General features: G+C 39.7%; 1 protein-coding gene across 1 annotated transcript; it reads right to left on the bottom strand.

The window, feature by feature from the left end:
- Positions 1–15,372: 15,372 nt before the first annotated feature.
- LRIG3 (leucine rich repeats and immunoglobulin like domains 3) lies at positions 15,373–61,981 on the bottom strand. Its single transcript, XM_021687215.2, has 19 exons — positions 61,456–61,981; positions 55,732–55,803; positions 55,446–55,520; positions 33,795–33,926; positions 33,104–33,247; positions 31,733–31,876; positions 31,302–31,445; positions 30,748–30,891; positions 29,770–29,850; positions 28,790–28,861; positions 26,547–26,618; positions 25,897–26,060; positions 23,395–23,715; positions 21,996–22,277; positions 20,617–21,069; positions 19,666–19,824; positions 17,908–18,051; positions 17,535–17,810; positions 15,373–16,229 (listed from the first exon to the last, which is right to left on the bottom strand). The coding sequence occupies exons 1-19, from the start codon at positions 61,698–61,700 to the stop codon at positions 15,985–15,987; spliced, it is 3,369 nt and encodes a 1,122-aa protein (XP_021542890.1). The 5' UTR covers positions 61,701–61,981; the 3' UTR covers positions 15,373–15,984.
- Between the last annotated feature and the right edge of the window lie 10,108 nt (positions 61,982–72,089).

Raw genomic sequence — 72,089 nt, 5'->3', positions numbered from 1 at the left:
GAGAAGGCAAGGGAAGATCGAGTGTCTTAGTGCTATTCTCTAGAAAAACAAAGCTTCAGATGTTCACATTTTACTGGGAGGGTAAAATCACAAGGAAGCAGAAATGAAGATAAAGGGCATGTGGTAGGGAAGGAAAGAAAACAAATATGAGAGAATATTACCGATCTGACCACAGCTTTGTGACAAACTGATTGCTCAGTCTTGCAGGACATCTTCAGAGATGCCATATCAGAGAAGTTAGGAAGTCCCCACACAGTGCAGAATTTGTTCAATGGCTCACACCTCCCCTCTGAAAACTCAGGCTAGGAAGAAAGACATGTGCATGCATCGAAAAAAAGTAAGGAAGTTGCCAGTGGGTGGAGCCCACCATGACTCTGGAAGCTGGGAGCCTGCCCCCCAGTGGGCCTCTGGTCTGGGACAGTAGTGGTCATGGCAGCAGGAACCTAGTTCTTTGGTTGTGTAAACCGTGCTTACATTGCTCCTGCCAGAGGAGCACTGGTCGGTGCCTTGATCTGAGGTGATGCATAAACTGGAAATAGGGCAGAAGGTTCCGGCTTTTGACTGGAGAACTGATAGGTCCTCCAAAATAACAAGAATGACAGGAAGTTGTTTGGGCATAGATGCATATAGGTGGGTAGTGGTGGAGTTTGTGAAAATTCTCTTCTGTTTCCTTCTGTTTTCTCAACAAAATCAGCTGGGTGAGAACAGGGGATTGATGAAGTTGGGAGGCTCATGGAGAGAGGAGGTTAAAATGATCATCTAGGAGAGTGGGAGGCATAAAAAGACCAGGGAGCCTGAGAGCGCTCATCTTTTCTAGGGGGTCTGCAAAAGCTTCCTGGAGAAAGGGATCTGGAAATTAAGATGTTAAGAATGAGCTGGAGTTAATCAAATGGGCAGGGGACCTATCTTCTGGAAAAGGGAATAGAGTATGTGATAAGACCTAGGGAGTAGAAAAAGCATAACACATATAAATATTACTGACCATAGTGTACAATGAGCAAAGCATAGGAATTGAGTTTGTAGAAGTAGATGGGTAGAAGATTCGCTTTTCAGGTCTTATATTTTGTAGGGGTTTTGGTCTTGTCAACATTGATAATAAAAATACTTGGTGAATTAGGATGATTGAAGTGCAAGTCAAGGGCTAAGAAATTTATACCTACTTGTGCAATCAGATACACTGGGAATTCCTGATGTTCCCAGGGAAAGTCACAATTACTCCCATGAACAAAAAAGTAAGCATAACTGCAATTCACAATTATGAAAAGTGTTAATCATTTTGCAAATAATAGACTACATTATCTTCAGCTCCTCTGTAATATCTCTATGGCTATTACATCAGAGAGGAATTTGATAATATACTTATGATACTTAGTATCTTCAATAGAAGTATCCTAAGAGCACACTCAGAATTACACAAACACAGATCTGTGCACATACATAGATATTCATATATTTGGCAGGGAAGCTAGATAAAATGTGAAATGGAAGAATATAAAAATAAAACCAATTACTATCTTGGCAATACGAGTTCTTTCACTCTGCTTAGCATCTCTCTGAAAATAAGAGTATGCATTAGCATCAATTCAGATAGTAGTATGTTCCGATACTTCTATCTCTAGGAGGCTTTTATCCTTCCCACAAATAATCGAAAGATACGTGGACATAATGACATCTTAAACATTAGAGAATTAAGAGCAAATATAACAAAGTGAAAGACTCCATTTTTTAAAGAGTCGCACTTGGGGCATATTCAGATTTTAGGTCTTCAACTAAACTTGCTAACACTTGCTAAGTGTCCTACTTATCTAGTATGTCCTGAAATAGTGCATCATTGAGGACACCCCTTTGATTTTATTCATTCCTCACTGTCGCGTTGACGTGTCTACAATGTTCTCAGAGTTATGTTAAAAGCTATGGAGAATACTAAAAGAAGTACCTATCCTTGGGAAGATTCCTAGAGAAAACTCATGAGAACTACAGTTCTGCTTTCATCCCACTCAAATAAGGTAATTGGCTTAAGTCCAGAGGCTTCTCAAAGTGAAAGAAGAGTCTGGTAGAACCACATGAATCATGAGTGCTTCCATCATTAGCCATTAAAATACAGTGGAAAATTTAAGTCACCACATGCATGACATGCTGTGGTCCACAGAGGGGGAGAAGTGGTGTGCCTCCTTTAATTACTCCCACGGAACTGAGCACATGTCTAGCCATGGTCTTTTCTTTTACTATTTTCCAAATAACGAGTACTCTAATTGCTTCAGTTGGAGCGGCCCTTGCTCATTTTAATGTTTGGCTGCCAGTGTTCTTTCTCTTTCTTCCTTCCCTCTATTCTCTACACACACAGTCTCCCCTCCCTCCCCCGTTCTTGGTCTGAATTTGATGAAAGTCTGGTTTTTACTCCCTGAAAGTTTAAGTGGTTAAATTAAATCACAACTTGCTTTGGTCAATCATCTAGGGAGCTCTTTAGGAATTGGGGAAACATTTTATTTACGACTCAGCTTTCCACCTGTGCTGACATGGCATGGAATTTACAGCTATATTGAAAGCGTTATAGCCAGCACCTCAGAAATTCCACATTCTCCTGAGCTGCATTATTATGGAACATTTGTCAGGCAGCCAATTGCTGTGTCAGCCCCTAATTGATTTATATTAGCGTCTGTAGGAACGAGGTGGAGGGTGGGGGTGACCTGGGCCCACTTCAGACTCCCCAATTGCTGAGTCTCCTATGGACATGAGAGATTTGCAAACAGAATTGAATGTAGATACTGTGTTTTCCTTTTGTTTTATTTTTAGGCAACATGTTTAAAATTGCAGATGTTAACAAGGCCAGTATAAACTTTTACTACTTTGTGAAAAGTTTGGGGAGCTTAACTCCCTATCACTCAACTGTAAAGAACACCTGGCCCCCCGAGGAATGGGGTGGGAGGGGGGTGGATAAAGAAAGCTAGAAACACCTTCAAAATGTTTTTCTCTGTCAGCCTTCATTTACAAATAAAGTAGTTAGGTCTAATGGCTCTTTTTTACACTTAGATTCCCCTCCTCCTGGATTAGAAACAAATCTGTATTACTCATTTAGAAACACCTGGACTGAGGTTAGGTCCAAGTTGAGGGAACCTGGAGAAATCAGCAAAAGGGATCATAGAGGGAACGCCCAAGACACTCATTCACCACAACATTGGTTCTCGGGTACAAATCCTTTATACAAGAGCTCCCAAACAGTGGTGCTCCCAAAGCGTCTTGGACAATATGATTTTAGATGTTAACATCCTTGATGGGCACCACACTCCCTGCCACTTCCTAATGCATCATATGTGGTTCACTGCACACATTTAGATTATGTGCCTGGCCCTTGTTGGTATATGAATTTGCAATGATTCACACTCTGCCATTGTGAAACTTCCACAAGAGGTATAGGGCAGGGATTGAGGATGATAGGAAATGGCCGTGATGTGAGTGTGGAGACCACAAAACCGTATCATGAAAGGGAGGAGTTCCTTAGATTCATCTAGGCTTTTGGTTACAGGGCAACCACAGCTGAGAGTGACTTTAGGAAAGGCCTGCCTCTTTCTACTGGCCACAGAGAATGTGACTGGCTGGTCAGCAGAAGTCCTGACGGCAGGGCCGGGCTCCGCGTGCCTGGCTCGCAGAGCTCGCGGAGCTCACAGTGTTCCTGATCTCCATGTGTCTGGGTTATAGAATACTTTGCTCGTAGCATGCCTGTGTCACAATGTGCCACATGCCTTGATTACAACCTGCTCCAGTTACACTCCCTAGACTTGACACACCTTGGTCAGAAGGCACCTTGGTCACACCAAGTGCTCCTTGATCCCCGCATGTCTCAGTCCCTGCATATTGGTCACAGAACCCCTCTCAACATGGTACATCTTTGTTGCGGCACAATATGCTTTGGCCATAGTATATCTTGGCCACGGTATGCTTGTTTTCTTGTGCCTGTGTCTATGCGGATGGGTCACAGCAGCCCTTGGTCATGGTGGGCCTCTGTCTCTATGGTCTTGGGTCACAGAGTGCCTAGCATGCCTTAGCCATGGCATAATCATGGTCACTCACAGCTGGGTCACTGGGTGCCTGAATCATGCCTCATCTGGGTCATGGCATTATTGTGGTTACAATGTGCCTTCTGTTTACAAAGTAATGGTAATTAGAAATCATCTCTTAGCATGTATATGTTCTCATGGGAGGTGGAGAGATGGGCGGGATTCCAGAAAGACAAGGAAGAGAGGCATCATAGAGCCAGTAAGGTAGGTACTCAAAATCAGGTTGATCTACATAGCAACAGAATCTGTGTCCCAGAATGTTGAAGTGGGCACTTTAAAAACTATCTCTGTGCTAATGACTCCTGAATTCATGAATTCTCCCAGACTCATATATCCATCTGCTAACTTGACATTACCACTTTTATGTCACTCAGAATTGATGCAGCTCCAAAACTGAGCTGACATGCTCTTCTAACCTGATCTTCCCGCAGTCTTCCCCATCTGAGATCAGACACCTCCCTTCCTCAGGTTGCTCAGACCAAAACTATGATCATTCTTGACTTTACTTTTTCTTGTGCCCCACATCCAACACATCAGCAAATCCTGTTGACTCTAAATTCAAAATACGTACACAATATAATCCTCCCTACCTTCATTCATAGCTGTAACTCTAGTCCAAAGGCCATCTTGCCTGGATTATTAAAATAGTCACGTAATTAATCTCTTGCCCTCTTTATTATCAACACAGATACTAGATGAACCTGTTAACATAGAAGTCTTTCCTCTGGTGAAAACCCTTCAAAGTCTATGCCTGCTGCACTGGGAAAAGGCCAAAGTCTTTGCAATGACTTCGAAGGGCCCACAGTCTGACCTGTGTGACCTCTCTGGTGTTCTCTCCCGCTCTTTTCGCCCTTGGCCACCCCCTTCCGGCTACGTGCTCCTGCTTGGACACCTTTGCACTTGTACCTTGTCTGTTCCATGTGGAGCCCTCTGCCCCCAGATATCAACAGCGCTGAATCCCTCACTTGTTTTCAGCACTTAGCCCAAATGATCCTGAATATTGTCTTCCTGCTAAGCACATTTCCTTCCTTTATTTTTCTTTTTAGCATTTGTCACTATGTAACATAACACGTATTGTACTCATTTTGCTTATTGCCCGTCCTCCACAGTCGATTCAGGGAGGGCAGCAACTTTTTTTAGTGTGTCCTGGTATTCCCTGCTAGTGGAACAATGCTTGACATATAAAAAAGTGCTCAATGCATGTTTGCTGAATGAATGAATATTAGGCAATTACTGCAGCTTAAATTTCATTTCTGCTCTTTGTTGTTTTTTTTTTTTTTTAAAAACTTCTGAAAACTCTTTTGAGGCTTCAGTGTTAATCCCACGTTACCTATTTGTCCCCTACACTTTTGGCTCTTTTATTTACTCCAGCTACAAACTCTTCATCTCATACCTCTCAGGACTTAGACTAATGTACATGCTAATCATTCACATCTCTTCATCAGGAACAATTTTCACTCTCCTGGCCTTTCTACTCTCTTTCTAACAGCCCGTTGCAATTTCCATGTGGTTTTCTAATAAGGTCCTTAAATTGTATAAAATAAAATTCATTGCATTCTACCAAACTTGTCATGTTCTATAGCTCAGTTAATGGTGCTGCAATCTATCTAATCACAAAAGCTAGAACTTTGGTGTCTTCTGCAGTTTCTCCATGATAGTTACTTCTAACTTCAGTTAGAAGACCTCTTTTTGGTCAGGATGACATTTTGATTTCTTGTTTCAATCTTCACCTAGCAAATATAAACATCTATGTATGCATCTATGGGCATATGTGTATAAGATACATACACACACACAGCACACAACAATAACAGAGGCTAAAGTCACAGTTCTTTTTCTTTTTTTTTAAGTTAAATTCAATTAGCCAATATATAGTACGTCATTAGTTTTTGTTCTATTAAGCTCTAAGTCAGAAAACTGGCAGATAGAACCAGAAGTTTGACCAAGAGCCAAAAGTTCCTCGGGCGTCAAAGGGAATGAAGCCAGGCTCACTGCATGAAATTGGACACTGCGGCAGGGCTCTCTACCTGTAAATACAATGGAAAAAGCAGTGACTACTGACCAGGGTGAAGGTGTTTTCAACCTATACACTTGCAGCACTTGAAGGAGATAGACTGGGCTTGAACCAAGCTGCCAGCCAGCTCCTATGACTGAATTTGCTAAGTGCCGCATATCACCCATAGCTTCTACTGTAAGAACTGCTTCTGGACTAGGGGTCCAGCAGTGTCCCCAAGGCAACCATAAAAAAACACTGTAGAGAAAAAAATGGTCCTGAAGGGAGCAAAGAAAAATTATCTGTAAACGAAAATTCCAAAGCACATAGCTAAAACTAACACTAAAAGAGACAGTCAATAATATTGACAAGTGGGAGACTGTGTAAGTCTTAAAAAAATAAAAATAATGGAACAATCTATATGTGATTTTGAAATCCTTTTGTTTAAGATTCTCAGAGCCACAAAAAAGTAAGACCCAGGGAAGAAAAACTGTGAAATGTCAACTAGCAGATATAACTCAAGAAGAAGTGGTTAAAAACAGACACAACTAGCAATCATGTATATATAGAGAGAGTCTTGACTTTAAAAGAAGAGGATCTTTTAGAATGTAGTCAAAGAATTAGAGAATTCAGACACTACTGAGCATCTGCCTAGAAAGAACACAGGAGAGTAAATGAAAAATGTAAAAGATAATTTGAGGTTCCCAATTACATCTTAAAGAATTTGAGAATTCAAAAACAAACGGAAAGGCATATAAACAGTTTTCTAGAAAATAATTTTCCAGAATTGAGGATGAGTTTTCATACAAAAGTGCATCCTTAGTTTCAGGTATGGTAAATAAAAACAAACCCAAATCTACACCCATTACCGTGAAATTGAGAAGCATAGAAGATAAAATAGAAAGTCTTGAAAGTTACGGGAGAAAAGATGGATTAGCGGCAAAAGAATGACAATTATACTTAGAACTGATTTCAACAGATGATTCTGGAAGACAGTGGAGTACTATCTCTGAAATGCCAAGAGAAAACTACCATCAATTTAACAACTTTATACCAAGCTGAACCCCAGTTCAAGAGTGAGGACAAGATGAAGATATTTCTAGACTCATAAAGGCCATGAAAATATACCTTTCAACAAGTTAAAAGAACTCTTAAGGGATAGAGTTCATTGATAAGAAAAATGAATCAAAATTAATGAAATCAAATATTAAAGCAAAAATGATTGAAGGAATGGTACAATTATGTTGGGCAATCTATAAGCCATGTGAAAGAAAATTCTAGAAACATGATTGAAGATAGTGGGGGTGGTAGGAAGTGGTAGGAACTCAGTGTGTAGGAAAAATGTATTAAAGTCATTAAGAGAAGGACAAAGAAGCATCACCTCTTGTTAGAAAAAATCAAGAGAGAGAGAAATGCATGTTAAAATTTTAGTAGTAAATTCCCAAAGAATGAAAGTACAAACAATATGTTGAAGTTAGCAAGGGAAAAGAAAAGTGAACAAGAAAAATTTCAGCAAGGGGAAAAATGAAGAAAGCATAGGAAACAGAAACAAAATAAAATGGTAAAAATAATTCCAAATATATTAGCCACCTCAAATGGTAACAGTTGAACTTCTTTATTAAAAACTAAAAACCATGTTGGGGGAAAATTTCAAGTATGTTCCGATTATAGAAGATACACTTTTTTATTGTGGCAAAAAAGACAACAAAATTTAGCTTCTTAACCATTTTTAAGTGTACAGCTCAACAGTGCTAAGTGTATTCACATTGTTATGGAACAGATTTCCAGAACTTTTTCATCATGTCAGTCTGAAACTCTACTTATTAGAGTAGAGCTCCCCTTCCCCCAACCCTGGTAACCATCATTCTGCTTTCTGTTTCTATGAATTTGATTACTTAGGATGCCTCAGATAAGTGAAATTATACTTTGAAGATCACACAGAAAATTGGAAAATGACGTTGGAAAAGACACACAAAGCAAATAGAAAATTAATTGGTGTAGAATAGATTAATATTGGACACTCCAATCAGCTTAAGCCCTGAGCAACACTGCTTTTTAAGGAGTGGGGCATGGAAGAAGTGTCCATGGAGGAGACCAAGAAAAAAATGATTGGCAGAAAATGAGCAGAATAAGAAGAATGTAGAGATTCAGAAAGTAAGAGTTATACAAGAATATATTAGGTCAGTCCAGTGAGGACCTAAACACATGAGGAAATTTAGAAGTTTGGAGTACTGCTGATATCTATTGGTGATCTTGGCAAGAGCAATTTCAATTGAATTTGAGCAAATTCCTCTCTCTTAGATTGAAAAGGAATTATGCTTTTGAGAAGTTGGAGAAAAATAGGAGATGATAATCTAGAGGTGAGGCTGAGGGAAGATGAATATTGCTTTATAGGACTCATATAACTATATTGATAGATTGAGGGCAAAGGGATTAAGATGGAGGGGTGGCAACTTGTCTCTCCAGCTGCATTTCGTTAGCCCCCACATAAATTACATTTTCTTTAACAGGGGGCCCTTCACTGGTCCCTGAACAGTCCCATACCTTCACCTTTCTTTGATAACAATTTCTGAGTCCAGGACCTAAAATTTCCTTTCCCTCTTTTGCCACTTCTTACTCATCTCCTTAGACTTAGCTCAAATATTCCCTCCTTTGTTAAATCTTCTCTGACTCTTCTACGGGAACCAAACCCTCATTCCATTGTATTCATTGATAATATGATAATAAGATAAATATGTTATTTATATATGGAATATGGTTATAATAAGTTTTTAAACACCCTGTTTATAAGTTCTATTATCTATGTCATTTTTAGGTATGATTTTAACCATGGAATTTCCCCCCCCTTATTACAAGTCATATTTTTTTCTGCTTCTTTACACACTTGGTAATTTTTTATTCTATATCAAATATTATGAATTTGAAATTGTTGAGTGCTGGATAGTTTGGTATTTCTGTAAATATTCTTGAATTTTGTTTTCAAAGACAGATAAGTTACTTGGAAGTAGCTTGATCCTTTTGAGCCTTGATCCTTTTAGGTGGGACCAGAGCAGTCTTTAGGGCTAATTTTGTCCCATTACTGAGGCAATGTCCTGAGTACTCTACCTGATGCCCAGTGAATTATGAGGTTTTCCACTCTGGTTAGTAGGACCAACTACTGGCCCTGTGGGAACCTCAGGAACTGTTCCTTCTAATCCTTTTGGATGGTTCTTTTCCTGGCCTTGGGTAGTTGCCTCACATGCATGTGCTAATGGGTGTTCAACTAAAGACTCAAGGGGGACGCTCTGCAGATCTCTGGAATTCTCTGTGTAGTCCTCGCTTGTGTAATACCCTAGACTCCCAGCTATGTCTCCTTGACTCAGATAGATGGCTGGGCTCCATTTGACCCTCTCTTCCTGAGCCATAGCCTGGTATTATAGGGTTCACCTCATTAATTTTTATTTTCTTAGGGTCCATTTCCTTTGTGATTCTCAATGTCTAACGTCTGAAAATGATTGTTTCAATAATCAGTATGTTTCAATGAGAAAAAAATAGGAAAGCTAGGAGCATAGTTTTCAGATTAAAAAAAATGTCAATAGTAAAGTTTTTATAATTATAAATGCATAGCTATAAATTTAAACATTACTGATTAAATTCTAACTTTTAATCACAATGAGATTTTGCATAGATTTAATGGCTTCTCTTTTCCTATACAGCTATTATTATTATTAGCATAGAGCTTTTTGGATATTAGCATCCATGTAATATGAAATGTAAACTATAAGGCCACTCAAAGGAGCTATGCGGTGTGGGCAACAGTCCTTTATTTTTCTGGTAGTGATCAGATTATAACCAGTTGTGTCCTGAGAAAGGCAAATCACATCCACTAATTTATTATATTAATATCTACTTTCATTGTGAATTTTACCATAAGAAAATCATTTTATCAGGGTATGACTTCCTCAAGAGAAGAATTCTTCAGTGATCCAGGCCATGTCTCATTCATTTTTGATATCCCAAGAGCCTATCACATTGCTGGTACTCATGTATTGTTAGGAGCTAAGAGACCTTGAAACACAGTTGCGAAAATCTGGATAACCAAGTATACTCAGTAAGCCTCTTTTAAAACTGTATCCACAGTTGGGATGGAAACAGGACATTGTAACAGCTGCAGGATGTACTACTGCAAGAGGATATTCAGTAAATGCTAGTGGGGTCAAAGGCTTAGTGAACTACTGCAACAGTGGAACCCAGGTCCTGGCATCTGTGTTGGGGCTGCTCATTGAGGCCAAACTGTACATTTTTAAAAGGGAGCTTTATAAATTAATGAAGAACGAAGTCAATAAGAATCTTGGGCAGTTCTTCACAATAAAATTACTATTTCAAGTTGGCGCAGGACAAGCTGTTGTAAGTGCACTCAAAATACAATGTTCAAGTGCAATAAACACTTTTTCCTCACATTAAGTTAGGCTTCGAAGCAAATACTCTGGGTTTAGGGGGGAGACCATATTCCATATAGGTGTTCAAAGACCCAGTCTCTTCAAGTGAGGTCAAGAAAGAGTATCTCTGGGCTATGGCTTTCCAATCAGATAGCTGCAGGAAAAGGACATGGAAGGGTGTGTGTAAAGGTTTTGTGGACCAGGCTTGAACTCGGCACTTTATACCTCTGTTCACATTCCACTGGGGCAAGAAGTCACATGGCTACAGATGCACCTAAATGCAAGGTGACTGAGAAATATCTAGTAGCTGGGCAGCCATACGTGCAGTTCCAACCAACCAACCAACCAACACACACACACACACACACAAATCTGTTGACACACCTGGCCCTCTGTTTACTTTTAGTAAACTGAACAGGAATGGATATTCCTACTGACTGTTAGACCACATCATCTGGTGATCGTTTAAAAAAAAAATACAGATCTTTTGACTTCCTTTATTTCTTCCTAGATGTCCTATTGACATACAGGTTAACCGTTCTTAGTATTTCTCATACAGTGACATCTCAGCTGGCTTTGTACCTAACAGCTTCCCTCTGATTTTCTCCTGACAGTTCATATAAAGTTCTATGGGAAATCATTGCTATGCACGGGGCAAAAAGGAAAGGTTTGCTTTTCAAAGTTTCTGGATTCTAACAAAGGAAAAAAAAACACTTCAGGGCAATAATTTGTCATGTGTCTAGGGGTTTCTTTGGGGAAGAATATTTAAGAATATTTTAATATTTGTTTGTTAATAGCCCAAACATCTAAGATAGGACCTAGCACAGTACTCAAAAAAGTGTTTGCTAAAACAAAAATGAGAAAATATGCACAAGGACAAGTGGGCTTTTGCCAAATTTCAATTTTGAGCTGCACATAGGTCAGCATAAAGTCACAGAGGTGCATAGGGGCTGGTCAGGGGTACTGTTCTGTACTGTGAAAAGTTGGGGGGTTGGGGGTCACATACAGGGTATGGCTTGAAGGGTGGGCTGGATCAATGAGTGAAAGGTCCTATACACCATAACTGGGATTTAAAGCGTAGCCATCAATGGTTTTTAAACAGGAAAGTGACCAATTCAGATCTATTTTAGAAAAATAATTCTGTGAAATAATGAATTGGGTAAGAGAGAGACAAAGGACAAGACATTGATGCAAGAGACAGATAAGGGTCTGAACTTATCTGTGGCAATGGGCTAAGAAGGGAGGCATAAACAATCTTGAGGACATTCAGGTGCCAAATCCATAGGAGTGGTGGTTACTGATAATTAAACATGGAAGGGAGTACCAGAACTGCAATTGTTCTGGGATGGAGATGGAAAAATCCAGATAATCGACTTGTTCTAGGACATGCGGAGTGAAGTTCATGTAACACTTCTAGGTAGTTCAATTAGAATTAGAGACAAAGTTGGTTTCAGTTTCAGGGGCCCTACTAAGCTATAGCACTTAACACAGTGTACTATAAATATTTATGAGCCTGCTTCCTGTCCCACTGATAATTAGGACAAGGATCATTTTGCTCGTTTCTATATCACCTATTCAAAATATACAACTAAGTATATATGAAATGTTTGACAACTGATAGTGTGCTATCATACGTCAATTCCGAGCAGTAGATAGATCTAAACAAATCATATGTAGAAGCATCAAAGTGACTACCGAAACTATGGCAATAATCTCATGAAGGCATTAGGTGTTATGTTCAAACAGGATTTAAAAAAAGTTAAACTTGTTAAAAGCCAAAATCAACCATGAAACCCAATAAAGATATGAGAAAATTATAGCAATCCAAGAGTGAAATTGTAAGTTGTGAATTGCTTTGCCTTATTCCGTAAAAGGCATTCTCAAAAATTCTTTAAAAAATCTAATTCTAATAAAAAGCTACATGTGAATACTGGTTATAATTTCTGTGTTCATGGATATCAATCATCATATGGGAGGATACAGAATTCAGACCCTTGACAATAAATGAATAAGAAATTAACTTGCAATTTTTATAGCAGTGAGAATTTGAGAAATTGTACACATTTCAATCTATAATATAGACTTTCATGTTTTTTATCTTGGTAATATATTTCAAGTAAAATCAAACATCTTTATTAAAAGACACCGATCACTATCAGAGTTCTAAAAAACAACAGCAACAACAAATTACCCCAAATATTGGGATAACTCTGTAAATATATGTTGGCAAACCCTCTTTTCTCTTAAAAGAAAATCTCAACTGAAGTACCTTTGTGCCATTTTTGGACAAATCTAAAACCTCTTGAGATTCTTTCAGAACTTTCTTTTTATACATTAGTTTAAGAAATGCCTCATGGAAAAGATAAGTTCTGGTAACTGGATATTTCTAGAATATTGAAATTATTCAATTCATGAAGAAACTGTACCCCTCTTTGAAGACTCTAATAGTTTTTTTGGCAGGACACTGAATTATTCAATGTGTTAATAGAATGCTGTCTTAAAAAATAGTGAGTTCTTGGGGCGCCTGGGTGGCTCAGTCGTTAAGTGTCTGCCTTCGGCTCAGGTCATGATCCCAGGGTCCTGGGATCGAGCCCCACATCGGGCTCCCTGCTCAGCGGGAAGCCTGCTTCTCCCTCTCCCACTCCCCCTGCTTGTGTTCCCTCTCTCGGTATGTCTCTGTCAAATAAATAAAATCTTAAAAAAAAAAAAAAAAGTAAGTTCTAAATTATCCTATTACACAAGTCCGACCACTGCAGATTCCAAGAGTGGGAGGCACAGAAAGGGTGCTCTGTGGTAACATTTGGTTCTCATTCTCTTTGAAAAATACCACCGTAGCACATCTATTGTAATATTGGTTATGAATTACTTCCTATCACATTAAATCAAAAAGACCAAAACCCCTCAGGTGTGTACAAACACCAAAGCACTTTCCTTTTTTTGTATCAAGTTTTTAAAAATAGTACCATTGGCTTTATTCTGAGAAATAACTTGGTTTTTTTCTGTAAGAAGACTGTGAAAATAGGTTTGTTAATGTTCCAGAGATTATATTTAATAAAATTCTGCCTGCCACAATTAAGGAATATTCATCTCCCAATATCTTAAAAAACAGACAAGATTATACATAGTAACGATGTTATCATTAGCGTTAGTAATGAAGGAAAGACAGTGCCAAAGTTGGGCGAATATCTATTAAGATACATTGTACATGAATTGGTTTTTATCAGAAAGCATAGAAAGATTAAACTGAAAATTTTAAGCATTTCTTCTCATAAATTAGCCAAATGATTTGATATTTATTTTTTTCTGAAGTCCATATTATTTTAAAACCTACTAGATAAAATAGACTCCATTTTAATATGAAGTCTCAATATTATATATATTATTTTCCTGCAAACGTCAGTGAAAAATTGAGCTCCTCCTGTTTCTCCATACAGCTGAAATTTATGTAATCCATAGGTTTCAGCACACAGAGTGAAGGGGAAATGTCGTTTTAATGTAGAGTGAATCTAATTTTTGAATTTCAAGTGTTAATGATTTAAACCTTTGTGGTTAGGTCCGGAAAAATTAAATTCTTTAAAAGAGGTTCAAAATCATTGAATAGAACCCTATCAATGCTTGTATCACATCTGGCAATAATGAAGACAAATTAACAGTAAGTTTTTGAAAATCTGGCAAGATGATAAAGCCAAAGCATACAAAATCATTTCTTTATACTTAGTCACTTGTGGTCCAGGGAAGGATCAACTTCCTGGACTCTCGTGTCCATATCAAAGGAGGAAAATCTTACTGTAATCTGGGTTCCAGGTTTCTGGCTCACAAACAACAAGGCCGTACACTCACAAAGCAGGAAAACATCACCCCCAACACATCCTCTGAGAGGAACCTGCTTTTCTTTTTTTTTTTTTTTTTAAAGATTTTATTTATTTATTTGACACAGAGAGAGAGAGAGAGAGCACGAGCAGGGGGAGCAGCAGGCAGAGGGAGAAGCAGGCCTCCCGAGGAGCTGGGAGCCCGATGCGGGGCTCGATCCCAGGACCCCGGGATCATGACCTGAGCCGAAGGCAGATGCTTAACGACTGAGCCACCCAGGCGCCACCGAGGAACCTGCTTTTCTAATATCTGCTTTCACTTTAGTTCAAAGAACTGACAATGGCATAAATTCACACCTTCATCAGGTTAGATTTTAAAGCTTAATGTGCGATGTTAACTCTTCCCACTCATACTTAATTTCTCTTGGCCAAGAAGATTTGTCTTTAAACTACAGATGTAGTCAAGAATTTGCTTTAAAAAAAAAGTTTAATTATTAAACTTAAGTTTATGTCAATTACTTGAAACAATATCACTTAATTTTAAAAATGACTGTATTCATTTTCTGTGTGTATATATGCCAGTCATGTAATGCCACTTTCATCTAAATACTGTTTAAAACAAATATTTTAAATAGCTTAAGTAACAGATTTGGTACTTAGTTTTTAACAAGTAGAGCAGGATGACCAAATTCGAAAAATATTTTGATTCTTAAAGAATGTTGCAGAATAGTTTAAAAGTACCTTTTCTATTAGAACTGCTCATCTAGCAGAAAATCAAGAATTCCATCAACATCCCATTATCACCTGGAACAGTGGATGAAAATCCACCTTTGTTATAGCCATTTTAACTATAGAAATGTGCAATAAACCACGCTCTTGTTATAATTAAAGGGATGGTGAATGTGAAACTATTTGGAAAAGCACAAGGCATTAGACCACATAGGCATTATTATAATTAAAGAAAGATGGCTTGAACAGTGATTTAAGCAATGGTGGCTGTGCTGCATTATACCAGATTATACTAAGAAATCTTTTTTTATTTGTAAAGTTAGGGATAAATTAATGCACCTCTAACCTTTGTAGCTCTTCTTCATTTACAATGTGCTTTCACATACACTAATCTGATTTGAGTCCTGTATTAACTCAACACTGTGTGTTAGGCAGAATGGTCATTTTTTTTGCTCATATTTTAATGTGCTGAGTATAATTTCCATCAATTTGAGACACGATAATATGAAATTCTTAAGCCTAAAATGTGTTGAAAACAATAAAAACTGTAATTGTATAGATGGGGCTTGGGATCAAAATGACACATTTTATTAAATGCAATGTGCAAAATAAAATTAAGTGAACTCTAGTCAAAAAGGGTACAAGATGGGTATTATTTAAAATGCTTTAGTACTCGTTTTCAATAAAAAGAAATCTGGCATTATAAAAATACATAAAATAGTCATGGATTCATACCATTAATTTACATAAGATTTTTTTTGCGTAAAACAAAGTTAAAATAGTTTAAAAAGGTATTCTTATATGAAAGTTACTCCCAGTATAAAATTTTTATAACTTTTTGTAATTTTGGTCCATCTGTATAAATAAGACATTTTATCCTTTTAAAATTCATAACTCCATTTAAAAACATAGGATTCTCTCTTTTAAATAAAAGTCCACTTGAGGTAGTATGTTTGAGCTCTTCTTTGCTCCCATTCAGTCTATGTGTCCAAGTCATAAGACTGAAAATGTGGAGTCCTGTGGTTTTCTAAAGTCTGTTTATAGGTACACGTGTGATTTTCTTGCTGAAAATCTGTCCTTTCTTTCCCATATTCCTCTGACTCAGAGTCCAAGTCTGGGGAAGAACGAGCTTTCAGGTGAAAGGCTCTTGGCTGACAATCCACTGGCTGTCCAAAGCTTGAAAAGGCATCCAGATGAGCTCTCTTCAGCGGCTTTCCAAATGTTCCTGAAAGAAAGAAACCCCTTGAGCATATGGGTCCTTTGGCTAGCATGTAAATCAAAACACATTTCAAATGAATGAGCACCTTAGCCCGTAAGCACGAGTAAGTGTTCTCTACAAGTCACTTATGTATTGGGTGTATGTGCATCTGTGTTACGGAGAGAGAACTTACAGAATGGAGCTGGGGAATGAATACATATGTCCATTCTTTATCACATTTCATCACCTAGAGTAATATTAATCATTGAGCAATGAAGTTCCCCAATATTATTTCTTCCAAATCCTGGCTTTAGTTCTTGACAGTCCACAATTCTCTACGAAGGAGATCTGGATTGTTGGTTCCAAGTAAATTGTGCCTGGATATGGAAAGTTTCTTTCAAAATAATCCTTATGTCTTGCCCTGTCTTCTTTACTGGCAAAATATTTCCACAATTCTCTACAAAGGAGATCTGGATTGTTGGTTCCAAGTAAATTGTGCCTGGATATGGAAAGTTTCTTTCAAAATAATCCTTATGTCTTGCCCTTTCTTCTTTACTGGCAAAATATTATTTAACTGACTCAAATTCTTGTCAGTCATATAAAAGATATTTTCATTTTTTAAAAAAGAATATAAATATACTGTGACAAAATCTCTTAAAAGCTGCATAAAATATTTTAAAATTCTTTTTTTTTTTAAACAATTTGTGGTTCATTTTCCCATATCTCCATTCAGTGAAAAGATGATCTCAGTTCTTCCATCCGTTATCCCCATGCACTAGACAAAAAAATTCACAAACGAGTCTTGGCGCTAGCCAGCGTCTACCACCACCAACTTGGGCTTTAAGGCTCTGGTGGTCTCCTCCGCCAAAGCCGTCCAGCTTGGCTGACAAGCAGTTGTTGCCAGGTGGGACACTGTCCACCCTTGGACTATGGTCGAAGGGTGACCCACCAGACATCCCAAACCACAATCATGCAGCGCATACAACTCCACCCCAAAAGCTGCTGTAGCCCAAAACCACTTTTTCCACATGGCTGACAAATGGAGCTCCTAAGTCACTCCCAAAACTTGTCTTCTAGATGATGCCACACACAGAGCTAACCAGAAGGCTCCTAAGGCTTAGTTATGGATTAAACACATAATCAAGTAAAATCCCCCATGTCTGACTTTGCCTTTAGGAATACGTATGCTAACTCATAGGATATCCGGACAACACGATTAAAAAAAAAAAAAAACATTTTTCACAAGTTCGGCATTTGATACTCATTGCTCTCCCACATGCAACTTGGAATAGGAATCCTGAGTCAAGGTGTCTAATAATTTAATAAACTTACCCAGGGAAGAATTACTTAAAGTAACCGATGCTGGCTCTGGACTTGGACTAAAACCTAAAGAGGACTTGTTTAGACACAAACTTCTCATTCCAGGTCCTTCATTTTGAGAGTAAGTAGAGCTGATTAACTTCCTCACGTGTGAAGGCCATCCTATGTCACTGACACTCTGTTCACAGGATTCTTCTGAAGGATAAGGACATGGGTAGCACTCCTTTTTCTTTATGTAACTGGGCTCACAGTGGTCCATTAAGGCTGTTCTCAGGTCAGGGCCACAACCTTTAAATTTGGGGACAATATCAGAAAGAGACAGAGTTAGTGCTTCTGGAAGTCCCTCCAGGGAACAGAACAGAACTCGGGTAAGAAAACCACATACCTGTATGATAGGCTTCAAACGGATCCGAGCCGTACACATTCCCCTTCAAATACACCGGGCCTGAGGACCCCAAAAAGGGACAAAGGAATGGATCTGTGGCAACTTCCACGTCGGCTTCACTACTATTGTCAACATGGCATGTCCCTGTAAAACAGATAACTCAGTCACTGAATGAATTTGATTCAAGTACCCTTCAACATTCTCTCCACTTGGGGGATTTTCCATATTTATAGATAAAAATTTTGGATAAAATAGCATGTAAAAGAAAAAACTGGAGAAATTTATTGTAGGGTTTTTAAACATTTACTGAGGCCTACGGATTAGTAACTGACTAAATCTGTGCCATCTTACAAAGAGGGGACTCAATGAACCATTGTACTGGATGCGTTCACCTGGGCGCCAGCCCGCAGTGGCTTCCAAGAGAAACCAGTCTGTATATGCACACTGCAGCCAAGGCGGCCACAGTCCGAAACACACAATGCCATCAGCACTGCCCCCTTCAGATGAGCACGACCAGCAAGTGGCATTCAACAAGTCATCTCTGAATGCCCAGCTCAAAGATGAGCTTGGCCAAAAAAACCAAAAAACCCCCCCAAAACAAAAAACCGCTATTGTGAGTATCTAAGCCAAACAACCCAGAAATGATGTGCCAGTTAGTTAGGAGTGGCCACAGCAGTTGAAGGACAAGAGATGCAGTGCAGGTGAGAGATGCCGCGATGGGCCATGTGCCTGGGAAGCAGGAACTGGGCAGTCCCAGAGAGACTGTGCAAGACGTGATCACTAGTGCTGGTGGCCCCTAGAGCTGCTCACAGCTGACAGATCCCCAGCCCCAGTGTCCAAGCAACACAGCATTATTATGTTCCAGTTCTGTCACTTTAAACTTTCCTAAATGTCTTTTCAGTAAACCCTGCTACATTTGAACAAGCTTGCAACCAAATGAGTCTAACCAGAACACCCACCCGTATGTGCAAATCTTCTATCTCTACACCCTCTGTCACTGCCTTGCCAAACACTTTGTGACTATTTGTTGCAATTTTCATCTCACTACTGCCTACACTATGAGACTGAAAACAAATATTCTTCCCTCTCAACTACAGGGTCCACCGTGGAGCAGATATTCAATAAATGCTTGTGGGAAAAGATGGTAAAATGCTTGAAGAGAATGTCAACAGTTTCCTCTTTTGGAGCCCTTAATATGTGCCAAGCACCATGCAGTTTTCCAATATCATTTTATTTAATTTCACAACAACCTAATAAGGAAGTACTATGTAATTGCCCAAGGATACACAGTTAAGCGTCAGAAGCGGGTCTTGAACCAAGCTTGTGTGCGTGTATTATGGTGCCTCCATGATTATTCTTAAACCATGCAGTTCTTAAAGCAAGAGTCAGAATTTGATTTCTCTAATACAATTTTAAATCATTTGACTTTTAAGACCATACATGAAACCAGTTAATGTCATTTAAGAAAGGGGAACACTCAGGGCCAAAGAACATTTATAGTGTAAAGAAATTATCACGTTGTATGCAGAAATTAAACCTTAATTCTCCTACTTGTCTTCTCTTAATATCAGAAACAAAGACTTTTCTGGTATTTAAGAAAAAGGCACAATAGTATTTAATTTCAGCTTTGCCAATGGTCTTAGGCCAGTTCCTTAATATACGAGTGTACTGACTGCTTGTGAAAATTAATACTGTATTTGAGCCTTCCATCAGATTATTTCGAGACAACTACAGCCAGTGTTCATTTTAAACACTTACCACTGCTGTCATGTTGCGGTAAGAAAAACCCGCCTCCTGAAGACGTGACAAACTGGTGGTGGCTTCCACTTTCTGAGGAGATGTACCCATCCTGTCTGTCGGCTAAGGTTCCCTGAGATGACAAGTAACTAGGGATATCTGCCGGCAAGTTGGTCTCATCTATAATCCAACAACAGCATTCTGTTAACCACGAACGACCATACATACCCCACAGCCTTCCCTGATGAACAGTATGTACTCTTTTGGCTTCTGTACAAATCAATAAATCTACTCCTGAAAACCCACCTTGACTGTCTCGTCTTCAGGTAAGGAAGATGAGGGCTCTGCCGCTCTGGGAAGCACAAGCCAGTTCTCTATTTTATCTTCTATTGGATGCCCCTCCCAAATGTCAAAAACAGATGCTTCAAAAGATAAAGCCTTAGGAATTTTCATGGGGTAGTATCTAAGCTCTTGAATTAAGCTTGATTTCTGCCATATTTCCGACTTAATATCTACCGATATAGGAGTTTGCACATATTAGTCAATTCACAGCCCCCTCCCACTAGTAACAGAATCCTCCCTAGACGCCTGCACACACATATGCACACGGGTACACACGTGACAAGAGAGCGCTACGTCAGAGCGTAAACCTCATAAATGAAGGGCTGCTCCTATTCTCCATCACCTCTGTGTGAAGGAGTGAGGCTGTTTTACTCCATGCTTTGGACTATATCTCACAGCCAATAGGATCTCCTGATAAGGTTTTAACAAAAAAGGATTAATCTTTAAACATCAGCTTTATTTTGGTCTGGGGTGTTATTTTTAGCTAACCATATTCCTGCAGCTTGAAGCAAATGAGTCACCCTTCTCACAGGGCCTTGGGCTGTGGGACACACATTCTGCAAGGAAATTACCACAGGACCACAAACACACATGACTATGGCACCCCGTGCCAAGCTTCTGTTTACACACCTGTGTTGGTGATGCTGCAATCCTCGTTCCTCCGCCTTGTGTGGTATATGATGACCACCCACACGAGCGACGTGCCCACCACACAGCAAACCACTGCTATGATCACGACACCCACGGTGGCCCATCCGTCATCGTCTAAGGACGAGACAGTCATCTGAGGGGAGTCACAGGTGGGAGTGGGCATTACGCTGAGGCGCACGTTGCCTCTCTCAGTGCCGAGGGTGTTAGACATTTCACACGTGTATTTCCCGGCATCACTGACATCAGAGTCCACAATGATCAGCAGCTGATTGCCTGCTGCAAAAAAGTGCCTTTCGGTGACCACCAAGGGGCTGTCATCCTTGGTCCAGTTCAATCTGGGAGGAGGGCTGCCTCCAGCGATGCACTGCAGGACAGCCGTTTCTCCCTTGGTTACCGTTCGGTCCAACAGGGGCCGCAAAAATGATGGTGTTTCTGAAATGACAAGTTATGTCTTGAATCTCCTGAATGAAATTAGGTTTTGCATATGGTGAGACCTACCATTTGAATTTACTAATATTAGAACCCAACATCGTATTCTTCCACGGCTTCATGTGTATGCTTCGATAAGCCCAAATATGTATACAACATTCAGAATTTCATTTCATTATTTGCCTGTCATTTGTTGTAACACATGTTAGGGATAATGTTTACTATTTTTTGAATCTCAATCTCTCTCACTCTTGACAAGATTGGGAATGGTGGAAGAGGGGCAATGCAAAAATTCTAGACGTTTCTTAGAGATAGAAAATGTATAAAAGTAATTTCAAGCATGGGGGTATGTTGACGGATAAAAAAAGTCAGAATGTTTAAATTTTTAAAGGGAAACTTTCTAGTACTAGATGACCAAACCTATACATAAATTCTGAAAGCACTTTTAATAATTTGGTGTTCATAGGTTACTTTGCTCAACTCTTCCAAAGATACACATGTGATGAACATGTTCACATTTTTTAAAAAGCTCCCGTTCAGGCAAAAGTTAAAAGACAAACTCTGATTTCCAGAATGGAAGGGTAGGCCAAGAAAAGAGTCGATCTTTCCCAATCTGCTCACAAGTTTTAGATTCTTGTATGTTTTATAGTGTGAAGACTACTGGTAGCAGAGTAGAGGAAGGGGGAGGCAACAAAGCATTTACTTTTCCCTGCCCCTTGGAACAGAGAAAGTGGATTCATCTCACCGGCCACAGACTTAAAGATGTAATGCACTCCCGACCTCAAAGCTCCTGAGAAGCCCTCTGTTCTCTCTAGGGAAGGGCAGTGTCCTATGGATTACCTCTCACCCTTACAACTCCTGACACTTAGGGCCTTTGGGTGAGCTAGTATCTTTAATTTCTATCACAGAATCAGACAGCAGCCACTTACCTAGGACAGTCAGAGTTGCATTTGCAGAAATGCTTCCTGCACTGTTCTGAGCTGTGCAGCTATAAACCCCGATGTCCTCGATCTTCACATCCACGATAAAGAACACATCATCCTCAGGCATAACATGCATGCGTCTCTCCCTCGCGGCGGGGAAGTCTGTGCCCCCATCCTTTTGCCAGGCTATCTGCGGGGCTGGATGTCCCAGGGCAGCGCACTCCAAGCGTGCCATGGCCCCAGCACGGATGGTAAGGTCCATGGGGGTCTTGGTGAAGGAAGGGAGCACTGAAATCAGAGAAAGAATGTGGGCATTAGCACTATAGAGTTTTAGAGGTTCATTTTCATTTTTTTTTTTTAATATATACTTACAAATGCCCCTGCCATAGGTCAGGCTGGGGTTATTTCTGATTGCAAGACAAGGAATCTGAAGTTGAGATGAAGAGATCCCCTCAAGGTTACACACAGGTACAGAAATGATGAAGTCAGGCCGAGACACAGGTCACCTCCTATACGGACTGAAGGTCTTTCTCCTATTTTCCAGTTACTTTTTAGTTTCCTTAGTAATTATCTGTGAGATCTTGGGCAAATCAATTAATCTCTCTGTACCCTGACCACTCACTTCATCATCTTCTTTTTTTTTAAGTCCCTCCTGGCTCTAACATTCTATGACTTTAGATCTGTGTTTTGTCCTACAATTTTAAACTCAAAATTGTTCTATGCATCAGGCCTCAGCAATCATTTATAGAATGAATGCATTAATGAATCATATACAAAAATCTTCTACCATGGAAGGTACAAATGATTAGATAATAGAGTGGTGAGGTTCCTGTCATAAAAAAATGTATTCGGGTCACACAGAGCAAACAATTACATATTTAATGTATTAACAGCAGCTAATACTTAATGCATTTGGTGAGCGTTCACTGTATTCCAGGCTAAGTCCTTTACACCAATTATTTTATCTAATTATCATATCTCTGTAAGGTAGGTACTCTTGTTCCTAAAAGAAAGATGTGGAAATGGAGGCACATGAAGGTTAAGTAACTTGGTAAGAGTCACACAGCTATAAGCCGGAGTGGCAGGAATCAAACCCAGATCTCTGAATTAAAGGTGGTGTGCTGGAACGCCTCACGGCCTCCCACATCCGACTCATATATTGTGAACTCCCAAAGAGCACAACCCACGGGTGGCTCATCTCTGTGCTACCCTCCATGATGGGGTCCTAAACGCAATAACTGCTCACACAGATACCAAGAATCTTAGTTTTGTGGAGTGAGAGGTAGAGAAAGGAAGGGTGAGGTGGGGAGCTGTGAACAGAAAATAGGGTTAGGAATAAGAGAAAGAGAGAAAACCAAATCTAAAAGGTGTCTTTAAATGCAAATGGAAAAGTTAGATCACATACTGTTTACTGTGAGCTTGGCTTTGACAGAGTAGGATGAACCGAAGTGATTGGAGATGACACACTGGTATTTCCCTTCACTGGTAAATTCCACGTTGCGGAGCCGGAGAATGGTGGTGTACTCCATCACCTCGCCCCCTTGGGCCCGCAGGTGTGCATAGTTTTCCATTTCGGCATCATGCAGTAGTTCATTGTCTTTTTTCCAAGCAAAAGTCATTGGGGAGTCACTGCTGCTGGCGGCTGAGCAGATAAAACTCAAATTGGAACCTTTTATTGCCGACTGTGTTTCTGGCTGGACAGTGATCTGGGGCTTAGGAAAATCATCTGTTCAAGATGGAGAGGAGGAAACAGGACAATTTTAAGGCCTAGGAGTCCAAACGTTACTCAGTCTTTAATACCAAGAAACTCAAAACAAGTGAGGGCTTAGGTTTTACCCTTTGTGTATGTTTCATAGATGGACTAACAGTCCTCATGTTGAAATGATGGCCTGGGAGAGTGTTTATATTCCAAAATAATAGTCTCATCTCAGTTAATGATTGATAAATAGGTGTCAGTCTCTATTTGAAGTGAACAAATTAGTTTATAGTTTATCCTAGGCCCCTTATGCTTTTTTTTAGATTTTATTTATTTATTTGACAGAGAGAGAGATAGCGAGAGCAGGAACACAAGCAGGGGGAGTGGGAGAGGGAGAAGCAGGCTTCCTGCCAAGCAGGGAGCCTGATGTGGGACTCGATCCCAGGACCCTGGGATCATGACCTGAGCCGAAGGCAGACGCTTAACGACTGAGCCACCCCGGCGCACCCCCTTATGCTTTTTTAAATATAAATACAAGAAGAAATCAGCTAAGAAACTTTTAGGCTCATGGATCATCCTTAAATGTTACTGGTAGGAACTGCAATTTTTCCCATGTTATCCACAAATAAGCAGCAGCAAAACTGAGAAATCAGTATCACTAAAGATAGCAATTAACACCCCATTTACCAAAAACAGAACCCATATTAAAGAGCAGTAATTTTTAGATAGAGTTGAAACAAATAATCCTCAGCAAAAGAAAAACCATCTCTCAAACTCCCTGTTGAGACCCTGGCTTCAGCATGGGGTTGAGGGTGGACCATCAATCAGGCCGCTGTACTCCACTGTCAGAGCCACATGACAATTAGAGCTGGGCAACTCTTTCATTCCTAACGGTTATTTTTAGTTCTCTGTGACTTTTTGGAGAAGTTACCTTTTTTGAACTGCACTTTCTTGGAGATGGTCTAAACCCAGAAGGAAACAGCTTAGATCTACCAAAATGTATTATCTGAGTGCTCTGGAAGAAGGACACGTGTGTGTGTGTGTGTGTGTGTGTGTGTGCGCGCGTGTGCACGTGGACGGGCTTTGGGAATGCTCTGGGAACTCCAATGCTGCTCATTTCCAATACCATGTTGTCATCAAGATGGTTTCTTCTTCTGTATGATTATTCTAGAATTCTCATCTGATAAATCAATGTTTAGATTCACAATGGAGGGACTGAAAGAAAAATCTAAAGACACCATATACACGTCCCCAAATAATAGAGCGTTCTTATCTTGGGACTAGAGAACTGCGAAATAAGCACCATGGGAAAGGCATGGCTCAGGCCCTTCTAGACGAATGCCAAAAGCTTATTTAGATCCAAAAGCTACATCAGACATTTTATTTCCAGAAACTGCTGGCACTGTTTAATGCTGCAACCTAAAAAAAACGTATTTTTCTTGTACTTGACTAAACAATCATAGGCAAAGAAGTTTCAAATAAATTTTTAAAGGCCAATGTAAAATTAGGTTCTGTAGTATCTTAACACACATGCTAAAATTTAAGCTAACTTTGATTTTGTGTTCTATGTGCACATTTATTTTTACAAAGGTCTCCATGGCAGTGAATAGTAAACAGCAGTGTAGTGTAGTCCACAGAAGTCTGCAGCAGGAAGAGGAGAACCTGGGGTTTTGATCCGGATCTGCTGACTAGCTACGTGAGGTTTGAGATTTCTAGCGCTGAGATTCTTAGACGCTAAAACAATGGACCTTACGCTGACTGATAATAAATTCAAACTTTCTATTACATGTAATATTTTAACCACTAGGAGCAAAATTTTTAGCAGCCTGTAAATCACGAGCTGATAATTCCCCCCCTGTACCCCAACACGCAGCATTGACGTGGGTTAGGTTCAGCGTCTCCACAAGCCAGTCACTTCCCACTTCACAGATGCAGATGCTGAGATTTAGGGAGGAGGGGGGGTTCTGACTGCCCATCAGTTCTCCCAAGATCTAAGGCCCTCGTTCCACCCAACCCCCCTGATGTCCAAACAAAGACATTTAAGGAAACTCTTTCTCATCTGTAACATTAAAATCATCAGCACACTATAGATCCATTTCCATCTACCTCAGCAGATATAAAAGCTTCATTAAGAGAACATAAGCTTATTCAAGACCATTTGTTGGAGGGGAAAAAAGAAGAATGAAGGCAGAGGCAACAGTTACAACTCACCACACACAAAGCCATCTGGGCTAACAGCAAAAATACTTCTTCCTTTTAGCAGCTGAGGATGGGCGCAACTGGCATTTACAAAGCTCTGAAAGTTGTTTTCCGCCACCCACTGTGGGAGCCATTTTAGTTGGCAATCGCACAAAAGGCTTGATGTATTTAAATGCCTGAGGAGAGTAATTACGTTCAATTTGTTTTATATGAAATGCAGATTCTACAAGTAAACTAACTCAAGTAAATATTAACAAAGCAATGAATGTGGAAACCAAATACACACACCCCATGCAATAAATATTCTCTAGTCCATCTTAAAATGTATGAAATATTAGCACCATGTTGTTGTTCTTACTGACCTACTGAGGGAGAAGTGCTGATATATTGAAAACACCTCATTCCTGAAGGCTTGCTATCATGATCAGGTCCCACAAATTTAAATTGCAAATTCGTAACAGAAACAAAAAAACTTCTCAACAAAAGAAACAAATCGCCAACTCCCTTTGCTTTCTGGTATAAAAATTAAGTAACGCTAAGAACGCGCTAGATACATTTTATAGACATGTGATCTAGGCTGACATGCCCCCCCCCCCCGCCACCGACAGCTTCCCTGACACCATGTTTCATTTGAAACTCTTGGAAAGAAAGGGAAAACTTACAATTGCTGAAGTTTCTTCATTTGTGAAAATGCATTGCCTTGTAATGACATGATTGCGTTGTCACTCAGATCTCTGAAAACAACCAAATTGAATACATTAGAGGGAATCACTGCCTGCCTCAGGCAAAAGCTGGGCCCACACTGCCCACCCCATTCACCAAACTACTCCATGTGCTGAAATGTACCAACTGGGCAACTCCAGAAGAACCCATTAGGAAGCTTGGATCAAAGAACACGAATATTTGTACCAGAGGCAGGTTCTGTTATAGTAAAAAAGATTTGCTTTATATCATCATGTCCAGGTGATTTGACTCATGAGGGCCTACTAAGCTGTTCTGCTGTATTTTTTTTTTATAGTTTTATGGTTTGTTCTGCTGTATTATTTTATTGTTTCTCAATATTCAAATTAGTAACCAATAGTAACTTTTAAATACACAAGTAAAATTTCTCATAGTTATGCTTTTTAAAAAACCCATCATGTATAAAATACTTTCTATGACATGCACTGCGTTAAATGATTTACATTTACGTAGTATTACATTTATTCCTCATAGCAACCCAAAAGAATATGGTTTTACTACCTTGTTCACCATGAAAGGGGAAGATGTGAACTCAATTATTTTCCATTTCAAAACCTATGCTCTTGGTCAGTAACCCATTCTGCCACACACAACTCACTAGTAGAGACAGTAAGGCATTCAGACAAGATGTACTTGCTTTTAAAACACACTTTGGGCAGGACATTTATAAAACCAGAGAATATTCTAGGCTGAATTTATTTTTAACTAGTGCTTACAAGCAGTTTAAATTAAAGCACTCTCCACAATGATTACTACTCTGTTTTTCTTTATGGGGTCAGAGTATACATAAAGGATTCTGAATGAGATGAGGGTCAACAGAGGACAAAGGTACCAAACATGGGCAGAGAAAGAGGCTGGGAGAGTCAAGAAGGTTTAAAAAACTGCAGCAGAGGTTAATACTCCACTGATCCACTAATTCCACTTTCCCAGAAATGAAATGGGTCAGATGACAAACCCTCTGGCTAGTTTCCCTTTGAAAATAATTTGTTCCAAGAAGTCCAGCAACACTGGTCCGCCCTTCCAAATTCTGCTTTGCAGAACCATCGGACTCCAGCCTGAATTGCTTCTGTCAGCGTGGCTAGCAAGCCAAACCTCCCTCAAACTAATAAATGAGTCAGAAGACAACAAGGTGGTCACAGACAATGGCGAAATCATCTCTCTCAAACACAGTGCAAATGTGGGTTTGCCCAAATGTGTTCCAAACTTCTTTTGTCCAAGTTGATATCAAAACTTTTGGCTATAAACATTCCCTACTAGAGTGGAGGTCTTTTACATCATTTTTTACTCTTTCTGTACAAGTGGAAATATTCCCATGGTTGTAAGAAGCTGGTTGGTTCAGCGCTCATGCAGGTTTGACTCCTATCAAGGCTGGCTAGCCTGCCCTCCTAGTGGCTGGAAATACCTGCGTTCCCCAAATGTCATTTCGAAAACATGTGAGGGAGTGGCGCAGAGACTGTGAAGACAAGAACTAGTGTGGCACAGGGACACGGACGGCAGAGGCAGCCCTGCTGTGAGTCCTGCCTCGGGCAACTGCGAGCCCAGGCGCTGGTAGCAAAACCGAACAAGAGAAAGAACAAAGGTGGGAAAACAGGTTTTATGTTTTGTAATTGAACAACAGCAATGACAAACTAAGAAAAGCCTCAAAGTAGTGTCACTACCCTCCTAATGTCACTCCTAAGGACCATGGGCAATTGCTTTTTTAATCTTTAAAATGAAAGTCACCATCCTAACTGTTCAACAGAATCAATGGATACTCAAAACCTCCACTTCTTAAAAATAAAGGTAACAGGAGCTCCTGGACAATTTTCTCGTGAGGATTAAATGAGACTCTATATAAATACCTGGCATAACGCCTGATGTATAGTAAGTGCACAATAAATGGTAGGTTTTTGAAAATTACATATATCACTACTTGAGAAAAATAACTGAAAAAAAACCCAATAATGTATAGTGATGTCCTCAAGTGCAAAGGAAAATGTATACCTATATACTTTCATATAGATATAGGTACGTAGATAAACTGGTAGAGGATAAGCAGATGTGTAAATATACTTTATGGTACAGAGAGAATGCCAACAAAATTAGATTCTAGTTTATGTTTCATGACACATAAATAGGTAACCATCTTAGACTCCTTTAGGGTAACTAAATTCCAGTCACTCACAGATGTTCTAATGCGTCCAAACCGGTAAAGGCTTTTTTGGTAATAGATCGAATCCGGTTTCCCTGGAGTATTCTGAGGGGGGAAAAAAAAAGTTACAATGGAATAGTTAAAGCCCCATTTGGGGGTGGAATTCTCATGAAAAGAATCTCTTTTGAAATCAATGTGGGGGAAAAAAAATCATTGTGAACAATTCTATTTTCTTCAATTAAATGATATACCCTGTACAAACGTATTCATGCTATCTATTTCAGTAACATAGTTCAGCATGGTCTCAAAGCATTCAAGAGAGAACCGGCAAATATAGGTATTCAATAAGTTACTCCGGCAGTTAAATTAAAGATGTGATTTTCAAAGTCTTCTTAGGAAGAGGTAGAAACTTCCTTCCAGGTAAATGGTCTCAGAACTATAATTAGTAAAACAGACAATAGTGGAGGTCTTCTTACACTCCCTGCCCATGGATAGTTTCATCATCCACGGAAGTTTAGGGCTATATGGAACTCGACTTGAAAACTTAGGACACAGGGTCCGGCCACCGACAGGGCCACTGTAAGGCGAACAGAAGCAGGTTTCTGCCTGTACTGCCTGGAGCCTATGGCAGTGTTACCAGTGGGCACTGGGGCTCGCCACTTACAGATTCTGTGAGCAGAACGCAACACTGAAAGTTCCAAAATGCTGAGATCAGGAGTGTCCTTCCACACAACGATAATCCCAAGATTCTAAGCACTTGAAACAATTTAAAATTCTGGGCTGGATATTAAAATAAGTCACAGCTCACCAAAGTGTTGGAGAAAACCGCCATACCAAGGAAGAAAAGCTAATTAATACCCATCCTGTATAACAACACTCATCTGGGGAGATGACCAAGGGAAGCGACCAGATTCAGCCTCTAGTTCTAAACTCTCTCAAATCTCATCCTGCAGAATGGACTTCAATAGGTGTAGGTCAGACAGGGAGGCAACCATGAAGCAAATCCTACTCACAGCCGCCTCAGTTTGTCAAGCCCAGAGAAAGCACCGTTCATGTCTTCAATAGTCCAGGAAATTTCATTGTTCTTCAGATCCCTAATTATAAGAAGAAATGTTACCGAAACTGGTACCAGGCACTTAACAAAAGATATAAGCACTCTCCTTAGAGAGATGCTCAGAAAGCTAATATTGCCACCCAGGAGGCATGTAATTTGTAATAAATTCCTCATAATCCCCCACGTCATCTCCACCCCTTTCAAAACAATAGAAAACACTTTCCCTCTCCCAACACTAAGTTTTTGTCCAAAATCAGGACAGTTGATTCGGTCCTATTAATTCCTCTATCAAGATGACTAAATTCTGAAAGACCTGAACAATCTGAAAAATACATTAAACTTTAAAACCACCGCTCCAACCACACAAGTAGGAGCTGGCCAAAGCACACAGCATGCCTTTCAATTATGTAATGCTTCAAATAGTGAACAGAGCAAAAGTTTCTGACAGTGCAAAAACAAAAAAGCCCATTGCACAACATTAAAATGAACATTTCAGAGATTCTTCAAAGGTCAATTAATCCAACTCTGCCTTCTTCCTCTTAGGACAGAGATCAAGTCTGGATATGATAGGCATCTTCCTTTGCTGCCCTTTGTATATCTTTTATGTTCTGGGTACTTTTCTAATCTGCATTTTTATAAAGAAAAATCAGTGGATTTAAAATCGTTTCCCTTTTGAGCAGTTACCAACTTCCTGGAGATCCTGAGAAGGCTAAGTGTAATCACCAAACCAATCTGATCATTGTCCTTTTTAATCCCTCTAAGAAACACATATGGATGAAATGGGCTGATTTTAATCAAACTGATCTGGGAAAGATTAAGACACTACTTTCTGAGTCTATACATATTTCCTTCACAACAAAGGAAATCTGCTTGGAGAAAAGTGGGCACATTTAGGAACCAATTAGGTTCATGTATGGAGAACAAAATGTGTACTTACAAAGTCTTTAAACTGGAAAGCCCCCGGAAGGCACAATCAGCAATGTGGCTGACTTTGTTATTCCCAATGTGCAGTGTATTTAGTAAGCTTAGGCCCAGGAAGCTTGAATCATCCAACCTCGATAAGTGATTGAAAGTTAGGTCCCTGTAAAAAAAAAAAAAAACAAAAACCAAAAACAAATAATAGCCTTTATTTTCCAATTCAACACAATGATTTGTTTTCAAACAACAGGTAATATATGTAACCACAATAATCCTTATTTTAACACTCTGCCTTCTTAATAATACTCAGGTAAACATTATTTCTAATCCTAGTAATTAAAAAAAATTCTCTTTATTTGAAAATAGCCCATCACTGATTTAGCCCATGTGCCCTAGAACTCAAACAGCACAGCTGGCTTCAACTTATCACAACAAAAATATGACTAGGTTGCATGTGAAAAAAGCTGTCACCTTGGAAACTTTGTTATGAAAATTTCACAGATCAGTGGTAAGAAGCTCATGCTCTGGCATGATCCCTGCTCTCGAACCTGAGGAGAATAAAAGGCAACTCACAGCTCACTGAGTTTCTGGCAGAACTCCCAGGCATCAGGGCTGATCCTGTTGATGGCATTTTGGCTGAGATGAAGTTCCTGCAGCATCAGCAAGCCGTAAAGCCAGCCTTTGGTAATCTCTGTTAGGTTGTTATGGTCCAGCTGCCTACATTTACAATAAGAGTCAAAAGCAGGATCAAAAGTTCATTATCTAGTCTCTTCAAAGGAGACATATGATTACAACCTATTACATATTCCTATTGTTACAAGATGTTTAGCTTTTGTTGTATAAAGACATCAGCAAAAAATACAACGGGCTTATAAATTCTCAGTCATGTTACCTGAAACAAAACTGAGTATTATAAGATTGTAAATTATGAGATTTTAACATAGGATTTCATAGCACTCCACAATCATACTACCGAAGCAGGAACTGTGATAAGCCACACTTACAAGATCTCCATGCTGCTCAGCCCCCAAAAAGCTCCATCCATAAGTTTTGTTACTCCATTTCTTTGCATTTTCAGAGACTTCAGAGCACCGAGCCCTTGGAATGTGAGCCCATCTACGTTTTTAATCTTGTTCCGGTTCAGTTCACTGCATTGGATAGAATAGTTAAACAGCTTATACGACAAAATTCTGGAGGTGGTAATAAAATGTGACATTACTACAATATAGTTAAACTAGCCTGTATTAAATTACATAGAAGGTTTTAAATTTCTAAACATTTTTATTGAGAAGAATTCGGACTTATTAGCAGGGAGTGAATTTCCTCCTGAAATGTGTGATATATTTTTGGAATAGTGAAATATTGAAACTAGACTACGCTTTAATTTCTAAAATGCTTATCAACTCAGTGTATTTGTTTTTAGATTATCCAGAGTGAGTATACTGAATATTATGTTAAAACATGAAGTCTATTCAGGGGCAGGGCTTATTCTGCTTACAAAAGTTGGTTACTCTCTTTCACGGTTCTTTTTCTGTTTAATGCTTTCTCTTCAAGGCAGTCATTTTCAACCTTGGTTGCACACTGAAATCACCTGGAGAGTTTTAAAAATTACCGAAGCCTGGATCTTACCCCCAGAGATTCTAATATAATTGGTCTAGGGTGTGGCCTGGACATTGGGATTTTTTTATATTTTTATTTTTTAATTTTTTTTAAAGAAAGATTTTATTTATTTATTTGACAGAGAGATAGCGAGAGCAGGAACACAAGCAGGGGGAGTGGGAGAGGGAGAAGCAGGCTCCCTGCTGAGCCAGGAGCCCGATGCGGGGCTCGATCCCAGGACCCTGGGATCATGACCTGAGCCGAAGGCAGACGCTTAACCGACTGAGCCACCCAGGCGCCCACACTGGGATTTTAAAAGCTCCCCAGTGCCTATAATGTGAAGCCAAGTTTGAAAACCACTATATTGTAGGAGCCTGTTCACAGATCGTTCCACCACTATTAACGAGACAGCTCTTTGCAGCCACTTAAGCTATAGAGCCTCCTGGAGTTGTCGGTATTATTTTCATAAACCACAGCTGTTGGGCGTCACCATGATTTCGCCAGTGCCACAATGATGCCTTTGTATGGAGATCGTTCAGTGACGACACTGTTCCTTCCTTCAGTAACAATCGAACCTGCCCCGTCAGGCAGGAGTTTGCACTAGGTGACTGTGAAGGCTCTTTCCGATTCAGAAATTCGGCCACTCTAGTTCTCGAAGGGAAGAGAGCCACAGCCTTGCTTCTAAACTCCTTCGGTCACGTTGTGGATTTTAGGCAACAGACACCAAGGGTTCAGAGGAGATGAAGAAACACTGTCTAAGAGGATATCTTACTTACAGGTGTTGCAGCTGGGGCAGTTTAAACATCTTGGGTGGGATAGCTGAGATTCGGTTCCTGTTCAGTTTCAACATCAGAAGTGTGTTGGCCAGATTGTCAAAATACCCAGGTTCCATTAAAGTGACTCGGTTGCTGTTGAGATACCTGTTAAAAGTTTGAAGATGAGCTTCTCCTTCTGGCTCTTTGGAAAGTTAAAACACATATACTCTCTGTATTATAATCTCCAGAGAACCTAACCATCATTTGTATGAACGGACACTTAAAAATTAAGTCTTTGGGTCCTTTTGGACCAACGTTGACTACGATTCACACATACTGCTAAGGAAAGAGTGACTGGAATATTTGAAAGGTATAAAAATTTGTTACAGATGCTTATCCCAATTTTTATAAAATTCACTTATTAATGAAACAAAGAGTGGTTTAATTTTTTAAAGAAGCACTTTTAATTCCAAATAGTTTTTCTAATAAAGGATGCCTAATTTTTTGTAATCTGAAAGTGCAACAACAGAATAAAGACTGTGGTTATTTGGGTTTATAGCAAATTACATGTCAATAAGAAAGTTACGATGCTGATACACCAGCAGTTAAAAAAAAAGGCAGATTTTATTACATCTTAAAGTTGATTTTTTATTATTATGACACGGTATTTTCATCATAGGTGAGTATTTTTGTTAAAGAAGACTTGACTTACAGATATTTGAGTTGTAGAGGCGGAAGGGGAGTTTTAAGCTCTGTAATGTTATTGCTGCTCAGGTCCAAAGTTTCGAGGGATTGAAATTGTTTCAGATGTTCAGGTAATATTTCAACAATTCTGTTTCCAGCTCTGGAATTTAAGGATAGCACAGGTGACAGGGTTAATAATAATACAACAATCTGAAAGGTGAGAAATATTTTCTATTCCTAATCTGTTCTTCAGAAATATGGAAAACTACAGTTCTAAAACTGTACTTTTAAAAGTTAAACAGCAATTCTTATGTCACTTTAATTTCACCTTAAATAGTAAATCATCATATTAGAATGTATGAAAGCACTCCTATATAAATCTGGGTGTGTTTAACAGCTGTGGCTATCCAAACGCTAAGCACCTAAAAACTGTCTGATTTTTATCTTTTTTTTTGGTTACCAGTCCTTCTTCCTTATTATTTTATTAAATGGTATATAAATTGACTAACACTGAGTTGGCATTCCAGGCACTGATGTGTTAGTTCCCTATTCTTTTTCTTGATTCCTAAGCTATTTCTAATTCTTCTCCTGAACAGTACCCATACGACAGGTACCAATGAACTTAAAATACTCATCAGATTGGTTTTTTCTTTTTTTAAGCCATGCTAGAGAGCTCTCTTTTTCTTCAAGAAATAGCAAGTTTCAAGGTATTGCCATAGTCTTCGAAACCAGTGGATATGCTCCAGGGCTTTGAATATTATAAAGGTTATTATGTATAAGCACACCAGTCTAAATAATCTCTATTTAATTAGATTAATAGTTTGACATTAACAGTCTTAAACACCAGACCATGATGACCAATATGGTAGCCACATGTAGCACTTTAAATTAAAATTAAAGGTTAAAATTCAGTTCCTTAATCACAGTAGCCAAATTTCAGGTTCTCAACACCCACATGTGCTTGGTGGCTGTCAAATGGGTCAGTGCACATACAGAACATTTCATCACTGAAAGTTCCATTGGTGAGCCCTATCCTACACCACAGATGAAAAACAAAACAAAACAAAACAAAAGAGGCCAAGTCAAATCTCTTAAAAGGTCAACAGTACAACAGCTTTCAAGGGGAAATTCAACACTAAATGACAATCTTGCTAGAAAACAGGAATCAAACTGATGTGCAAGCCATCTTATTTGTCATATTAGATCAGGGAGCCTGGACTTTTTTTTTTTTTTTTAAAGATTTTATTTATTTTTGACAGAGAGAGAGAGCACAAGCAGGGGGAACAGCAGAGAGAGCGGGAGAAGCAGACTCCCTGCTGGAACAGGGAACCCGATGCAGGGCTCGATCCCAGGACCCTGAGATCATGACCTGAGCCGAAGGCAGACGCTTAACCGTCTGAGCCACCCAGGCGCCCCAGGGAGCCTGGACTTTTTAGACCATCATTTGGCAGGGGAAAACAACATGTCAACGTAGGAAGGCCAGGATGAAAACAAACTCCACTTACAAAGAAGGTCTCTTTACAACCCACGGAACAACGAAAGAATCTGAAGGCTCTAGGCAGAACTCTATACATGATATGTCACACACTGCTATTTTTATACATAGTCTATGGGTAAGCCTCATTTAATGGGAAAACTTAGGAAATACATCTCATGTGTGTATCTTTCTACCAATACCGTATTTCTATAGTGCTTTGAGAGTTTCATTATAACACATAGGCCTCTCACCATCTCAGAAGGTCCTTGAGTTCAGAGTACCTTCTCTGCCGTACTCTGAGCTCCTCTGAAGTAGGGGGATAGGTCTCTACCCCTCTGTCCTGGACTGCGCATGAAACCTAAGAACGTTGAGAACATCTCAAATGTCAAGCTGAGGCTAAGCATTGTTCATACAGTATGCCATGTAATCACAGAAATGTTTCTCTAGTAGAGATATTATAGATAATTGTAAAATTAGGAAACCAGAGCTTTTAACCTATGAGGCCATACTGGTCCCAAAGCAATCGCTGAAGGCTGGTTTCATAGAATACACTGTCAAACATATTTTGGCAATTAAGTTCTTATGTGGAGATGCACCCCCAGAAAGGGCCACAACTTCTCACCCTTGCAGAAATGCTGAACTTCTGGTTTCAAACTAATGTGGGAATCAACACTGGCTCATGGAGCCATCACCATGCCAACACTAAGGATGCCCTGGAAACAGGGTCTCCCCAGTCTTGCTTGCACCCCAGGAAGACAACCCAGGGGTGTGCATATGTTTGCCATCCACCAGAGAAGAAGACCAACTTCCTGAATACGTGCCAATGTCAGGTGCTGATTTCCCCACAGGAAAGGACAATAAGGGGAGAAAACAAGTTGGACCTTTTCTATTTAAACAACAACAAACAAAACTTCTCAAAACATTGTTAAAATCCTCCATATGTTACTTTTAAGGACTGCAGGGAATCATGTGTTTTGATCCAGGTCATCAGGGAATCTAACTCTTCACTCTGAAGTTATCCTATACAAGGTAACAGGCATAGGTGATAGATCTTAAAAGCTGAATTTGTCTGTGATTACAGTAAGGTTAAAAAAAAAGGGGGGTAACAGTCCTATTTACAAGTAACAAGTATCAAGCCCCTTAGTCTCCCATAAAGTCTTACAGACTTTGTTTAGAGTCAAGTCAGCCATGACCTCTGATTTTGACCATTTCCCACATCTGGATTTGCCAGTGTATAAACTCCTTGATCTAGTTGTGAGGTACAGGGGAATGCAAGCGAGACAATTAGTCAATTTCTAGATCCCGGAGATGGATTTAGTCCAAGAGACAAGCCACAGGGCCTTAGGGTCAGGGTGTGTGGGTTAAACAAAACCACACTTTAGGGGACAAAAATGTTCTCTTAAACACATAACCCAAATGTTTGCATTACCAGGATGTCCTCCCACAAACAGCAGAGTAACCCTGAAATGCTCCCCTCTCTCCAACGCTGCCCACCCCGCCCCCGTCCCTAGTCACTGCCTCCCATCAAACTCTGCATCTGGTTTTGGCCCCCCGGGCTGTCTGAGGCTAGGACAGCCACACTTAACATTTAACAACACAAAGAAAGGGCTCAGCTATAGATTTTTGCAATAAATGGAACAAACTGGTTTTTTGTGGGAGGGAGAGGGAGACCCACAGGTGTCTATCACGTTGGTCAAATAAGGCTACGAGTTAGATAACAGGCCATACAATCTTTGGTTTATGTGTTCATTTGTTTATTAAGTAATTATGAACAAGGTATTAAAACTGCCAATTACTTGAGTGACGAATAAAATTTTCCTTGCAGTTAAAGTATGCTCCAGCCAAAGCCAGCAATTTCCTGAACTGCACACTTCCTAAATTGCAGTGTGAAAGTGCTCAGTTACAGATGGAGCGTGCACAGTGCCCTCTTTGTCAGCCCTGCTTCCTCGCACAAAAATCCCTTACAACTGCCAGGATAATAGTCCCTGTATCACAGAATTTTAACTCTGTGCTAATGGAACTGAATTAAATCCAAATACCAGCTTCATATTAGCTCTCAGACTAACTGAGAAATAACCACCTGATATGTCCCAGTTTAAACAAAACAAACTTGCTCTATATCATGCAAGAGTTTTTAAAAAAGGAGACAACTCCATTAAAACTAGATTTAAAAATCTTTTTAATCACCTAAAACCCTCAAAATAAACATAATTCTAATAGAGCTGGTCATGAATAGCTGCTTCTAAAAGACAAAGATTCAATTCAACTCCAGCTTTAATTTTTCTCCAAATATGGATAAATGCCAAAACTGATGAACACACTGAAAGCATTGCGGTTAATTAATATTTTTGGCAGGATGTGCAATGCTTTAAGAAAACAAACTGTGTGAATACCTTTTTCCATGACTTGATGTGGAAGTACCATCTTTCCATTGTTCAAAAATCACAGTATGTAAGTCGTGTAAGTATTGGAAGGCATTGCAACCTTGTGCAAATCCACCTCAAAAGGACAGCGAACATTTTGGTCATCTGTGTCTGTTGACAGTACAAGGTGTTCCAGGGTCAAATCATTGCCGAGGTCAAGTAGAATTAGTCCCTTGTGGACACACAGACAGCTGGGGGCTTGGTCTGTGGGAGCACAGACGGTTCCCTCAGGCATCCAAGAGGCCACAGGAAAAACAGGAGTCCCAGGTAGTTCACTCAGCCTTCGCTTCTCAGGCTCAACCATAACGGTTTCACTTTGCTGCTAATTTCCCCTTTCAACCCACTTTGCCAGATACCTTTAAAAGGCAGAGCCAAACAGAGCCTGCCATTTTCTTACAGTGGTATTTGCTCGGAGAGTGCTGGAGATCTAATGAAGAACAAGATGGATACGGTCCCTGACCTCATGGAGCTTACGTTCTAGCAGGGAGAAGAGGCCAGCAGATGGAAGTGGTCACCACAGCGATAAGCGCCATGCTAAGGCGGCAGTGGAAGAAAGAACAGCCTCCCAAAAAAGTGGTGGGAGGGGTCAGCAAAACTTCCCATGGCAAGGAGACAGGCTAGTGTTCCAAGCAGAAGCAAGTGTGTGGAAGGGAAGGCTCCCCTTTGAGGAAATGGAAGAAAGCCTTGATGGCTGGAGTAGAGAGTTCATGGGTGAAGACTGGGGAGAGATGAAGTCCAAGAGTGAGGTAGCTGAGAGGAGAGGAATGTAGGTCAAGTGGGACCCTGTAAACCTCGCAGACATTGGGCCTTTATCTTGGGGGAGCAGGGCAGATTTCAGATATGAGGTGACAATATCAGACACGCATTTTAGAAAGTGCGCTCTGGCAGTAGTGGGTAGAAACACTGGTGGGGGACAGGCATGACCAGGTGCAGGAGCACCAGCAGGTGCAGAGGACCAATGACAGTATGCTGGGATAACAATGACCTTCTGCCTAGCGATCCACTTTGGGGGTGAAGCACCACTCTGCATCTGGTTCCCCAGAGCACAGGCTGTGCTTTTCTCGCTGCTTGACACAGAGGCTCAGGTTTCCAGCTCTGCAGCCTCTGGACACTGGAACCCAGTTCGGCACTACGAGAGTTCCCATCCACTCTCCATTACTGCTTCTGTGTGTGTTGCTGACGTGGAAGGCCTTCTAAAGCATGCAGTGCAGACTGGGATCCCAGCTGGCTCAGGTGTGAGATGCTACTGACCATTTTAATGTCTGTCGTCACTGGGAAAATGGACAAGTGTGTTATTCCCATATATAAGATTGTGCTCATTTGTTCTGATCCTCTGAACGCCTGCACTGAATGTAAACCCAGACTAAATTATAACAGTAAAATAAAAGTTATGAGGTTAGTGACATGATCACTTGGTAAGATGATGATTGGTTTTACTTTCTGACTCACTCCTATCTCCACAAAGCCTAAGAGTCTCAAAAGAATTTCATGGACCCTTAAGTGGATATAAATGGTGTCAGTTTATTTCCAGAGTCTAAAAGGAGAATGGAATATTCTTTGTGAGAAACCAGAATACCGGGTTTTTCACATCGGAATTCCTGAACCAATTAAACTGCAGCCTCTTGATGAATAAGAAATATCTGTCAATAGTTTCAACTGTCTCCTACCTATTATAGATGTTAACAGGCAGCTTAAAGCTTTGCCACTGTGATGTGTGAAGAAAGATGTGTAATCTTAGCTATGTAAGAGAAGGTTATGTGCATGTGGCATTGACCTTTTAGAGAAGGTGTACACAGTGAAGCTTACTTTGAAACCATTTTTTATATGTTGCAATGCCCTCTCTTCTTAAGAATGCATCACTCTAGCCACACCCGTTGAGTCCAATTCAGTCAGTGGAGCTAACAAATGGCTGAAGCTGTGGTCATTCTACACAGCCATAGAGAAAGCATATTAACTGTATTGACTGGGACAGTCAGCTTGGCCCCAAGGAAATACTGATTTCTATATACAACCTGCAAGCAAACACGTTAGCACCCATTTATAAAAGAATTACAAGTTGTTAAAGAAAACACTACATTTTTGCAAATACATTAAAAAAAAAAAAGGTCACTTACATTTCCAACAATAACTTCTTCATCCCCCAACAAAATGCTTCCTTGAAAACCACCTTGGCTGGAATAACTAACACCCGATAATGTTAGGCTTCTTTTAACAGACAGACTTGGCAAGCAAAAGAACCTCTCCCATGCAGATAAAAATAAACTGTCTCTGCTCATCTTTTTTCTAAAAAGATAATTAAGAAGTTTCATTAAAAGAACACATGTTCAGACTGGTCCACTGGCACTGTGGCATCAAAGAGTAAAGCCAACTGAGGGAACTTTTGCAAGGAGAAAGATTCTTGATTAAGAACTAATGATACTAAGCAGCAAATGGGCCACTGTAAGGAGCAAAGAGTCCGTTCCTTCAGCTAAAAGCCAGGTCAACATAAAATATAATTGCCCTTTGGATCAAGAACATGAATAAAGATGGCCATAATATTTTAATACAGATACCCTACAACCATCAGGGCCATATTTATGTGCCAATTATAATATATGTTAAAAATGAAAAAAGCAAGAGGGGTCAAAAGCCCATTTTCACCACATAGAAAACAACACTTTTGGATCCCCAAGTGTGAATTCAATTTAGTTCTTTATGTAAACAGAAATTTAAGGGTGAATCCCTTAAAATTTAAGATGCCAAAGATACTTACTAAACAAATATTTTAATCTGAAATAATTTAATTATGTACAATAAAAATTAACTGTGACCAGTGCTTCATCCAGAAATTCTAGATCAAGCTTTAGAATGGCTGGTAAGGGTTTATCCGAAGCGTGGTTCAAGATGCATATGTACATCAGAAAATGGTACGACCATTACAGCTACTGGCCAAAAAAAGGTAAAACTGCCATTCCAGACATTAACCGGCCAGTTAAAAGTAGGATCTTGTTGAAAGAGCAATTCCAATCACAGTTCCCTAGCAAGGGGATTTTGATTCTCTTCTTGGTTGTATTTTGATTTACTAGACTTTGTGGACCTTGATTTTCTCACCTGTCCAGCAAGGGGACATTGAATGGAATGATCTCAGGCACGCCTAAGGAGCTGTGATTCTGGATTTGGATGACAAGCCCTGCAGAAGACCAGATTTGCTACAAAGGTTCAGGCAACCATTATGTAGAAAATGGAGTGTCCTGCAGAACCCGGCCTTGCTCTGGGGGGACTTCACCTCTGTTGGAAGTCCCACTGCCTGGCTGCCCATCTTCATCCTTGGTTTCCTCCCTCATTTTCCTGGAGCATATCCTCCACTAGCTTTCCAAGAAACCATAAGCAGAGGTACGTCCCTCAATGTTTGGAAATGTCTTTATAGGACTGACCGTTTGAGTGCATATAGAATTTAGAAGCCATTCTCCCTTGGGATTTTGAAGACCCTGCTTTACTCTATCCATAGCACTCATGGAAGTACTGACTGAGGAGCCAGAGGCCATTCTGATTCTCTATCCCCGTGTTTCTCAAATGTGGGCAGGCATCAGAGCCAGGGGGCGGGGGCTTCTCTTCCAGCAGGTTAGATGGAGCCTGAGAATCTGCATTTCTACCAAATTGCCAGGTGATGCAGATGTCGCTGGCAGCACAACGAGGAGAACCACCGTCAACTCCTACAGGTGACCTGTGTTGTGTTCTATTTTTTTTCCACCTCTCAGAGCTTCTCTTTACTCCTGATATTCTGAAACTGTCCAGTAATGTCTCCAGTGTAGGTCCTGTTTCAATTGCTGGCATTCAGGAGGGCCCTTCAACCTAGAGACGTGTGTTTCTCAGTTCTGGGGTATTTTTTTTGTATGTCTGATAATATCCTCCCTTCTAGTTCCACAGACGTCTCTGTGGAATTCCAATTAGATAGGTGTTAGACTTCTGCCTGATCTTCATATTTTCTCATTTTTTCCTCTCCCATTTTCCATCCCTTTGTTTTTGGTTCTTCTTTTGGAGAAAGTTTTCAACTTTCTTCCAACACTTCTATTACCTTTTAAAGCATCTGTTATATTTTTAACTTCCAAGAGTTCATCCTTATTTTCTCAATATTCCTTATTATTATTACTACTAATGATTTACCATTCTTTACTTGTTTTATGGATATCACACCTCTTTTCTTTCTGCACCCATTAGGTTGTTCAGAGGTTCCCTTTTCCTTCCACTGTCTCTGGTTCTCTTTTCCCATTTATTTCAGACACTCATTTATTTTTTTAATTTTAGAGAGGGGGAGAAGAGAAGTGGAGGACAGAGGGAGAGAGAGAATCTTAAGCAGGCTCCATGCCCAGCGTGGAGCCTGACATGGGGCTTGATCTCTCAACCCTGAGATCATGACCTAAGCTGAAATCAAGAGTCAGATGCTTAACTGACTGAGCCACTCAGGCACCCCGTAGACACTTGATCTTATTCGAAACTTCTACAGAAGTCTGGTGATCACTGGGCTAACCATTCATATTTAATAAAAAGCACTCAAAAGCTTACTGAGGACTGTGTGTGGAATAGACTTGTTGACTAGCAAGTCCCACCACAGATGGCAGAGAGGGGACCTATTTCATGATGGGATCTCCACATGTCTTATTGCTCCAATCTTCCAATCTCTGGTCTGGTGGGTCTAAGCATGACTGCTAATATCTGGGAGGGCTCACAGGTAAACAAGCTGGGGCAAGGGAGTGTCATCCTCAGTGTTCAGATAAGATTTAACTTCTCTGATTGCAGAATATGCTACCCTCAATCCCCACCCCTTCCTTGCCCAGCTGGGCTTGTGTCCCAAATTCTAGACACTGTTTCAACTCTCCAGAGGGTAACTTCTAGTCTTCTGCCTATGACAGTCACTAGGATTTGAGTTTTGGAGGATGAGCATGGAGGAGAAACCTGGAGGTCTCATTGCTTCTTATAAAAGAGTTTTAACCTTTCCCCCATTTTTAGCCCTACTCTGCACCCCTACCCTTATAGGCTTTGAATTTCTGAACTCAGAATGATTCTGCAGAAAAAACAATCTGCTGCTTTTGGGATCCACTCCATTTTCTCTCTTTTAAGTCAGTTGCAATTTGTCCATTTGCTTGCAAAATTTTTATGACATTTCTTATTTGGACTGTCTTCTTTCCTATTTTATCTTTGTTCCTGTCTGTGTGCATTTTTTTTAGACCTTACTTCCATTTTAAGGGAGTTTTAAGAAAGAGCAGAGTGAAATGAATACATTAGTCCACTATGCTTAATAGGAAGTCTTCAATAGAAATCCAATCAATGAATAAAAACAGCTTTTCTCTAAAAAGCAAAATAAACCAAAAAACCTTCCCTCAAAAGAGCTACTATAATTTTTTACCCCAAAATTCACCCAACTTAAACTTTGTATATTTTAATGAAAAATTAGCCTATATATGGGATTTTCCTTTAAGATGACAGTACAAACCAGAAAACATGACATTATTATTCTGAACCTCAAATTAAACAGTTCTCATATAGAAGATTAATTCTGTATATGAACACATCAGGTTAAATTAATGTTGTTTTATTTTCTGATATGGTTCACAGACCAATGGACTAAGAACATCACATTTAACCAAGTATTTAAATTGTTCTTATGAATAAAACATAGATAATATGGTGATGATGATCAAAAAGGCAAGCGAGCTCATATCCCTTATCTTTATCCGTAGATTGATAACGAACTTTTAAAGGAAGTTGCTAAGATACAAATCACTGTACAAAATCTGATGCATTACTATAAGCTAATAATGAAGCAGCAAAAAAAGAAATTAAGAAAACAATCCCATTTACAATTGCACCAGAAATAATAAAATACCTAGAAATAAATTAACCAAAGAGTTGAAAGAACTATACTCTGAAAATCATAAAACACTGACGAAAGAAATTGAAGACAACACAAAGACATGGAAAGAAATTCTCAGCTCATGGACTGGAAAAACAAATATTGTTAAAATATCTATACTATTGGTTTAATATTACCCTTCTGAAAATACCAACAGCATTTTTCACAAAACTAGAGCAAACAATCCTAAAATTTATATGGAACTACAAAGACCCTGAATAGCCAAAGCAATCTTAAAAAAGGAAAACAAAACTAGAGGTATCACAATCCCAGAGTTCAAGATATACTACAAAGCTATAGTCATCAAAACAGTGTGGTACTGGCCCAAAAACAGACACATAGATCAATGGAACCGAACAGAAAGCCCAGAAATAAGCCCCAATTATATGGTCAATTAATCTTCAAAAAAGGAGGTAAGTATAAGCAATAGGAAAAAGACAGTCTCTTCAACAAATGGTGTTGGGAAAACTGGACAGATGACATGCAAAAGAATGAAACTGGACCACTTTCTTATACCATACACAAAAATAAATTCAAAATGGATTAAAGATCTAAATGAGAGACCTGAAACCATAAAAATCCTAGAACACAGGCAGTAATTCTCTGACACCGACCACAGCAACATCTATATGGGTCTCCTGAGGCAAGGGAAGTAGCAACAAAAATAAACTATTGGGACTACATAAAAAATAAAAGGCTTCTGCACAGGGGAGGAAACAACGCAATTAAAAGACAATCTACTGAATGGGAGAAGGTATTTGCAAACAACATATCTGATAAAGGATTAGTATCCAAAATATATTAACAACTTATATAACTCAACATCCAAAAACCAAATGATCCAATTAAAAAATGAGCAGAAGACATGAACAGACATTTCTCCAAAGAAGACATCCGGATGGCCAACAGACACATGAAAAGATGCTCAACATCACTGATCATCAGGAAATGCAAATCAAAACTACAACGAGTTATCATCTCACACCTGTCAGAATGGCTAAAATCAGAAACACAAGAAACAAGTGCTGGTGAGGATGAGGAGAAAAAGGAACCCTTGTGCACTGTTGGTGGGAATGCACACTAGGCAGCCACTATGGAAAACAGTATGGAGGTTCCAAAAAAAAGTTAAAAATAGAGCTACCCTACAATCCAGTAATTAATCGTACTACTGGATATTTACCCAAAGAATATGTAAACACTAATTCAAAGGGATACACGCACTCCTGTTTATTGCAGCATTATTTACTATAGCCAAACTATGGAAGCAGCCCAAATGTCCATCGATAGATGGATAATGGTGTGTGTACACACACACACACACACACACACACACACACACAGGAATATTACTCAGCCATAAAAAAGAATGAAATTTTGCCATTTGCAACAACATGGATGGAGCTAGAGAGTATTATGCTAAGGGAAATAAGTCAGTCAGAGAAAGACAAATACCATAATTTAACTCATATGTGGAATTTAAGAAATAAAACAAATGAGCAAAGGAAAAAAACAGACACAAACCAAGAAACAGATTCGTAACTACAGAGAACAAACTGCTGGTTACCAGAGGGGAGGTGGGTGGGGGAAGGGTAAATAGGTGATGGGGATTAAAAGTACACTTATCTTGATGTGTACTGGGTAATATGGAACTGCTGAATCACTAAATTGTACACATGAAACTAATATAACACTGTGCTAACTACGCTGGAATTAAAATAAAAAATAAGAAGAGGAAGCTGCTAGTGGGTGCGGCTGTGTCTGATTGTGGCCCTTGTGCTAGGCATGGACAGCGGTGGGCGTAATCAAGTGCAAATGTCACAGGTGGCCCTCCTTAATGCCCATCACCCAGTTACCCCATCCCTCCATCCCCCTCCCCTCCAGCAACCTTCAGTTTGTTCTTTATCGTTAAGAGTCTTTTATGGTTTACCTCCCTCTGTTTTTATCTTATTTTATTTTTCCTTCCCTTCCCCCCCGTTCATCTGTTTTGTTTCTTAAATTCCACATATGAGTGAAATCATATGGTATTTGTCTTTCTCTGACTTATTTCGCTTAGCATATCTTGTTTGGGTACCATATTTTACACTGCCATGCTAGATGAAGTGTATATGGGAGGACCTTAAGAGTCTAGACCTGCATTGTTCAGGACAACAGCCACTGGCCATGTGTAGCTACTTAAATTTAAATGAAATACAATTAAAAACGGAATTCTTCAGTACACTAGCCACATTTCAAGTGTTCGATATCCATGTGTCTAATAGCTACCACAGCAAACAGCACAGATATAGAACATTTCCATCACTGCGGAACACTGGTCTAGACTGAGTATCATATAGGAAAGGGTAATTGGGATTTGAGCCAGGAAAAAGAGAAGGCTTTAAGAAAACCATGTATTTTAAGACTTACAGGTATTAATTTGCAGAAAATAGAACAAAGTTGTTCTCTCCAACACAGCGAACTAAGACAAGAGGTAAAGGTGGGGGAAGAGTTCAGCTTAACAAAAAGTCCTACTAATTAGGACTATTCACAGTGGAACAGTTTGTCACCAAGAAGTAAGCTTTTGTCCCTGAAAGTGCTCAAAGGCTGGATAACCTCTTTTTTCCAGAGATCTCTCCATAGGGAGAAATGTCCCTTCCCATTCTAAGCTACCAGGATTGCATGCAGACACTCAAAACCACCACCAACAAAAAAATTGGTTTTGGCCAGTTATACAATCTACCAAACCATTTCTAATTCCTCTCATCCTTTAGTTGATACTTAAATGGGGATGATGGTGAGGAACTGAAAGCAAAAAAGACAGGAGGAGGAGAATAAGAAAAAGAGGGATTTATACAATTGACTACATTTCCTGATTTTGTAAACATCCACTCATCTTTAAAGAGTACTGCTTCTATTCCTAGGCCAGTGCCTTGTGCAGGATTACATGGCAATTAGTGATTAACTTCAAAAAGCATCTTATTTTTTTTTTCTAAAAAAGAAATGCTCGTTTTGATTCTATTCCAATGTTTGTTTTGAAATAAAAACATTTAAAATTGCTCATGCACAGTAAAACTGACAGTCCAAGAATGTATACCATGTTTATCCTGTGCTGTAGGGCACTTGCAGCATGAATATTACCTTGATATTTCATTTTGCCTTCTGCCTCGTTCTAGAGGCTGCTCTATTTGCCAGCTAAAGCTTCACAGGGAGGAAGGGAGACTGTCAGGCAGGTGATTTTAGAAAGGAAGCGCTTATACTTTTAACTGCCTTTCCTTTCATGTTTTGAATTTACTACTTAAGCAACTTTCAGCCAAGGAAAGAAGCAGTGGTACTGGTTAGCAGCCTGTTTCATTGTTTTGGTCTCTCTACCCAACTAGAGCCCAGAGCCTCTCATCTATGGAAGATGGCAGAGATACTAAAATGAGGACGAGGAGGAGGAAAAGGAACTAGGCCAGGGGAGAGACATGTTGACTCTTGCTACCCCTATCATGAAAAGCAACTGGCTGTAACTTTATTGTTTTGTCTGTCTTGGCAGCACAAGCCTTGCTCAGCACAGAAACGTCTCCGGCAGAAGTTGCACCAAATACTTCAAAGCAGCAATCAAAATAGCTAGCATGACATTGAGGGGAGAGATGAGAAAATAGTGCAGGTTCAGGATAAACACTGGTAATACAGGAGACTTTGTGGCAAGCTATGCTGGAAAGTCAAGTTCAAGGGAGTGGGGGTCAAGTTTATGGGCTCCGAGAACCGCCACTGAACAAAGTTGTCTGCTGGTTCACTATGTCGTATCTAACAATGTTGTTACCTTGGAAAAAGCAAGTTTTAGTAATGAAAACGATTTTAAGTGCATGTGGAGAGGCATGAACAAAAAGGTTAGCTGAACAGTTTTCTACAATTAACTATATATAGTATTAATTGGGACTGGGCCACCCAGTCATTCATTCAATAACCATGCACTCCCTCCCAGGTGCCAGACACTGAGCTACATGCTAGAGTTGCAGTGGGGATGAAAACACACATGTGCTCAGCTTTTAGGAAGTTTCATTCTGTGGGGGAAATGGACATTAAAGAATCACAAATATATAACTGACAAATGCCACTGTGTGTATAATAATGTGGACACTGTACATAAGGGTGATAGGAAAATGTGTCAGGTGACACGAAGTCTGGCTAGCAAACGCTGCACAAGGGTAAGTACTGTAGGCAGAGAGAAAAGTCTGTAATGGGACCTGACACAGAGCAAGCTGACACACTGCTAGAAGTGAGAAATGAGTCTAGAGGAGGCTCAGTGGGAAAAGAGGATTCAGATCATCCAGAGCATTGTAGGTCTTGTCAAGAATTCTGCTCTTAACCTAAGAGCCACAACAGGATCACAAATTTATGTTTCAAATCTAAATTGAGAATTCATACACCTAGCAAACTTGTATTGTGGGGACTAGTTTATGATTAATTGTGAAGATAAACGTAGAGAGTAAAAAATACATCTCTGTGTATAGTAAACTCTTGTATGTGCAAATCACGTATAAACACTTTAAAATCCAATAAGAGAATACAACTTATCATATTACGATGCTTATGTGTTTATTTTGTAAGACTTGAGCTTTAGGAGCTTATTTCCATTAGACACAATAACGTCTGGTTTGTTTATACTGTGAAGGCTGCAGCCCTCTGATGCAATGTCCTTTAAACACAAAGACGCTAGTCCATTCATCCACATCAGCAGCGCATACATTTGGGAATGAATTTTTTAGTTAAGGGGGTCAAATTCTATGGGATCCTCTACACCCACAAATGGGTAAAGATGAGATATGGTTTATGTCCACTTAATCAGAACAAAGCTCCCTGATTTCCCAGAAACTTAAATTCTAATTTTGACTAAAGCTTCTCTTCACTTCCCTAATCAATATGACCCACTGGTAACCTCCTTTCAAATGCTAACTTAGATAGGTTTGGTTTAAAAACAAATAAACAACTATTTGAACTTTACCACATAGTTACAAAATTACTTAGCTACATCATCACTTGAAAACCTATGTAACACTTGCCTTCCTTATATGAAGCTGTGTCTCTGAGCTGTGAACTATTAAAATATCAATATGCTTTAAAAATCACAAAGTAAGTTTGATGAATTTAAACAAACTCTGCCATACAACCAAGCAATAGTCTCTTAAACCACTGTCTCCCAAGATGATTTTTTTATTAGACTGATTTTTGAAATGTTCAACTAAAAATGCATGCTTACGGATGAAGTTCCCACCTAATATGGTGCTGGGGTCAATATATTGATAACAGAATACTGCAGATCTGATTTCTAATCACGTGCTCGACTCCACTCTTTTCATCATACATAAGTCAATGCTTATATACACCCATCCTATGGTCAATTTTCTTTTTGTGGGGACAAAGAAAGATGTGGCCCTAACATACAGCAAGGCTCAGAGCTCGGGACTGTTCTAAGGATGAATGGATAGCAGGTATTTGGCAAGTCCTAACTGTTTATGATCAAAAAAAGCACATTATTTGTCTTCATGGCATTTGATTTTGAAAATGAACGTGGTTTAGTGACTATTTGAAAACAAGGAGAGATGATGATTCTGTGCTTCAATGAAATGTACTCATTTCATTCCCTTGCTTAACAAAAACATCCCCCAAACCTTTAAAACACCTAAGTGCATTGTTACAATGTACCCCCATGTCCTTTCGTTCTCTAGACCTCATGCATTCTTGCCCTCCGCCCACACGGAAGCTGCAGCCCTCTTATGCACTGGCCCAGCCAGGCGTCTGTCTCCCCATCACCCTACACGGAGGTGCAGCATGTCTTTGTTGTCTATTTTCCCGTTATTCATTATTCAAAGCCCCCTGAGGGCAGATGCCAAGTTCTATTTTTCTTTGTTCCCCAGCACTTAGCACATAGTAGGTGGTGTTGTTGGGCACCCGGAACAGCTCAAAATCCACCTTATAGATGCACAAGCCCTTGGGCTAGAAATGCTACTCAGTTATTAATTACAACTGAGTGTTCACCAACTCTGAACTATCTGAAGAGAGCGAAAGTTTTCCAGATAACCCACTCCAGATGCAAAGTTCTTTCTCCCTCCCTCGTCTACTGCTGCCAGGATAGGTTTCTAAATCGTGCCTTCCTCCTCTGACCCAACTGCTGTGGCTTACACTTCTCAGAGTTCTCACCTGAGATTCTGTGACAGAACTACCTGAGATAAAGGCGCAGACATCTCACACTGTTCTTACAGATAAACAAAGAGGAGGTAATGAAGTCTGCCTGCGGTCAGACAAGTCACTAGTGAGAGACAAGACAACAACATGTATGCCCCGTTTCCAGCTCAGGTCTCTCCCTTGTCCACTCAGATACTTAACGGAACATCCTATGGGCCAAATTCTGGCCTGGGCTGCTGAGGGGATGGACAGCTCAGTAAGACCTTAGTTCTACCCTGGAATGAGACATGTGACAAATGCCACTGAAGAACCTGCGGGAGTTTCAAAACTGAAGGCAGAAAGTCACCACTCTTCTCAGAATTCTACAATATTGTTCAGGCCAAAAAGCTGCCAACATTCCCTGCCGCCCAGGACTTTTCTCTGTAGCATGTAAATCACACTGGACCTCAGGAAAGGACATAACTCCCATACTTCCCTGTATCCCAGAGCATCCCCCATATAGGAGGACACGTAATGTGACGGACCACATCTCACACCGCATCAGGCTCTGAAGCCAGTGCACGAGGGGAAAACATCTATCACTAACACACCCTTGAAGATCCCTTATAACACCAGCAAAGTGTTCTTATGCAAACATATCCTCCTTCCCTCTCCCTCTCTGAGTCCTGTAGGGCCAGTTTTGACTTCAGTGTTGGAACAGATCGATTTTTTTTTTTTTTGAATTTTTAGTTCAGGACCCGATGAAGTAGTTCACATGTGTGCTGGGCACAGGGTCAATGAAAAACCCATATCTCTGAAGACCAAAGTCATCCCTGGTAGGTTGAGATACTCAAGCTTTTAAAAAAGGCAAATACAAAAGGGGACTTTTATTTCCCACACACTTGCATTGCAAACACACTGCAAGGCGTGTACGTGCTCACTGGTGAGAGTGGTGAGCTGAATTCCTTTCCTACTTAAACTACTTCTTTTACTTATTATTGTTGCTGTTGTTAAAATTTATTATTATTATTTACCAAGCATGCAGAGTTGAACATAAGTAAAATGTAGGCATGCTTTTTTTCCATTGTAAATTTTCAGCCACTAGCACAGACTAACTTAAGAGGAGATCTACCTGAATAATGCTAAGTGCACGTGGCTTTCCATAAATATTCCTTAATCGTTATACCTAGCACCAACTATATGCCATACACCTGCATAAAGTGCTGGGGAAAACGAGAGTTAGCTACAAGCCCCAAAGTATAGCATGGGAGAAAAATATAAATAAAACCATTTCATTACCATGTAAGAGTTGGACACAATAGGCAGGATGGGCCTGGACAGGGCAGGGGAGGCTTAAGGAGATGACCTTCACCCCCAGGATGCTGCACAAGACCCTTCCCTCCCCCTTCCCTGATTCAAGTGTCACCTTCCTAGCAAGCCCCTCCCTGCATCCCCATTTAAAACTGTCAACCCCCATTCTGCCACACACTCCTCTGCCTCCTCTCTGCTTTTTCTGCCCTAGCACTCACCACTTTCTGACCACATCTCTTATTTATTTGACTTTTTGTCTTTCTCCTTCCATGAGAAGGCAGCTCTGTGAGGGCAGGGATTTCGTCTGTCTGTTCATCACTGAATCTCAACCTTAGACCAGTGCCGAGCACATAGTAGGATTTGGTAAATACTCAGAAGCCTTCCTGGACCACATTAAAGGGCAACTGCCAGGGCTCTTCTTGTCCTCCTTGCTTTTCCTTGACAACATTTATCAAGAATCTGAAATCATCTTTTTAAAAAAATTTGTTACTTATTGTTCTTTTACTCCTCACTAGAATGGAAAACTTCGTAAGAGCGAGTTGTCTGCTTTATTTACTGCAGTGTCCCCAGCCCTTAAAACAGAGCCTGGCACTGCTCATTTATTCAATGAATTTCACTTGAGTGTGTGATCATCACCATCATCATGATCACAGCTCATAGTCACTGAGCACTCAGCATATGCCAGATGGTTTTATCTGCATTCTCTTTCCAAATCCTCACAACCTATGAGGTGGACACGGTTACGTTGTCTCTTTTTGTAGATGAAGAAACACAGACAGATAGTAACTTGCCCAAGATCTCAAACCTAACAAAGGGAAGAGCCAGCAAATAATTCCAAGCCATCCAACTTGAGCTTTGCTTTAATCACTGTTCCACTGCCGTGACACAATGCTGTTCACTCTGGGCTCCTGTAGTGGTCCCCCCCACCCCCCAACCACGGTCATCTGCCCTCTCTACACCACCCTCAGGCACCGCTAGGACATCCTCCACACTAAAGCCAGAATGACACTGTCAAATAGCAAAACTGATCACCTCACTCAGCTTTAAATCTCTTCACTGTCTGTCCACTGGTAGAGCACACATTTTGGGGTCCCTCCAGCAAAGTGATCAATATTTATAATAAACACTCTGGAAGATGACATTGCCATTTCCAGAAAAATTAGAGACTATGAAGAACATGATGGACGTGGGAGAAATGCTCTACCTTTGAGATATGAAATAATGAGAAAAGGCTTATTTGATTATAACAAACTGGAGTTTATCAGTAGTTCCAGAAATATTTATGCAATATCTAATCAGAACCGGTAAGGTAGATGTGTTAAAATGGATATTTCTGGGCCCCACCCCACCCCATCCATTCAGAATCTCTAGGGATAGGGTCAGGAAATCTACATTTTTTAACTAGTAATCTGGGTACTCCTTTGACATTTGGGGACCTAAATCTTTTCAATTCTAACTTACAGGTAAGTACTTACATGTTGGGCAATATTATATAAACCATCAATGTCAAGACTAAGACCTAACCAGCTTTCTTTAATGACCAATGAGAACTCTCTTGTTCAACAATGTTATAGGACCCGTGGAGTCAAACCTGTCCTAACTCAAGTCACAGTTTTCAAAACTGTCCAATGCTTGAGTGCTTCATGCCACCTCACAGGAAGCCAAAACTACCACATCTGGTAAAATCAACTTACTTATGCCGGGTCAACAGTTTTATTATATGTTCATTCCAAACATTAGTGCATTTTTTCCCTTAAAATATAGCATCCTGCCAAGGCTACAAGATAGAAAAAAAAAAAGACAAAACAAAACAAAACCCACAAACCATGTCCTGCCCCTAGCATGTCAGTTGACTTCTGAGCTCATGCTAGGTGGGATTCAAAAGAAAACAAATCTATTCAAGTCTTTTACATTCCAACAGACCCCTAAAAAGGTTAGAGATGAGCTTTGTTAATGAGGGAGTTCAATGCTCATTCAACCACCATCCCAAGACCCTGGTATTTTACCAGGCTTCCCTGACATTATCAGAAGTGGTCTGAACATTATCAGATGTTCATCTCTGGCTATGGGGTGCCATTTGCTCCTGAAGATGAGCAAAGAAGAAGGTCTCACCAGGTGAACTTCCCTGCCTCCAGCTGGGAAGGGTCCCCACTGCACAGATCAGCAACAGGATGGAGCACCAACATTAAATCTTGCTCAAGACTCCAACTGATTTTCCTTTCTTTTAACATATTTTCAAATGATTTAACTTGTGCAAATGACCCCCAAAATCTGTTTCCTCCACAAAATGTTAAAAACAAAACAAAACAAAAAAACCCTTGATCAAATAAAAGTCAAACAGTCCTGAGAGCTGCTTGGAAAGACATAGTGTTTAACCGTGGTGCCATAGCAATTTTCTAACCTAAGCCATGGTATGTAGTTTAACGATTTCCTTTGAAATTTCAGAAATATAAGTACTGATTTTTAGCTCTGATGTTCAAATGCTTCTATATAAAAGAAAATGCTCTACCCTATATAACACAAGACAGAAATTAATGGTGCTTTAGAAACAATGACTGTGTATTGCAATCCAAAGAGGCCTACAGGCAAAACACATTTGTAGAAGAAAACAGCCAGAGAAATACATTTTTCAACATATTTCATAGGTATGAAGACAATTTTTCACTACCCATATTGAATTAGCAGTCCCATCACATATAAATAACCCTCTGCAGATGCTATGCAATCTAGGTAATAAATAGGATCTACCATTACATAAAATGAACAAAATAATCCCTGGTCAGATGTAATGCAACAGATTAAGGAGAAAGAAAAGTGAGATTATTCAAGGTCAGTAAAGATTACTTAGCACTCACTAGAGTGAAACAAATGAAAATAGGGAGAACAGTTCAAATTTTGAAGGTTTCCATCTTTCCAGACTGAATTTCAGTTTTCTAATTATAAATGAAAGCTTGGAAGTATAAAATCACTAGGTTATTTATTTCCAATGAAAGTTTCTAATTTCCTTACAAGTTCTTAGGATTTCAACTCTATATCAAGCCAAAGGGAAGACTGTTCTCTCCACCCCACCCAGATTCCAAAACTCCCCTGTGGACCCTCTCAGCCATGAAGCACACAATGACCCTCAACTCAAGACTCTCTTGAACATGCTGACAGAATCTGCCAATACATAGGGCAAGATCAGCAGGGGGAAGCAGCATTCCCTGGGATTTAGAAAGGCCCCACTGGTCAAATGAGAATAGCTAAAGCTGTTTAAGATACCAAAACCAGTACTCCACTTAGACTCTAAATTCTTAAGCAAATGTGAAAGACAAATAAAACAGGTATTAATGCTAGCATAAAAATGTTTTTTAAATTTAGTGTTTATTTGTCAAATACCAACTCCTTTTTCTTTCATTCCTTTCTGTGTCTGATCTTTGGAAAAACCACATCAGTATCAAATGTCACTTAGTTCTTATTCAAACAGAGGAAAGCAGACACAGCGGCTGCACCCGTGACTTAGGTGACCTGGGCCCTCCGTAAAAACCAACCTCTATAAATCACCAGATGTAAGCAATTGGGTAGTGATCACTTTAATTAATTGAACAGCTTTCCTGAAATTTACTGTATAATTTTAACCCCCACGACACCTTTCCCAGAAGCAACCAACAATGGTGGGCTTTTCTTAACTTGTTTAAGGAAGGAAAACATTTTAACCTCGGTGGCTTAGATATATTTTTTAATTATTCAAGATTAAGGTGGCAAGCTACTTAAATTTTAGAAATCAAATACTGCACATTCTAAATGCTACCCTTAAGTGCCGAAAGTCAAAATTATTCCAAACATCTTCAATGCGTGACGATAAACATGTTATCTGTCCTAAAAATACAGAAAATTTAGAATTTTAATTTTATTTGAAAACTCATCTTTGCAAAACAACATGCAATGGTATTTATAACTTCAATCACATACCTAATTTTAACTGTATAAAGTTGATATTTTTGATGTTTCTGAACCTCGGTTTTTACTACAGGTGCCACACTTAAAAGAGAATACTCCAGTGCCTTGTTACCAACTCCCACTTTCTCTCACAAAACAGCTCCAGTCACCCTCCACTAGGAACTGTGTAATACCTAATCCACAGATCCCATGACAGCCACTGAGTAATAAGCAGAATTAGTCCTAGTCTTCAGGACATAATCAAACACGTCTCTATGAGGTGAAGGCAGTGTCTCTGAACCTGGGATACCAGTTCAGCAATGACAGCAACGTGGAAAGTGTGTTGTTACAATGCTACTTAAAATTTAGGAAAGAAAGAGGCTGGGGAACAAGTCAACCAATTTAAAAAACGCTTCTCCATTATCTACAGAAGGAAGTATTCATTTTTGCTTGTAAGACCTTTACTCTAGCCCATATGCAATTGCTACCCACGGTCCCTGCAAACATACATGCAAAATCCTGCTAACATTCACTTACAAGGACAGAAGTGTAATATTTGCTGAGACTGGTCCTAGATTTGGAATGGTCTCCAATTCATTGTTGTTCAGTTTCCTTTAAGCGCCAAAAAAAAAAAAAAAAAAAAAAAAAAAAAAGAGAAAAAGGCTGATTAGGTCATCTGTAAATCACAGAGGTGAAAACTTTATAAAGTTATTTAAAAATACCTCCTAAGTTAAAAGTTTTTAAATAATTTACTGTAATCCAAATGTTCTCTACGGTTAAGTAGCATATTTTATTCAAATCTCAAATAGAAAGTAAGACTCACACTTCTCGAAGATTTTGAAGGTGGCTCATGGAATTTGCCTTGATGAAAGACAATCTGTTGTGACTCAAGTCCCTATGAGAAAACAAAAGTCAAGTTGTAAGTAGTTTCCAAAAATCACTAATAGTGCTTAATGATGTGCAAGACAGAATGGGTTTATGAAATTCCTCTACGACACTAGTGACAACGTAAGAAATAATTGGTTCATCCTATCCCCAAACTAGATGGCAACTAAACTGCCAAAATCAAAAATACAAATTCTGAGGACAAAATTAGTTCAGGAGACTGGCAGATTCAAGGGCTTTAAGCCCACAGATTTTCAGGAGGTGTGTTTTGGCACAGGGTGAACAGATCTCTTGTGAATGGGGCTGTTTTGCCTCACCCTCCCCATCCCCTACCATCTCCTCACTTCCAAACTGATATGATGAAGTCATGTCCTGTGAAAAGTGGCTAATTAGGAAGGCTGCTGAAACTCAAACCTCTAAAGAAACCTTCTTATTATTATCATAAAATTAAGCATCAGTGTTCTTATTACAGGCAAACAAAATAGAAACTGCTCTTCACACATATTTGTTTCTCTGGGTTCAGGCACCAAATTACTTAAGGTATCATGGTGTGTGTATGGGTCGAGAGAGTCAAAAACAACAATTCTGCTTTCCTGAATTCCCCAAATCTCAGTATCAGATAATATAATGTATAATTTAAACCACATAAACCACCTACAAAGTAGGCTATCTAGGAACCTATGATCAGATTTCTTTGCAATCATTAAATAAATCTGCTTCTTATTCAGAGACTTCATCTAACTTAGTAACAATTTCCCTAAGACATCGTAATTTTTTTTTAAAAAAAAGCAAAACAAAACTCCTACATATACAATATCCTAGACTAGGCCATCATCTTGGCATTTAAGACTCCACAATATTACAGAAAGCCTGGTAAATATTTGCTTACATTCCTTTCTGCGCGGACACACTGAGTGTATGCCTGCCATGTGGTGAATTCAAAGTGAAATGACTAGAACAGCTACTGAAAAACAGACTTACAAACAGTATGGCTGAAAGCTCTCCCCCCCAAAGAGGTTCACCAACCCTTACCAAATGAATTCTCTCAGTGTTTAAAAATGAAGGCTTTTAACTAACCAGCGTTTTAGAGAACCAAACTGAATTGGCACAAAGCATGAACCAAAAATGAAAGGCAGAAAAATCACACCCAGAGAAACAGTGTAACTTCATCTAGTCTATGAAGCTAACAATTAGAAATCAGGGATCCTTTCAGTCTTTGCATGTTTGTTTTGAGAATAAACCTGGATTTCTCTATTTCACCCCCCCCCAAAAAAATCTGCAAAGGTTTTATTTGAAACATGTTTGCCTAAAGACCTACCAGACAGTAACAGACATGAGTAGATTTGTTCTGGTAGAGTTATAACATGAAAAAAAATCTGGCACAGTCTTTAAACTATAAAAATCCTGCAATTACAACCACCGCTGTGCATGCTCACCACGCTGGAGCCAGACACTTTCCCTCACAGCCCAGCTCACGTCCGTCTGGAGTTCATCAAGGAACCCGTGAGCCCAACAGCTCATGTTAGGATTCAAACAAAACCTGTGTGCTTTTAGCACCACAGACAGTCACAGATTTCCCACAGGGTTTCAAAAACAACCAGTGAAAAGAGTCCTTCACCTGGGAGGTTGCCTGAATCAACAGAAAGTCTCATTTGGATCCACTTAACTAAAGAACATTGAACAAGCAGAAAACTGCATCCCCTATTGTTTCAATGTTTAAAGGGAAAAGGGGAACAGATCTGGCATTTACACTTAATACAGGTGGTTTTCTTTTTAATTAGAAAAAAACGAAAACCACACTTCATTTTGAGGATTATTTCGTAGGGCAATCCTATGAGAAAAGAGAGGGTTTAACTTTTTTTTCCAACCAGTAATGGGATGAGATCTCCAACAAAAGACTTTTAAAATGGGAAACTGCCTTCTGAGAAATGTACACATGCTGGGGACCACTCATTTCTGATCCAGAAGTGGGAGCTGGCAACCTTAAATATTTTAGTTATTGCAACACACTTCCATTCCTGAGTTTTGTGTACTATTAAAACCACATTATATGTAGGAGAAAAAAAAAATCACCTAAGTGACTTTTACTGCTAAATACTTAAAGCCATGAAACTTTTAATGTGTCTAAATTTAGATTTAATACAGTTTATGTTTCAGAAATGATTACTTTCCAGTTAAAGGATGTCACACTTTCCTAAATCTTCCCTATATTGTTTTTATGGCTAGACCACATTAAAAACAAATACAAGTCGTACAATGTCGGTATTTTCTTAAACCCATGAGAACGTTCAGTAAGAAAAGCAAATTCTTCATTTTCAGAGTTCCATTAATGAACATCTTCCCCAGGAAACCTTTTCAAAAAACTTTGTGTAGTGAGGTTAATAAATGGGATAAGTGGTAAGGCGGGGAGGTGTTAACTATTTACCTAGAACTCAGCTGGCCAAATGCTGGAAAATCAAACTCTACAAGGTAGAAAAAAAAGTCTCTCCTCCTGCACATTAGCAAGTGAATAAATATATGTGAAAATAATTAATTTATAACATTTAGTTCCAGCCACCATTTTGCTCCTTTTCGCATTTGGAAATCTGACTTCCAAGTCAAATTTTAAAATGCAAATCCAGCACAGCTCCTTAATCAATCCCACTGGGGCCTGCAGAGCTGCTAATTCAGCAGAAATCTGGAAAGCTGAAAAACAAAAAGCCAGGCTGTAGCTGTTTTAAGACACTGATCCAAAGTGACTCATAAATCAGCCTGCTATGTTCAAGTTTTAGTCTGGAAAATATAGAAAAACAGCTGTGAAAACCATAAGGACCATGACCCCCCACTCCAGCCCCAATTCTGGTACCAACCACACGATTTATAACAGGCGAACGCTAAAGAAGGCTCAGCAGCAGAAAGTACCTTTCGGACTTTCGCCTCAGCCCAGCTCATGCAAACACTTCTACGTGATAAGATAAATAATTCTGAAATTCCAGTGAGGTTTTAATACATTAAGCTCTCACTGGCAATTGAGCAACTTTCCCCTCTTTTGGCTAAGTAACATATTCCAACAAGCAACTCCTCTTTGGGTTCAGAGCTCTTTGTAAGCACAAACTCTAGATGTAAACTCAAGTCCGCCTTTAACGGCAGTTGTAAGCAAAGCTTCAAATAGTTACTGTTTTAAAAGCCACTTTCATCAAAGTATTACAAGTCACTTTTTGAAAAGAGAACCACATTATCATCTCACAGCTCAAACTATTCAATTTTTCACACATGAAATTAAGGCAATAAATTACAACTAAACAAGTGAAAAAAATACACACGTAGAGAATTTTTTTTTTTTTAATTTGCAAATTCAACAAATGACACAAAAGATACAGTTTTCTTGAATGGTGCTCTCATAAATTAGTCCTAAGGCAAATGTTTACTACCTTAATTACCCAAGAAAAAGTTAGGATATGGGAAAGAACAATATGTATTTTTCTACTTATTTCTGAACTCTGAACAGTCTACCTAAACACTTTTATAATTATGTAAACTTTAAGAAACAGCTATCTTATGCCTCTTGTTCCAAACACCAAGTAACAGAGAATTAAAGCCCAATTCCACGTGTTTTTCTGCTTCTTTCAAAGGTGGAGAGAGGAGACCTCTAGAGCTTTAGGCACGAACAAAAGAAACATTTACAATAAAGAATTTAGACCACATGGTTTGGTGACAACTACAAAGTTGGTTAAAAGTCACACAAGTACAAGAATGACAGAGCTGTCCAATGAGTGATCACAGTGGGGCTTCTGACAACAGACCTAGTGCTTATTTATACAAGTGGAACTTATTTTCACATATATTTAAGGAATGTGGACTTGTATTGAGACAATTTACTGCTGGCGGAAATGTAATTAAAGATTGTGCTAACCAAATAAACTGTAATTTGTTTTTAGTGTGCCACCAAATTATCTGCAAAACGAAATCCTAATTAGGTCAGCTACTTTTAAGACAATGTTTAAATAGGTATCAAAACCCTTTTGGTTTAACTCAACTTTTAATCAATACCAAGTTTTTTTTTTTAAGACATCCAAATTCACACAAAAAATATATATTGTACACACACTGGCATGACCTAATAGGCTACTTGACAATGAGAAACTACTAATATAAGCTAAATTTGGTGAATCATTCAAGCATTTCTAAACACAGTCCAGGAAGAGCTATTCATTTTCTTTTTCTCATCTCTCTATTATTTACACATGTTCACCTCCAGTCATTCAAATGTTCAGTTCCATATGTTGTCAATAGAACCATTCACATTTCATGAATAAGGCAGCATGACCTCCACAAGAGGTAATTGAACAGAATTAGCCACAACTAATTGAAAGTCTTCCTGCTTCAGGTTAAAGCCCTTATCTCCTTCTTCAATTATAAAACAAAACCAAAAAACTACAATCGACATCCCATGATAAGAGATCAGAAAATCTAAAACTCTAATTCCACTTTTTTTTATTAAACTAAGGTTTATTAACACAAAGAGTATGTTTTTGATGGCCAACCATCCCATAATTCACAAATAAAGATTTTGATTAGCACAATGATTTAAAAACACAATTTCTTAAACTATGGAACCAAACTTCCTACTACTATTAGTAGGATGTTAGGACAGTCTAGTAGAATTGTTTTAAGAATGTAGAATTTCCATTGCAATTCTGCTAGGCCCAAAGGTTAAGGATGGACCTCACTTTAATTTCTTTTAGACAAGATAACTTTTTTTTTTTTTAAGAAACACAAGTTGTAATTGTTTACATTTTACAAAAGTCCGCCAATTTTAACAAAACTAGGGCTGGGAGAGAATAAGGAGACGACGTTTGGAAAGAATCAGCCTTTCTAACTAAACTACATTCTCTTCCTTGTTCTTCCACGCAGTTGGCAGTGATTCAGGTTTTCAGACTTCACAGCTAGCATCCAAAAACTTGCATAACAGCGCCCAGTCCTTCTAAACTGTTTGCTGAGAAGCTATAGAAATCACGCCCTTCGTTCTGAAACCTCTAGCTCCTTTCCTTCCACATCTACTGATTAGTTTCGCCAACTTCTTACTGGAACGAGGATGTGTTACAATTTGGTTGAGGCTTTCTGGAATTTCCTATAGCGACATTAAGCACAGGGGAGAGAACAATAAAACGGTGTCTACTATAGCTTGGACAGTGACGGACCTTTGTTGAGGGGCCTTCTCAAATGAAAGGAGCTCATTCAATTACTGGTTGGGAACAGGAAAGGGGGCCTGAACCAGTTAGAAACTGTAGTTGAGCCACAGGACCTTACACTCTGGGAGAACTGCGAACTCTTGTAACCCGCAGATTGCCACCTCTCCTGTCCCGCCCTTGCAGGGGCGCGCATTTGAATCCATTTGGCAGGCTCTGGGCTCAGGACTTTGACTCTACTCCTCCGAGTTGTCAGTGGCTCCCTTCCCTCGCCCACCTGCGGCCAGCGAGGGGCAAGCCCAGGGCCCACTGCGCGGCTCGCTAGGCACTAGGGTAGGGCGACTGAGGCCTCGACGTCTCCTTTTCCATCTCCACCGAGTGCCGCTGGAGGCCTGGGTCAGGAGTAACTGCCCCAGAAAAGGCAACCGCGCGCCCAGCGCCCCGGCCCCTCGCGAATCTCGAGCGGCTCCCCCTCCGCCCTCAAGAATACTTACAGGCGAGCGACCCAGGGCGGGAGCGACTCGGGAAGGCGCGCCAGCCGCTGGCGGCTGCAGTCCAGGAGGTCCCTGAGGCAGCGGCAGGGAGCGGGACACAGGCGCTCGGCGGCGACCCCGGAAGGCTGCCCCAGCGCCCCCGGGCCGCCGCGACCGCTGCCCTCAGCCGGGCCCAGGCGTCCCAGCACCGCACCCAGCAGCAGTCCCAGTGCCACCGACGGCGCGCGGAGCCTCGGTACGCCCATCGCGCTCTTGCGGCCTCTCGCTCTGCCCGGCGCTCCGCAGCCGGCGCGCGCTGGCGGCCCGGCACAAACTTGCAGCCGAAGAGTGGCCGCCCGCGCTTGGAGCCGCGTGCGCGCGCCCTTCTCTTGCGCTTCTCGGCAAACTCCTTTCTTTTACGCCCAGCAGCTAAGCCCTTTCATGCCCCGGAGCAGCGAGAGGGAAACCAGAGAGGACGGCCAGCTGCGGCTGCCCTGCAGCCCGAGCGGCGTCGGCGCCCCGAAGTCCCTCTCGCCCGCAAAGAAACTTTTTCGCCTCCTCCCTGCGTTAGTGCGCAAAGTCCCGGCGCGATGGAGTCGGGAGGCGGGGCTTGCGGAGCTGCCGCGCGTCCATTGGCCGGCCGGGCCCCGTCGCCCCGAGTCCACGTGATAACAACAGGGCTCCAGACCCCCGCGGGAGCGCGGGAGAAAGTGGAGCTGAGATTGTAGGAAATTCGGAGTTATATTTTCCAGCCTCTCTGGCCAGCAGTCTCCACTACGTCCTGGGAAACATATATCAAATGGAGTTGAAGAGAAAAAGGGAATGTGCAAACAACTGAACAACTATTAGGCCAGCTTTCGGAGTTGGAGGTATTTTGGCGAACGTGAGGGGAGTAAAGTTAGCTCAGTTATCAGGAAAACTTTAAATTCCAAATTTTTTAAAAAATTAGAAATTATCCTACCATCCACAGATAAAACTGGTTTCAGTGAAAGTACAGTTGTTCTAACATTAATATTTGTCGATTTTTCCCGTACATATCGGCTCAAAAAATAAAAACAGTAAAATGTAAAAGTTTTTGGAAATGGTATATTGCGTTACAAATAGCCAGCCTTAGTGCACTGGATAGAGCTGGGGGAAATTATGGGAAATGACCTTCTGATAAGTTGTGATGGCAATCATAGAGTGTATGCAATAGCTAGAAATAATAAAAATAGTCACAGTTATTTCAAGGCAAAATAAAAACTAGGACCTTTAAGGAAAAGATTAACATAGGGACCGTGGTGATGACAAATTCTGATTGAGAACGCTACCAGGCTAGAAGTACTTGTCTACCTGCGTGGGGTCGGGGTGGGGGATGGATTCACGCGTATGGGACTTCACCAGTGAAGTCTGTGTTCTAACTTAACTCTTAAACCCCACAGTTCATCTGTGAACACCCTGCCTCCTCTAGGTGAGGATATATACCCAGAGAAAGTAACTAACCTGTTGTGGTAAAAAGAGGAAGCTTATTTTAAAATTCAACTTCTGCAGTGATTGTTTCTTATGTTGTCTGCCAAAGCATTCCTTTTTTTTTTTTTTTTTTCCCCTGCCAAAGCATTCCTTAGGGGCTGTTTAAACCTGTTCATTATTGAGGAGTGGAGATATTTTGTAGAGTGGAGACTTTAACTCCAATTCTAGTGCTTTTTAATTTCCACGGTAGCAAATCACGTGTAAAAGCCCACCCATTTTTGAGGGAGAGAAAAGATTCACTTTGAAGAAGAACACTTTAGATAGGATATCCTATCCTCTTCCTTCCAGCTACCGTTGGTGTCAACTCCACCACTTTTTTTTTTTGATGATGTACAACTAGGAAATATTTATAATGATGGCACCTTGGTTTTGAATGATCATTCTGCCTACTTGGGGTGGTCAAGAAATACCACAGTCATGCTATGGATTTTCCAGCTCAGTCTTCTCTATCTGTTTCATGTGAGGAAAGTCAGGCCTAGTGCATTGGAGTTTTTAAAAAGTATGCCATTATACACATGCCTTTATGTATAAGTGTGGTGACTTGCTAATTGACATATCACCCATATGACAGAGATAGTCAGAAATGGGCTACCATTTTGAGGACGTTTGGCTCAGTTTCTTTCCCCATTTTCCACTTCCTTTATTTCATTTTCTGTGAATTTTATTCACACCTATGTGCTGATATTTACCATATCCGTATTTCTAGCCCACATCTTTCTCCTAAACTCTAGACTTATATATTCAACCACTCCCAAACTGGATATTCAAATATAACATGTCTAGAATTAAATTTCCTCACCCCTGAGCCTTACTCCTTTTCCTCGTGAGTTTTTTATTTCGAGGAATGATACCTCCCTCTATCCAGATGTCAACTACTCCAGAAACCTCATTCACCCTTAATATTTCCTCATTGTCACCATCACCTCTACATTCAATCAATTAGCAAGTCCTAATGAAGCTAGCAACTAAATGTGTATCTTCCCTCCATCTCCATAGATGCAATGCAAACTCAGACCACCATCAGCTCTTGCTTGGATTACTGCTACAGTCTCCTTCCTATCTGGCATTGCAGTCCTTTCTCCATAGTGCACTCAACATGATAAGCCAAAAGCTCAAATCTGAGCCTGTGACTCAAAAGCCTAATTCCTACTGTTCTCAGAGCAAAGTTTAAATTCTTTAGCATAACATAGTCTTTGTATTTGGCTTCTACTCACCTCTTTAATTCATTTTATTTAATCATGTTCCTTTTATTCTAGGAACTACTGGCAATTCTTTTCCCATGCTGCCCTCATTGCCTTTGGCTCTCTTTCATCCCCAGGGGCCTCTGTCTCTCTTCTGTCTGGTTGGTTTGCACTTCAACCTAAGCATTCCTCTTTTTGAAGAAGGCTTCCTTGAATCCTCTTTTAACTATCCCTCACACTTTCAGCACATCCACTATTCACTGGAACGTAATTGGCCATTTTACTCTGCTACTTCCTAGATAATGCTTAGAATTTCCATATAATCATGTTTCCTGTATATCCTTTAAGGATTTTAGCAGATTTGTGATGTTCATTAAGTTACTTAAAATTTCAGTATCTCAGTTTCTCCATCTGTAAATTGGGAATACAATAAAAAATTTAAATTTAAAAATCTGATTTCCATTATCAGTTCACTGGATTAGCTGTCACTCTATTCCTTCTGTAAGATTTATTGACTAATACCTACGAGTAGTTGAAATCTAGAGGCTATCAGCCCCTCCCCAGTACATCCTTCACATGTTTGCTCCTTCTAATAGGATGTTGATCCATAGTAGTTCCATGCTTGTTTATATCTATAATTACACAAATGAATTAAATATTGTGTTAACCAAATGAATCTGACTGCAACCAGAAAGTAGCTTTATTCCTTGTAATGAATAATGAATTTGATAGCTTAATGAAAGCTAATGATGAATGTGAAACTTGGGAAAGATTCTTAAAAGGTAATTACTAAAACACAGTGCTATCAGATTAGATATGGGCAAGACAGTTGAATAACTAGGGAGAAATTATAGATTAGGAGACTTCTTCACACAGATTGCTCTGCAAGCATCTCGAAATTCTTATTTCACTTCAAAGTAATTGTAAGTGGGAATCAATCAGCAAAGGATGTTTTATGGATGTGGCTTATGCTTGCTCAGAACTTCACATGGTCATTGAGGGAGCAAACTATGAAGACATGAAATGGTTTTAGCACACATTAAATATGGCTATTCTCCATCTCAATATGACCTCAACCATTCAGTCAATAGAAGGAGGAACTAGTTCTACATGGGAACTTTAAATCACTTTACTATTTTCCCAGACTTCTCAAACCCTTTATGAACCATAGGACAGAACTTCCATGGAGTGGCTACTGAATGAGCAGGTTCCTCACACCCCTGTGCAGCTTCTTTTGTATGTATGTAGACAGTAGGAATGGAGACAGAGTCCCAGGAATGATGGTCTGTAATAGAGGAGGAAAAGGAACATAAAAATCTTTTAATCTCCTCAAAATTATCAGTGTATAACAGTGGTCCAGGAACAGTTTTAATGTGTCATTGAATTCTCTGATCTTCTTATGAGGTAGTTTATCTGTGTACACACATACACACCCACACAAATATATTAGTATCAAATGTTGATTCTCTGTTCTTGTGGCTATCTCTCATAAATAAGGATTTAGTGTGAAGGAGCCAGATTCATTTTGAGTGGAGGTCTTTTAACATTTGAATTAAAATGAGATCAAGTGCTGGATTTCTGTACTTCTTCAGAGGTTTACACTGGTTAACTGGGTAGTTGAAAATTGACTCTATTGGAAATGACCTAAATCACTTCAGACAGTTTCTCATTAATAACTTTGTCCTGGTGAATGGCAATTCCCATCCATTTTTAAAACAGCCCCCTATCGCCCATTTTGTGGTTAGTATAACCCAGCCCCAGTTTTCTTTTCAGTTTTCCTGTTTTTTTTTTTCTCCCTCTGGCAAGTGTGAGACTTTCTTATCTTGAGTGTTGGCAAGGGCAATGACTCACCGATAAAAAGTAATAGAGGTGCTAAGCTGTCAGTTTTAACATCCCAGGGCAAGAATGAAAGCTAAACACTCAGTACTTGCTTTATCATTACAATGAATGACACAGTTTGTGTAAGTGTGAACTGTGAAAAGGGAAAAGAGATAAGGGAAAGGAGGAAGAAAAGCACAAAAATCCCCAGATAATGGTGCCAAAAGCAGATGTTGCCATACTCTGTAACCTAACCATATCTTTTCACATTCATTAAGGCATTTTAGAAGAAATAGATAACCCGCCTTTCTCACAAAAAGTTCAATGCTTTACTTAGAGAACAGAGACTAGAATCTTACTTTATAAACGCCCTGCTATGAACATGTCCTAACTCTTTAGAAAATAGTTAGAAAAATGAAGATAACCACCCATCTGTGTCTCTCAAGTTGGCCAACTGTGTGATATTACTGTAATTGAAAACAAACAATGTTATCTGAACATTCTATTCATTTAACCACAAATTACACATATGCTGTCTTTTATTTTACCCATTTCTCAAGTCACCCACTAGGAATACGTGCTCTGAGGAGAATGCATATTGTGAACACAACTGGATACCCTAGAAATCACCTAGGTGGAGCTGGGAGCCACTGGGAGCTGGGAGCCCTGAGGTGGGGTCGGAAAAGGGTGAAGGCTCAGGGCTCTGACCTCCTCCAGATTCTCCTCAGTAGTGTATCCTTCCCCAGCAAAAGATCCTTTCAGTGGTCCCCAGTTTCTCCATTCCTTTAAAGACTTCAGGGCACATTCTCTTCCTTCAATGTCTGTTCCCTTCTTTTTCTGTAGCCAGCAGTATTACTAAGACCCTGCTGGCAATCTCAACACATAAAAAATAGCCCACCCTGTGAGAAATGCAGAAATCCAAATGATTGAGAGTTTGTTATGGAGGATGCAAGGTAGTTAGAAGTCTGACAGGGAGGTCATACGTGCCATAGCTTTGGCGCACATTACCTCATGGTGTTGGTCAGTAAAACAGGTGGAGACTGACACAATGCTGAACAGTAGTATTGTGTGATTGCAAAGTCCTGTGTAGATTCTAGTTCCTGTTACTTAACTCCCACGTTGCTGTTTTCTTTTCATGTTTCAGGGAGATAAAGTGAGTTCCCTACAGAAACATTCTGCTGCTGGGATTTTTGACCAATGGAATGTTGGAATTAAGGAAACCCTCAACTATTTGTCCTGAGAAAAATAATATTTAATCTTAAAATGGAAAACAAACAAAAGCATTTTATAACCTTAATATAAGATCCTTAATCTTTGTGTTATGACAGCATACTATACATATCCTGAGATTTTTAATAGGTCTTTTATTAGGCCATCTCAAAAAGTTACTGCATAACTCAATTTGTTATGATTTATGCCATGAGGTCAAAAAGAATCATTAGGCATATTTACTAAAAAGACTCATATATTCCTCCTGGGATCTCTTCTACAGAATATTTTTCTTCCACTTCTTGGATGAACAGTTGGCCTATACACTATTCTGAGATTTAATTTACATTTCCAAACCATGAGAGCCCTCATAAATGAGTTATTTATTGCTTTTATTTATGGATTCATCCTCTCACACTTTTGATGTTTACCCAAGTCTATCAAATTATCATGAATCAAATTGTCATGAATATTCTCAAAATCAAGTCCCTTACGTTAGAAACTCTGCTTCTATTCCTAAATATAAGGATCTCTATCAAGCTACAGTTTTTACTATATCATTACGCATCATTCTCAAACAGAGAATGAAGAAGAATTTTGGTTATATGGGGTCAGCTTCAACATGATGCTGTGCTCCTGTTGTAGCAAAGGCAGAATAAATACTTTCGTTCTAAAATCTTAAGTTTTTAGCCCAAAGCTTTACACATTTCTATTATGTTTATATAGACATACAGAAAGACTCCCTCAGAAATACTGACATAGAGCTTGAAGAAGCTATCAAGGGCACCTTGCTTATCCATTTGCCCCTGGCACAACCATGTCTGCAGCAGGCAACCTCCTCCGCTCCCACAATTCTTTCAGACTTGAACACCTTTTTCAGTCAGAGCATTCGTCCTTACAGCCCACATAAATAAAGTCCTCCTGCTCTCTTGCTGGTCATTTGAGCTTTTCTTCTTCTACTGGGCAAACTAGAAGCTGTTCCCAGAAATATTCCTTAGTTTTCTTCTTTGTGAATTAAATAAGTGCAATTCTTTCTTTCTCACAAGCACTACTGTTCCTCTATCTAACACCCTCATGAGGATCAAGAATGTCTCTTTTCTGGTTATTTGCCTTGTGTAGGTGAGTATGGCAAAGTGGAAGTAAGAGGGCTCACAAGTGAGGATATTCAACCCCTGTCGAGCTTTCACTATTCTTAACAATTTTCTAAACATTTGCTGTGTGTTCACTCATTTATTACTTACCACCACCCTGTATGATATCATCCCCATGTTGCAGACAAGGAAACTGAGGTATGGAGATGCTAAGGAATTTGCCCATGTCAAAGCTGGGATTGCAACTCAAGTCAATCTTACTCCACAGTGCACCCTCTTAACCACTATGCTACACTGCTTTCCACTAGAGTCAGAAGAAGCAAGTTTCCAAAGCCTTTCAGAGAAGGGGTTTCTCCTTGGTAGATTGGGGTCAATAGGGGAAGCCTGCATGGAATTTGCCTCGTAATTCTTGAAGGTAACTGACTGCAGTCACTGCCTTTCCTTTCTTTTCCTCCTTCTCCCCTCCTTTCTTCATTGGTCCAAATTTAGGAAAAAATATTTGTCTTTATGTAGATGTATAAATCAGTCACCTTACTTTCTGATTCATAAAGGTTAATATCCCTGCCCAGTATCAGAGTGCTCCTTGAAATCTAACTATTAGAGATTAACTAACTATGTGCTCAGACATGATTGTCTCCCTAAAGTTCTCTTCTGCAATGTCAATACACCTTCACCTCCAGGAGTATCACATAAGGTGTCATTGGCATTTTAGAGTCAGTGTTCTATAAAAGTCCAAATGGCTTGCAGGAGAACCTATGTGGTTGCTAGTCAGAAGAGGGTAAAGACACAGAAAAAGAGACAGACTTGGCTTTCTTTACAATTTTGTCTAGGACTGTACCTAATTAGGAACCATGAATGGGATACATTTGTCCAAGAAGCCCAGAGAAATGAAATATTAATACTAGAGATTATATTTCAGCTGTTGAGATGCTTTACATGTAATAGCAGAATTTTCTTTTAGCTCTTGGTTTATTAGGTAGTGCTAATTTTAATGCTTTTCTAACTCTTGTACAGTGTATGGAGAACTTTTCTTAAAGTGTCCCAAATTGGCTAGTTTGGTTTCCCAAACAACTTTTTTTTTTAAAGGGTGCCCTTCAAGACCTTTGCCCTAGGAACATCTCAGAAGCTTCCTCTCTTTAGGGGACTCTGTGCAAGTCCTCCCAGTGATGCTTGAGTTAAGAGTCTTTCTTACATTCAAAGACCCATCGTGGAAAAAAACTTACTGGAGTTCTGATAAAAATTTATATTTTCTAATATTAAAGGGGAAAGTCCTAGAGACACAGGCTTCCCTGTATTAAAAGTTGTGAATTCATTTTTGAATTTTTATTATCATCCAATATTAAGAGCTCTCATCTATGATTTTATGAGTCTGTACACAAAAATAATTCATATAAAGTATATTGATTTTTTTCAGGTATTTCTTAAGTAAGTTATTAAAAATAAAGTTCATTTGAACAGTTTTTCCTAGAACATTAAATTATTTAATGCAGTGGTAAAATTTTTAAAAGCCAAGACCTATCTTAAGAACAGGAATTTGGACACAATCTTTATTTCCCCTAATGAGAATATACCATAGGAAGTTAATGAAAACACGAATAATTAATTATAACAAATGCTGATGGGCCTGTCCCAAAAGGATTCTATGGCATTAGAAGTTGATGAGCATTTTCCTGAAGTTTGTGATTATTCATTGAAATTGATATGCCTGTAAAGGGAACAATAAAATGTACTATATTTTTTTCTTGTAACTTTGGATTTTTTCCTATAGTTTTAATGAGAGTACATGCTAAATGTCTCAAGGTGAGGGTAGAATTCTCCATCTTGTTAGTAATTATACTTGACTTCTTGTGATCCAAGACAAGAATGTTGGAAACAAAATTATGCATAATTTGAACATACTGATTGCAGTCACAAAAACTCTTTCTAAAATTTTTGCCCTAGGCAAAAAAAAAATTAAATCAGCTTTTATAAAATCACTCAAATGTAGCATGCTTGCCTCCATTAAAAATAACTAAAATATCCTAAGGCAATCCATATTTGGTAACTATAGTTACTTCTTTAAGATGTGTTTTATGTGTGACTAGATCTGAAATTAAGAGCAATCTGTTTCTTAAAACTCTGATATTTAAAAAAATAAAAGGTTTAGGTCAGAGAATCTTTAAAACATCTCTCATCTTTTGTCATCCTTAGTTCTAAAACTTTATACTGGATATGATTCATCCTTGTACTATTTAGAAGGCACAGGATAAAACAAGAGTACTTATAGATGATAGTGTTTCTCCAAGGGTGATCAGTATAACTTTAGCATCAGACCCAGGGGAGGCTTAATAAACAAAAAGACTATTTGGCCCCTTTCTCAATGTACTGAATCGGAAATTCTATAGATGGTTTCTGGGGATCTGCATTTTAACACACCCTCCAATGTTTGGGAATCTGCAAGTTGCTACTCTGGAATCGTGGGGGATTAATTCTCCTATTACCATGTGGCCTTTCTTATAGTTTCTTTCCATGGGTGATGAAACCCTTACCATGAGTGCATGAAGCTCCTTTCTCTTCCTACCCTGCTCTGTGGAATATAGATGAATCTTATGGAGTATAGAAAAGGATGCTATGATTCTATCTTGGGTAATCATGGTTGCCTAGGACCAGTATGGAAATTTGGCAAAAAAGAAGCGTAGTTTCCCATATATTTACATGGACAAGGAGGATATGTTCTGTGGTGCCAAGCAATAGATATTTATATGATATGTAACTATAAATAATATGCTACTGTACAAACCAATTATACAATCAGCCAATACCAAAATACCGCATATCTCAACAGGCCACACTATTCAGTGACCTATTTATACTAAAGGCAAAAGAAGAAGCACTTAAAGTTATAGAAAATCCAGAGATCAGGAAATTCCTGAGTATATTTCTGTTGCAACACTTGTCAGGTATGTGTGTGTTGGTTTCTTCCCTATGATGTGAGTTCCTTGAGTCTTTGAGCCCAGGAACTGTCTCGAATCCCCATCTCCCCTGGTGGCACCACCTCTCACCTGGTCACTGGGGCTTCCCCTCCACTCTTCTCTTTCTCTCACAATTTGCAACTCGCCTCCCACATTAGCAAGTCCTGTCAGTTCTATTTTTGAAATACATGCTGATTCTCACCAGTTTCCACCCCTCTGTTCCCACAACCCTATTCCAGCTATCTTCGTCTTTCTCCTAGATTAATAGACAAACCTCTTACCTAATCTTGATGCCACTCTTGAAGTCCTATTATCAGTTCTCCACAAAGCAGCCCGAATCTTTTTAAACATGAGCCAGACTCCTCTACTCTTCTGCTCAAAATCTATCTGCAGATTCTCCCACACTTAATATTAAATCCAGAGTTTTCACCGTGATGTGGTCTGCAAGGCCCCACAGGAGTTGCTTCCTTCCCCGACCTTATCTCCCACCCCTCTGCTCTGATTTGTGTCACTCTCCCTCTGGCAGCACCACGCTTGGTCTCTTTCCTCTTGTTTCTGGAACATACCAAGTTTATTCTCACCTGAGGTTAGTTTTAGTTGTTGTTCATTCAGCCAGGCCTGGACTGTGCTTCCTTGATCACCCCCTAGCTCATTCTCGCCTCGGTAAGGTCTCTGCTCAAATTTCACCTCCCAGAGAAACTTCCCTTCCACAGCTTCAAAATAACCTCCCTCTCCTCCCTCCCTGCCTCTAGATAAGCTCTAGTTCTTGCCTTATTTTACTTCTTTGTATTATCACTACCTGAAATTACATCCTCTCTATTTCTTTCCTTTTCATTTCTTTCCCTTCTCTTCTTTTCTCTTTTCTTTTCCCTCCCTCTCTCTTTCTCTCTTTCTTT

Source organism: Neomonachus schauinslandi, chromosome 5 (genome assembly GCF_002201575.2).
Source record: "Neomonachus schauinslandi chromosome 5, ASM220157v2, whole genome shotgun sequence".
Classification (NCBI taxonomy): Eukaryota; Metazoa; Chordata; class Mammalia; order Carnivora; family Phocidae; genus Neomonachus; species Neomonachus schauinslandi.
The sequence above is the reverse complement of the archived record's forward strand: the minus strand, read 5'-3'. Positions and strand labels throughout refer to the sequence as shown.

Bases quoted from the DNA above. Each gene is read 5' to 3' on its own strand.
- LRIG3 (XM_021687215.2), bottom strand. From the start codon at position 61,700: ATGGGCGTACCGAGGCTCCGCGCGCCGTCGGTGGCACTGGGACTGCTG. The intron at 33,927-55,445 runs GTAAGTGAATGT...CTTAAATTCCAG, and splicing joins AATATTACACTTCTGTCCTT to AGCTGGAAACAGAATTGTTG. The intron at 30,892-31,301 runs GTGAGTTGCCTT...TTTTTTTTACAG, and splicing joins TGCCAGAAACTCAGTGAGCT to GGACCTAACTTTCAATCACT.